At 48.1% G+C, this 72,089-nt stretch overlaps 3 protein-coding genes across 3 annotated transcripts; 1 reads left to right on the top strand and 2 right to left on the bottom strand.

Annotated features, from left to right (window-relative positions):
* Nucleotides 1-41,612: 41,612 nt before the first annotated feature.
* LOC122370533 (probable N-acetylgalactosaminyltransferase 9) lies at nucleotides 41,613-67,882 on the bottom strand. Its single transcript, XM_043346197.1, has 10 exons — nucleotides 67,623-67,882; nucleotides 64,113-64,419; nucleotides 62,388-62,554; nucleotides 61,790-61,964; nucleotides 61,134-61,334; nucleotides 53,760-53,877; nucleotides 52,114-52,299; nucleotides 51,542-51,781; nucleotides 50,044-50,196; nucleotides 41,613-43,620 (listed from the first exon to the last, which is right to left on the bottom strand). Exons 1-10 carry the CDS (start codon nucleotides 67,672-67,674, stop codon nucleotides 43,486-43,488), a joined length of 1,734 nt encoding a protein of 577 aa, XP_043202132.1. The 5' UTR covers nucleotides 67,675-67,882; the 3' UTR covers nucleotides 41,613-43,485.
* Nucleotides 46,241-48,409, top strand: LOC122370536 (zinc transporter ZIP1-like). The gene has a single exon (XM_043346199.1). It carries the CDS (start codon nucleotides 46,566-46,568, stop codon nucleotides 47,598-47,600), a length of 1,035 nt encoding a protein of 344 aa, XP_043202134.1. The 5' UTR covers nucleotides 46,241-46,565; the 3' UTR covers nucleotides 47,601-48,409.
* Nucleotides 57,086-59,092, bottom strand: LOC122370534 (zinc transporter ZIP1-like). Its single transcript, XM_043346198.1, has one exon. The coding sequence runs from the start codon at nucleotides 58,765-58,767 to the stop codon at nucleotides 57,628-57,630; it is 1,140 nt and encodes a 379-aa protein (XP_043202133.1). The 5' UTR covers nucleotides 58,768-59,092; the 3' UTR covers nucleotides 57,086-57,627.
* Nucleotides 67,883-72,089: the final 4,207 nt, after the last annotated feature.

Below are 72,089 nucleotides of genomic sequence, written 5' to 3'. Positions count from 1 at the left end.
GAAGGGTATCCCTGCTAGAGGCTATTTCACTGATTCAAGTTAGTTATAATAAATAAGACAATTTTGCCATCCGGAAGCTCTAAATGAAGGCTTAGAGGAAAATAGATGCCAGATTCGTGATCAGCGGGTACAAATCCATCATAAACGACCTTTCATGTGTCAAGGTCAACCAGAGGTCATTCGAGGTCACATGAGGTCAACATGAAACTTGACCTTTTCCGAACAAAATATATTTCATTCGACGCGGCTTGACAAGGCGAATGCGATGGTACCACTGCCGTAGCTCTAGGACCATTTTTGTCGAAGTTATTTGCGAAAAACTAAAACCACATTTCGGGGTCGTTGACCTGACCTCTGACCTCAGGTCACTAAAACTATTTTTCTATTTTTCTCTAGGTCAAACGCTACACAGCCGTGCTCGTAATTTGTCTGTATCTCTAAAACTCTATTTTTAGCAGCTATTTGAAGTTTGCGTCTGTGACGCCGAAGTTTGCCGTGCAGGGGTCTAGAAAAATGGACCTTGTGACGTCATCAAGGGGGCTAGTTCCAAATTTTTTACTGCAGAAGATGTCAAATTGATGGGAGAAAAGGTACTGAAAGTTTCGCCTTCCTATCCCTAAGAGTTCGGGAGTTATCGCAAATATTCGCCAGGGGGGGGGGCGAAAAACGCCCCCCCCCCCGGGCCCGCGAGGGTTAAGGCCTGGCTTCACTATGCGTTTTCTGCGTGCCTTTTTTGCGAGTTTGCATGTTTTGCGTAATATCGTTCTAGAAAAAAGTTATTACTATAGTAATTACTATAAGTTAAAAAGTTATTATTACTAAAAGTTATTACTATAGTATATATAACTTCTTTAATATTTATATACAAGTTAATAAAAAGTTTATATCAATTAAAAGTTTAAATGAAAGACATATATCAAAAGCGTAATCTCGTTTCTTTCTAGAACGATATTCCGCAAATCACGCAAACTCGCAAAAAACGCACGCAGAAAACGCATAGTGTAGCCAGGCCTTTGCGATGAAACGTGCATTTAGCATTTTTCATTCATTTTATAGCGATCTCACTGCATTGTCCAAGGTCGTCATACCCTAATAATAGATCACTAGAGCCAGTCAAGGCTCATGGGCAGCCCTCTTGAAATGGGCGACGACAGAGCCCATTTGGTCCAACCGGTCGTGCAGTTACAGAGGTATCTTCGGACCAGTGTCACCGTGTCGGTCACACGAGGCATTTCTGAGTTCCTGAGATCGGCGGGGTTTGAGATAGAAGAATGAAGAGAGAGAGGTGACGAAGGACCATGCGGGAGCGATCGAAAGAGGAGAGGAAGGGGTGATTGTTGGTGCGGTATTGCAGACGCGGCATTGTGGTTATATGTAATACCTTCGTCTGAAATCACCATCCATCTGGACAACTCCTGGAAGAAATGACTACATCGGAGCGGGTTGGTCGTACTGTCCGTCCATTAGCCTCGGATGGTAGCAAACTGTGTGATAATGCATCAGTCTAGTGGAGTGGAAATGAAACAATTTCCGCGCAGCCGTCACAGCAGAGCTCTTATCTAGGCAACTGCAGCCCGCTCTCTGCTAATGCCTTTCGGATTAGAATCGGAACCCCAGCCACAACCAATGCCGGCCGACAAACCCTATTCCTGGTGAGAATAGCAGCGATATTGCTACGGAATGCAAATGAAAGTTAACATCAACCCTGTGGAAGCCGTATTAATCAGTCTGAGGAAATAAGTTGCGACTGATGATAAATCATTATCCATTTTTATCAATTTAGAGTAAGTGACATTAGAACATTTAACCCTCGCCCATGTAGGGGGGGGGGGTTGGTGCAACCCCCCCCCCCCCTGAGGTTTTTCGGAAATAGTGCAAAAACGGCGGCGCGCAGCGCCGCCAAATTTTGGGTACCTTATGGGGCAAACCTTGCGCATCTTTTGATAAAAAAAATTTGACCGGGTCATGTCAGGTCACGGAGTTATGACGTCACAAAGGGAACAGCCTCCGGCCGGATTTTCACAAACTGAGTGCCAACGCCCGAGGTTTCCTGCCGGTGGTACGGAGCACGGTTGATGGATCGTGATGAAACTTCCCATGCATGTTGGGGCAAGTATTGGCTATCATATGGTATAAGAAACTTGACCGGGTCAGGTCAGGTCACGGAGCTATGACGTCACAAGAGGAACAGCGTCCGGTACTATTTTTGAAAAGCGCCCGAACCACTATTTTGCTAATTCTTGTCACCTCAATGGGAATATGCAGCAATATTAGCTTCTATAGGGAGCAAATGGACCTCCCAAATCCAAAAATACAATCAGATTTCAAAAATTTAAATTTTGATTTTTCGAATTTCTGCCGCCGACTGTGACCTTGCCGACTTCCGGCGCTCCCAACGCGCCATTTTTAGAGCTAGGGAAACGAAATACATACCAAACGATAGAGAATTGATCAAGGAACACGATAGTGAAGGTTTCAAGTCGATATCTCCCACCGTTTTGCCGCAATCGCCGCCGAAAGTTGAAAAAAGTCTATTTTTCCGAAAATTTGACCTTTGACCGGTCAAAAGTAGGTCAAATGTTGACCTAGGACCAAAAAATATACCACCAATCGCGAGATCTCGGCGAGAGCAATCCGTTGGTCTTTTCCGCTAAGCTCTACGACGCTCCGTTTTCAAACGCCAAGGGGGGGGTCGCACCAACCCCCCCCCCCCTGCATGGGCGAAGGTGGCAGATCGCCGTTTACGGGCGAGGGTTAACCCGCGCCCCGTAGGGCTACCGGCGGACCCTACCACCCGTAGGGGGGGGGGCCGTTTCGGCCCCCCCCTAAGATCTCGGAAAGTTACCGGCCGATTTTCAAAATTCAAACGGCGTTCGATAGCCCCACCTGGGAACTACCTTGTGACCAAATTTCATTGACCTAGGTCAAACCGATGACGTCACAGGTCAGGTCAAAGGTCAGATTTTCACCGTTCACAGGCAATTCAAGAAATGTGCTGTGAAAGCGAGTAAATTGGTAATTTATTGATAACCATCGATGGTACATTGTTCGTCAAACACATACTTTGCTATCTGAGGTCACTGATACCAGGTCAGGTCACAGCGAGGTCAGGTCACCGGGGGTCACAATATGAATGTGTCGTGTGATACATGTTTTATGGTCCATTTTACATGACCAATGCGATTATGTGGGTTAGGCAGCCTTTGGGGCCAGCCTAGGTCACGTTTTGGTGAAGGTCAGGTCAAGGTCAGGTCAAATTAGGTCAAATTTCAAAGTTGATATTTTTGCATAAAATGGGTATCGATTCGATGCAGCTCGTCACGGGGAGTCTAATGGTGGTCTTCGTTTTGCTCTACGAGTTCTAGAATTGCCAAAAATTGAGTTTGAAAATTTGACGTCATCATTTTTGAACAGTTTTTTCGCTATAACTTGGCCAAAAAACGAGGTATCGATCTGAAATTTGGTATGTAGATAGAAGACGGTAGGCACTATCACATATATTCCGTTTTTTTCGAAACTCAAAAAACTTTTTGGATTTTTTAGCGAATATATCCAAAAAAATGCTTTTTTGATTTTTGGGGGTCAAAACTCAAAAATTTCAAAAATTCGAGATAGCAGTTTTGTAGCCCTGTCATTTCTACACCTTTTATGTCTGGATCATTTTTCTGTATCTTCAAAGCTGTAGTCCTGACAGGTCTACTCGCGAAGGTCTTTTTTCGGTCGAAAATGACAGAACATGACGTCACTCTGACGTCATTTGTGGCCAACCTATCATAGCCTCTGGAAAAATTTTTGGTCACAATGTGTAAAATTGATGCCCGGAGGGGTCCTGAAAGTTTGGTGGCGATATCTCCAGCCGTTTAGGAGATATCGACCGAAAAGGACGGGGGGGCCGTTTCGCCCCCCCCCCCCCCTACGGGGCGCGGGTTAATGCGACGAGAAAAACTTTGTTGTTAATTTCTACCTGTGCTGGCGGCAGTAAAAGAGTTATCTCATTCAACATTGCTAGCTTTGTGTTATTTTTATTTCATTCCGGCATTAACTGCCGCTGGCGGGGTCGTCGGTAGCGGTGACTGCGCCGCCCCTGCGATGACGGTGGCCGCGCTGGTAATGGTATTGGCGGCTGCGGCTGCCGAGAGGATGCACCAACCGCACCCCTCTCCCTGATTTGCTCTCCGTATAGTGCAGCTCGCTCTGATGAGTAAACAAGACGAGGGTGACGGTGGTAGTGGCCCTCCGTCGCCACCGAGACATTAACCCGGTTTACATAGCATATTTGACGAGGCTCTAGCTCGTTAATTTGGCGATAATTTCGATGCAGTGGTCTTCAAATATTTAGAGGGGATCATTTTGTAAATTGCTCAGCACCATTGGCATCTTTTGCAACATCACGGACGGAGATATAAGCTTGCAACAAACCCTATGTAAACGCGTCTATTGACGACAGTGTATCACGAGACGTAGCTCTCGAGAGTCTGTCAGCCAGTTTCAGCTAAAGTAATGTTGGTTTCGGCTGCGACTGGGCACATGATTTGCACGATGCACGAAGAAAAGCATGCGGTTGAAAAGGACATTCACACTCAGTCTCGTTTTCGGGTGTGAAAATGACCTGTCCAGTCTAAGTAATAGCGCCTTCGGCGCTTACAAAGACCTTGCTAATATTTCCGGAGATTAGATCTTGCAGCCAGCCCGCTGTGTCGGGTTCGCCCCAGCGGCGTAGGCTGCGCCAGATTCGTCTCAGTGAATAATGATCGTCGCTGTTCGCCGCTGCTACGTCCTGTTGGCCGTCACTGAGTCATGTTCGCCGCTGGTGCGCCGTGTTCACTGCGCGGCAAATATTAATGGTCGCGTAGGGTTGGGCTCGGCACCATTTGTGTTCTGAGGAGTTTAGTTAGAGCCATTGGGTAGCGCGATTAGCCGCCCAGGCGGCCCTGTAAACGACGCACCACCGAACTCTGGTGGGTGGAGATAGCCATTGAAAAATAAACACTGTGCCGAAGTACCAATTGGGAGGCAATGCCCGTCAGTGACGGGCAATACCATAGTCTCCTCAGTCAGTCACCTGACCGGGTTCAGCACTTGAAATTTTAGACATACATTGACATGCACTGTCTCGACTTAACCCGCGACCTGGTGGGGGGGGGGGGCTATTTTTTGCCCCCCCCCCCCCTCCAGACTTTTCGATATATCTCCAGAACCACTGCGCCGATCGTCACCAAACTTTCAGTACCCTCCCGGACATCAATTTTACACATTGGGGCGTTCCACCACAAATCGACAAGTGCCCTGCACCCTCATATTTTATTTTTTGCTTAGAATTGGTCTAATGGGTTGTGATGGGCGGGGAAGCCAGCTGTGGCAAGGATTTTTTTCTTCGAACAACGGTTTCCGAGATATAGCCTCGGGCAATTCTTGGAGTTCGCGCTGCAGCCCTATGTTTGGCGGCCTATAACTCAGAAACTATTGGCTTTTTACGATAAAAACTTTATATGGTTCAACTCACAATCAACCAACAAACATTTTGGCTATCTCGGATTTTCAATTTTTGAAAATTTTGATCACGTGACCTTTTGTCCTATTTCTCGAAGAGTGACCTTGATATTTTCCCCACTGAAAGTTGCAATTTTGTCTGATGACGATTAAAGCCTTATCAATTGTCATTCATATGCGATAATAAAAAAAGTTAGGTCACGTGATCTAAGGTCAACTTTTGACCTTTCGACCTTTCGAGGTCAACATACATATGTTTCGATGCGGATCGACGAGAGGATCACGATGGTGCTATTAGTTTGTTCCTAGCTGGGATACCTTGAAAGTTATTTGAGAAAAACTTCATATATATGTATAGTGCCGCATTTTGACTTCCTTTTAGCTCCTGTGACGTCATCTTTGACCTGACCTGAAAATGACCTCAGTAAAAATTATAGACCTTATCCGTGTGTACCCTTTACCGTTTACCGCTTGTCGCTATCTTGCTTTATTCTCGAGATCTCACTGTCGCTCCCGCTCGTAATAATGGACAGGTCATAAAAATGACCTGACCTGAGGTCAACACAGGGCGATAACCACTTTTTTTATTATCGCATATGAATGACAATCGATAAGGCTTTAATCGTCATCAGACAAAATTGCAACTTTCAGTGGGGAAAATATCAAGGTCACTCTTCGAAAAATAGGACAAAAGGTCACGTGATCAAAATTTGCAAAAATTGAAAATCCGAGATAGCCAAAATGTTTGTTGGTTGATTGTGAGTTGAACCATATAAAGTTTTAATCATAAAAAGCCAATAGTTTCTCAGTTATAGGCCGCCAAACATAGGGCTGCAGCGCGAAATCCAGGAATTGCCCGAGGCTATATCTCGGAAACCGTTGTTTGAAGAAAAAAATCCTTGCCACAGCTGGCTTCCCCGCCCATCACAACCCCTTACACCAGTTTTCAACGAAGAATAAAATATGAGGGTGCAAATTTAATTTTTTATTTGTCGATTTGTCGTGGAACGCCCCCATTGTGACCAAAAATTTTTCCAAAGGCTATGATAGGTTGACCGGAAATGACGTCAGAGTGACGTCATGTTCTGCCGTTTTCGACCCAAAAAAGGGTTTCGCGGGAAGAGCTGTCAGGCCTATAGCTTTGCAAATACAGAAAAATGATACAGACATAAAAGCTGTAGAATGGACAGGGCTACAAAACTGCTATCTCGGATTTTTGAAAATTTTGGATTTTGACCCCCAAAAATCAAAAAATAATTTTTTTGAATATAATAGCCAAAAAATCCAAAAAGTTTTCTGAATTTCGAAAAAACGGAATATATGTGATAGTCCTTACCGCCTTTTATCTACATACCAAATTTGAGATCGATACCTCTTTTTTTGGCCAAGTTATAGCGAAAAAACTGTTCAAAATTGATGACGTCAAATTTTCAAACTCAATTTTCAGCAATTCTAGACCTCGTAGCGCAAAACAAAGACCACCATTAGACTCCCCGTGACGAGCTGCATCGAATCAATACCCATTTTATGCAAAAATATCAACTTTGAAATTTGACCTTTTTTGACCTGACCTTGACCTGACCTCCACCAGAAAGTGACCTAAACCGTACCTGATGGTCTTATAACCAACACCATTGAGTTGGAAATGAAAAACTGGCCATAAAACATGCATCGCATAACCTTAGTAAAGTTGGGTTCATGTGGTGACCCTTGGTGACCTTTGGTGACCTGACCTGTGACCTGACCTGGTATGACCAGTGACCTCTAACAGCAACATATCTACTAGGCAACTGACGCCCTATCGCTGATTCCCGACAAAATGCGTTTTCCTCGGTGTTATAGCGCATTCCCTAGAAGACCCGTGAACGGTGAAACATTTCATCTTTGACCTGACCTGTGACGTCATCGGTGACCCCAAGGTCAATAAAATTTGGTTTCCCTCGACAAATTTGACAGGCCTTTCGAACGCCGTTTGAATTTTTCGGATCCGTCCAGTAGTTTCGGAGATACGAGGGGGGGGGGGCAAAAAATAGCCCCCCCCCCACCAGGTCGCGTTATAAACAGACCCCACCAGGGCGCGGGTTAACTCTCGCCGGCGGAGAGGGGGGGGGCGGGTGCAGCCCCCCCCCCCCCCCGATATAGTTTTTTTTCGCGATAGCTCCAAACACGCTGGCGATAGAGAGCTGAAACTTGGCATACCTGACCTTTGATTCAAGCCGGATCTTTTGACACCAACCGCATTTTTGGGTCAGGTCAGGTCACTGACCTATGACGTCATAAGTGAACCTCTGCACGGTCTTCGGATGTCGCAACTTCGCAACGCCCTCACTGCCAGAGGAGATGTCACAGGGAAATGAAACTTGCAGGATCTAGTATCCATTATGAGTCTCACAACTTGTTTAACTCAGATTTTTCCTAAAGGTCATATCAGGTCAGGTCATTTTCGTGACCTCACCATTATAAGTCAATGGGGAAAAATGAAAACTGCTATTCTGGCGCCGGGAACGATCTCCAACTATCTCAAGCACACAGGATCGTGATTTGATGCACTCCTTGCAAGGTTAGATGCGTCACTTATGCAATGTTCAAGGTCATATTAGTTTTTCGTCAATAACTCCCGATAAAGTTGAGCAAGCGACTCGAGAAAGCCACCAATGGACTCTGGAAGACCTGCCAAATCGAATGATATGAGACATGACCTCTTTCGACCAACTTCGTGGCCTGGGGGTGCCGACCTGACCTTGACCTGAGGTCAACACCCCAAGTTGACCTGACCCGAACAAAAAGTATATCATTCGACGCGCCTGAGCGAGGTGAACACGATGCTGCTAAAATCGCGGCTCTGCGGCCGTTTTTTGCCAAGTTATTCACCAAAAACTTAACCGTACCTTGGGGCACTTGACCTGACCTCATAGGTCACCGGTTGACCTAGGACCTTAAAATCTGGTACCAATCTCTGCGTCTCGTAACGGCGCACACACTCGTTTTTCCGCGACGCGCTAGCTTCACCAGGGGCGAAACGGCGGGGGGGGTCGTAGCCCCCCTCGGCCGGCGCGTATGTAGAAAACCAATAGGTCCGGCGAGGGTTAATGCAACACGATAATCTCGGCCACACTAAACGCGACGGGGGACAAAATTCCGCGTATGTGACTGGGGGAATGCATCTCTTTAAAACTTATAGGTCGTAAGACATGTGATGGATCTCGTTTCTTTCAAACGCTCCAATATCTACAGGGCTATGTGGGGCTTCAATATCCGATGCCTCCTTCCCTCGGAGAGAAGACGTAGGGTAGGGTGGGGTAATTTGAACATGTGGGGCAATTTGAACATAGTGTGAATAACACAAAATTACGGAAAATCCATAAGTCGCATGACAATAAGACCAATGAGAGAAATTATCGTAACTAAAAGGGCTATCATATGAACGGGGTTTAAAGTTTCAGGGAATGAAGATGTTGACGCACAGTGTAAAAAATCAATTTCGCAAGGAAAAACGCCTAACAACACGTCATTGCAACTTCATTGCAGCGCAAAATCTTGCATTGCTAGCGCCTAATACGCAACGGCTTTTGTTGTATAATGACCTAATCAGTGCCTTCAATCCAAGAAATTTGCTTTTGAACCCTGTTTTTTAAAATGGCAAAATAACTTTTAGCGTGGGGTAATTTGAAGATAGTGTGAGAATTTGAATGATGACAGGGATAGCTCCGAAAAATACAAAGCTCCCAGTTTTTTTTTTTTGCCAATATTTTCGACCCAAGGCAGTAGCAGATAAGTGATGCCAGTTTTAGAAAATTTACGTCTAATATCCGTCTAATGTCCGGCATTTTTGTTGATTTTCCGTCCAAAAATGTTAAAGTCAACTATTTGTCCAAATATGTCCGAAAATTTATGCAGCTATCAACACTCAAAACCGTCATTTATATTGCTTATCATGTAATTTTACCAGCCGAAAAGTTTTCATTATATTGAGAGCTTAACAAGCTTTCCATTCGCCAATCAATGCTATGCACGACTACTTTATAAAAAGCGCTGAAGTGTAGCAAGCCATCGTCCAATGTTGTCCAGTCTGCTACCTTTGTCCAACCAATTCCGAATTGGACATTGGACAAAATCAGAACTCCAAATGTCCAGGTTTCGATTGGCACCACTTTAACAGATGTAGTACGGTTGGGAGAGTTTTTTATCGAACAAAAATGATAGACGTTCTGTTAATTGAAAAGGGGCGAATTCTGTCAACTGACCGGTGTGCAGCGTGCAGATATTGATACTCTGCAACTGTTATTTTTGCTGTTGTGTTGATTTTTCAAGTGAAGGTATGTTTAGAATTGTTCTGCCTATTTGTTTATGGGTCAAACAACATCGGTGCTGGCGAGACTATCGTTTTTATGACAGGTAAAGGCAGTATGTTCAAATTACCCCACGGTTGGGCAATTTGAACACACCGTGACTTGGTGGAGAAGTGAGGCTATGCTATTCAAGGTATGCTCGGCTCGTCCAAAAATGAGGCTTGCATGGTGAAAGCAAGTGACACTTGCGCTACTGAAGCAGTTTTTCTTCATCCAGGGTTGAACTGGAATTTGGTACAATGGAGAAGACGTAAAAATATGTTCAAATTACCCCACACTACCCTAGTGGAAGGAATGGGAGGGGTAGCTGGGAACAGAAAAGGGGAAATATGTAGAGGGTAGATGTATCCGCCCGAGGAAAAAGGAATAGCAGCCGCCTCCCCAGACCGGTTTACGAGACAGTGATATCCCGCATGAGTGCCGCAGACGCGTTGGAGTTGGCACGTATACAGATTACGGAGCCAGGCCGCTGTGATAGCCCGTAGAGACTGCAGGACGACCTTCGAAGGAGTGGGTCCACATCTGAAGAGCGTATCAGCAGAGAATGGGGACTACGGTTGGTCCACTGACAGCACAACGGTTATGGAACACATTGTAGAGCTATTACAGTGAGGCACCGTGACTCCGAAGAAAGCTTTTCATCTTTGCAGTCATTCCGATTGTTTTCATCATTGCAGTCATTCCTATTGCCCATGTCCGTCTGTATCTTCACCCTCATTATCCACCATTCCTCGGATTTTTTTCTCTCTCGCTCTCCCCCCCTCTCTCTCTCTCCTCTTGCTCTTACTGTCTGAGACTCAGATATTCCTCATCACAAATCTACCGCCCGAACCCAAGAGGGAGAGGTTCCCTAGTCACTGGGGACCATCACTCAACACATCAGTCATTAATGATGGAGCCCCGCCCGGTTTTCTAGATTATATGACGCTCACAACCGGGACAGGCGGAACGTGATCAGCCAGATAGTGCCAACTTTAACGAGCCAGCTCCGCCGGAATTCGAGGGAACCGGCGACGAGAACGAAAATATTAAGGTGATTAGGACACGCGTGATAGTGTACTAAATCGGGCGACAGCTGCTACACTCAATTTCTTTGGTATGATGACAGTTACGAAAATCGCAGAAAGTTACCAAGACAAGAAGAAGGCATTCTTAGCAACGGAAGAGCAGTGCCAAGAAAAGCTGAGAGAGCAATCATGATTTCCATTTTGAACAGTTTATGCCTGAAAATTGACAGCGACATTCAACTTCTCTACCGGCATGCCAGCCCTCCACGCTTATACATCGCGATACTTTAGGCACCACAGTATTTAAGTATCCGAACAAATGAACCTGCAGAAATCGGTGCTCCAATAATGTCACATCAAAAGCCAAGTGAGCCAGTGACGCCACTCAGTCCATGGGGCACCTGTCGTCCGATATAGAGCGAGAGAGACGTATAGAGCCGCAAATAGACGCAGGCTAACGTACGGGCCAAAGGCGAGCACATGCTGCAAAATATCAAAGGATAGAGTACATGGGTTCGATACAGAAGGTGAGACTAGCTTTCTTTCTTATGCAAGAGTAGGTATACATATGAAACAATACAAATGCACAAAGATATGGCGACATTTTTACCACCAACATAAACTCCCTTGCTGATAGATATTTGATGCGGATAGCCACACTAAGGTCAATATGTCAACTGTTTATTTTATCATTTCGTTCGCTAGAAGGCATAGTAATAAGACAAATAGGTATTCCTCGCCATCAAAAGCTGCTCATCGTAAACACAACCGAGTGGTGTCAGAGAAAAGAAGAAAATAAACGGTACATATTCCATTAGACCGATACTGATGGTTATTTCATTTGGCTGTGCCCTACATTGGCCAGTTGCAAACACATCTGGATTCCTGGCTAGGGTAGTATGGGAAAATCTCCGTCGTGCACTTAGGGAGAATACTGAGACGCTCAGGATATCCGACGACCTCTCCAATTTCGTGCATATTCAGAGCTTACAGGCATACTTCGTTCAATCGCCTGAATTCCTCATACATTAAACGAGTAGCGCATGAAACCACGGGCGAATAGTTCCATTACGGCAGCAAATTTTTATTCTTCCCTCTCGCTTCATGAATAACGCTATCTTCGAAACTCGGACATAAAATGCTGGACTGCTGTCAGCTCTGAGGAAGTCCTGTCCTCCAGATAAAAGCTTTGCCATGTCAGTATAGATGCAGCGTACTCGTGCGCCTATGCCGTCTGGGTAAATGATGGCAGCGGAGCATCCAATCGATGCTTTCTGTCTGAAGGGCACCATTTCACAGTTAGAATTTAGTGCGAATATCAAATGCATCGATTCCTAGATTCACTGCCTGTCAGTAAAACTAGAGACCCGAGAGGCTCGTACGCTCCGCTTGCCCAATTTCATAACTTTCTACGTAATGTATTGAATTGGAAAGAACATGTTAGGAACTCGAATCGTCTGACGCGTCTAAATCTGGACGCGACATCAACAAATGAAGCACCCTACTTTTTCACATTTTCCCATTTTAAAGGTAGTAGCACATTTGCACTTGGACATAGACATGAGAACATTTGCTTGGGCGAGATGTCTTAGTATGTCTTAGTCATGCCAACCTCTGCAAACTCTGGAATCGCTTTACCCTCTCAAAAATAAAACGACAAATCTTCTCACATACTTCATGCTTTGAGCTACTAGCTTTCGTGAGCGGCAGAATTCATTAGAACAGAGCAACTGACTGTAAGCAAACAATCTCCAACATTATCACAAAGCACGCTGACAGCGAAGTATTTACCTTTAGGCTAACAGCTCATATTAGCCAGTAGTAGTACATACTCTCCGAAAACAAGTCTTCGCGCTTACTAATGTCAAAGAGGTTTAATTATGGTAGGTACTGGTAACTTGGTAATGTTTCAAACAGTAACTAATATAAAGGCTACAGAGATAGTTGCTCCTGTTTGTCTTACTATACATCGAACACATCCGTTCAACATTACGGCTATTTTTTTCTCAACTTGCGGCGTAGTCAAACATTGATCTGCACAGGTTATGTAATCGTTTGTATGAGGTGGATAGATTATTGTTACTCTTCTTACAACATACTCGTTGTAACAAGTCGTTCTCTCAGCAGCCTCATGAGTACCAACTATAATCCGATTTAAGCATTCCCTATAGCAAATTGCAGTCCTGTCAGAGTACCTAGTTACCATTCGTCTGCATATCAGACCTTGTACCTAAGAGAATTGTCATTTCACAATCCGATCGTCCCGGGCTGATCGATTCCAAGCTGCTTTTATAGTATGGTCTTTTCCAATAGAACCTAACTTTGATCACCTGCCGTGCTCGCTTCTGTATCGAAACCACCTGCGTTATTTCAGTGATGGCGCCGCACAGTCTATCAGCGGGGTTATCAGGCCGCGTGGAACGACCCTCGTTCGGCCCCGTGGCATATCGATGGCACCCGGCCGGCCAGATTTCGCCGAGGCCAGCTAAAGAGAGTCGGGCCGAGTCCGCCCTTATAGACGAACCATCTGCCTCGGCTGGGGGGGGGCGTCTGTAGGGGGGGGGGAGACAGCTGCCTCTCCTGCAGCCTGACGGCAGCACTAGAAGACTGCGGGGTCACGGCTGCCGCCGCCGCCGCGAGCCCGCATAATGTCAGAATGGGGTCTAAAACCGGAGATACGACACGGCCGAGGTTTCATGAGGAGGCACGTTTACGGTGCACCCCGTTATCTTTATTACGGCCCGACGCGAAACGGTTAGTCGATTATAGTTTATGTCTTCGGGTTAATATGGGCAGCATATTAAAACACAAACTATCATAGCTTATATTATAGTTTTATTGCTATATCATAGTCATATTATAGTTTAACTGAAAGTTGAGTCGTAGACTATTGTGAAAAAAATAAGTTTGCCCTGAAAGTGTTCGCAACATATTTGGCATACTACGCGGGTGCGATCCCAATGCCATTGTTCATAAATACCTACACAAACTTTCTTCACAGGGGCAGACAAACATTTCTAAGCAAATAAATTAATCAAACCTTAACCCGCGACCTGGTGGGGGGGGGGGCCTATTTTTTGCCCCCCCTCCAGACTTTTCGATATATCTCCAGAACCGCTCCGCCGATCGTCACCAAACTTTCAGTACCCTCCCGGACATCAATTTTACACATGGTGACCAAAAATTTTTCCAAAGGCTATGATAGGTTGGCCGGAAAAGACGTCAGAGTGACGTCATGTTCTGCCGTTTTCGACCCAAAAAAGGGTTTCGCGGGAAGAGCTGTCAGGCCTATAGCTTTGCAAATACAGAAAAATGATAAAGACATAAAAGCTGTAGAATTGTCAGGGCTACAAAACTGCTATCTCGGATTTTTGAAATTTTTGGATTTTGACCCCCAAAAATCAAAAAATATTTTTTTTATATAATGATCGAAAAATCCAAAAAGTTTTTTGAACTTCGCAAAAACCGGAATATATGTGATAGTCCTTACCGCTTTCCATCCACATACCAAATTTGAGATTGATACCTCTTTTTTTGGCGAAGTTATAGCGAAAAAACTGTTCAAAATTGATGACGTCAAATTTTCAAACTCAATTTTTAGCAATTCTAGACCCCGTAGCGCAAAACAAAGACCACCATTAGACTCCCCGTGACGAGCTGCATCGAATCAATACCCATTTTATGCAAAACTATCAACTTTAAAATTTGACCTTTTTTGGCCTGACCTTGACCTGACCTTGACCTGAACTTCACCAGAAAGTGACCTAAGCCGTACCTGATAGTCTTATAACCAACACCATTGAGTTGGAAATGAAAAATTGGCCATAAAACATGCATAACACAACCTTAGTAAAGTTGGGCTCATGTGACCTGACCTGTGACCCTTGGTGACCTGACCTGTGACGTGACCTGGTATTGTCAGTGACCTCTAATAGCAACATATCTACTAGGCAACTGACGCCCTATCGCTGATTCTCGACAAAATGCGTTTTCCTCGGTGTTATAGCGCATTCCCTAGAAGACCCGTGAACGGTGAAACATTTCATCTTTGACCTGACCTGTGACGTCATCGGTGACCCCGAGGTCAATGAAATTTGGTTTCCCTCAACAAATTTGACAGGCCTTTCGAACGCCGTTTGAATTTTGCGGATCCGTCCAGTAGTTTCGGAGATACGAGGGGGGGGGGGCAAAAAATAGCCCCCCCCCCCACCAGGTCGCGTTATAAACAGACCCCACCAGGGCGCGGGTTAAAGGAAGGATTTATGATATAGCAGGAAAGCAGCTTTCCATGGACATTTACATGAATCCACATAGAAATAAGGTCCGAATAAGCACGAATCGGACGAACAGATAATACATATGGTGCAGGTCAATGCACCCACCAGTGTATGTCCAGTGTCGTCCACATGTAGATCCATTGTGTAAATTTGCAAAATGTGTTTGCTATTTCTTTTTTCGGGTCCACTTGCAAGCTAGTGGTGCAGTTTTGGAAAACGTTTGTCCAATGTCCGCCCAATGTCCGGCATTTTCGTCTACTGTCCGTCCACACTCAGCGCTGCTATCTGATTTGCTTTTACTGTACTATTGCCAGCCCACAAGTGCTTATCATATCGAAAGCTGAGCATTCTATTTGCCAGTCAATGCTACACAAGATTATTCTAAAAATGTTGAGGCGAAGCAAGGAGTTGTCCAATGTTGTCCAAAGCTTGCTGCCTTTGTTCAACCAAATTCTGAATTGGACATTGGTCAAAATCGGAATTCCAAAGGTCCAAGTTCCGATTAGGACGCATCACCACGCCAAGCCATGCAGATGCATGAAAATGAACCAAATGTCAAAGATACAAGGGATTCATTCTCAAACACTGGCCGCTGCAGCACTGCTAGACAATGCAGCTTCTTTAGCTAAGCTCAGCTATCCCCGCCCAGGGCTACGATAGCCTCCGATAGCCCCACTCCGTGGGTGTGATCTTACCAGTGAGACTCCGCGCTGGGCGCCGCTGAGTTCTCCGCTCTGTCCTCTCTCTCCACTCTCTCACTCGGTCCAGTCCTCCACCAGACTAATCGCTGACCCGCGCGTCTCCCCTGACCGGCAGTTTATCCCGCCCTCTGTCACCAACCTCTGTCGATCCTTGCAGGCGGTCACACACTGCCACACTACCTCTGCCCCCAGCGACCGGCGGCCGCGCCGCGCCGCCGCGTCGGCCTCGACGCTCGGTCCGCGCGCCGATCGTCGGCGCCGACACGGCCGGTCACGGCGGCCGACGGCCGGCCGGAAAGGAGAGCGGAGGCTGCGGCCGATGGAGAGAGGGAGGGAGTGGAGACCGGCGGGAGGAGAGGGAGGATAGCTGGAAAAGAAGGCAGACGATAGAAAAAGAGAGAGGGAGAAAGAGGGAGGGAGAAAGAGATAAGGTATGGAGGAAAAGATAAGGCAGGGAAAAGAGGAGAGAGAGAGAAGAGGGAAAAATGAGGGAGATGAGAGAGAGAGAGAGAGAGAGAGAGAGAGAGAGAGAGAGAGAGAGAGAGAGAGAGAGAGAGAGAGAGAGAGAGAGAGAGAGAGAGCAAGGAAGACATTAATGGTGGTCGCAGATGGTCTCTCTGAGACGATATGACACCATTGATCCAGCAGAAAAACGCAGGTGCGACGAACGCTTTTCGGAGAAATGGGCACATATGATTGAATTAAGTATCCTCCATTTCATGAAGTTGCGAATAATCGCTGAAAACGTCAGATGTTATGTTGCTTTAGTACAGAAACAGCAAGTAGTACGATATGCATATTGCGGTAGGCCTTAGATAGCATGAATCATGCAATATATGCCTAATCACTGAACGACAATTACACGACTTAACGGTTCTGCGACCCATACTGGACCGATCCTCCCCCTCCACCCTGCTGGACATCTCCTTGGTCTCATCGTTCACACTCTCACTCTATACCATCCACCCCTGCCCCCATTCCCCACCCCTCTCTCCTCTCCACCCCTCTATCGTGGCAGTGGCCGGCTACTCCTTCTATCGACCTCAATACCCCTGCGGCGGCGGCGGCGGCGGATTAAACTCCCATGAAGAGATGAATGCCCCCGGCGCCTCAGAGGTCATCTTGGCGTGTCCAGAGGATCCCCAGGCGGGTTAGCGCGTGTGAAGGATTAGCATACGGGCTGGCAGTCTCCGGTTAGAGGAGAAGATAGATCAAAGACGGATTTCGGTGAAACTGAAGGTCGTCGGTTGAAACGGAGAACGTATCTGATTGTCAACGATCTGCTGCAAGAGTGGGGTGATAAGAATTATTTTTGCTTCATCGACACGAAAAGTTTTATTTGAAAAGAAAAAATACATTGACAGGTGATTTGAATGCGAGAACTAGTGTGGACAAGTGATGTAAATGCCAATTGTGAATTAAGGAAATGGTGGATAAAAGGAAATAACTTCAGAAAACCCCCCATTAGAAAAAGCTGGCCATTTGGATTCCTCACGACGGTTGTCGTTTAGCTTCGCTGATTGTGATGGTGATTTCGGTAGTTGCTATGCAGAATAAAGTTCAAATGACTACGAGAGGATATACTTCCCTTCTAGTCATGCCAGTATTCGTCTCCTTGTTTATAATATTTGGCAATGTTGGACAAAGTTCGATTTTTGTGCACATTTGCTTGGTCAGAACCGATGCGGAGTATGAAGCCTGCGATGATAGACTACCCGCTCTACATATTAGCGCGGCGGGACAGTATACGCACGCAGGGGGCAGCCCGGCAGCTGCAGGTTGGAAACTAAAGTGACCGGATGGCTGGATGGACGGAGATATGACGGAGTCGAAAACCAGCCAAAGATGAAATTAAATAGAGCTAAGGGTCACTAAAACGTGGCTGCGCGCGGATAACTGTGTGGATAAAAACAGAATGGGCGTCACTTACAAAAAAAAAAAAAAAAAAATCAAATGTGAATAGGTGCTCAGCATCAGACAGTGTTCAATATACAACTAAATTGTAAACAGTTCTCTCACTGTTGACATGATCCAACAAACCATTTGAATTTAAATAGCAAACGTTTATGTTAAGAAGTTTCCTTTCATTTCCACAATTGTGCTGCATCCCGCTTCTCGTTCCGTCACTACCGGTCGTCATAAATCCGGAGTATTTCCAGCTCTGCGCCGTAATTGCACTGCCATCTGTTACTCCCACCAAGAAAGACGCAACAAAACACCTTTCAGCGGCCTTTCTCGCGCGTTTCCATCACGCCATGCAATGACAATGCGGCTTTGTCCCGCGGCAAAGGGCGGCTCGCAAGGTTGGCGCCAAATCACCGTTCTCCATCATCCGCGCGGCACGGCACGTGACAAATGGCGCCAATCGACAGTCTAAGAGCCACGCATGGGGCCGGCTGTGGCCCCACGCCGCGGCCCGGTACGGTGCGCGGAGGAGCAGCAGATTATGGGGACGGAGAGCTGCACCTGACACCCAGGGTGGACGTGTCGGCGGCGGTGCAGGCAGAGGGTGGGAGCTCCAGAGACGACAGAGTGGTAAGAAGCTCTTTGACTCGGGTTCGCGGCGACTTGACAGCCCATCGTATCGTTCAATCGCCATTCCACCATTCCAGCCGATGGCTTTAACATTTTACAGGTAGATATAAGCGGATGATGAGAGGACATCGCTGTATCCAGCTCAGCGGACCGCTGACAGCAGCGGGCGGCGGCAGCGGTGGGCGCGGGCAGCGGTGGCGGCGGCGGCATAGAGCGGACAGCGGGGAGTATCGACCGTCACCCTGACCGGCTGCCGTGGTCGCCGCCGCAGAGACCGGCACCAGTGGCCGCCGAGGTGGCCGCAGAGAACGGCCGGCATTGCAGCAGTGGTCGTCGCAGTTGACGCGTCAGATACGGCCGCATAACGGGATGGGCAGAATCGAAGGCACGAGTCGAAAGAAACCGGCTGACAGAGCGACGGAACAAACAGAACGATTGAACAAGCAAGTGAAGACGAACAAAATACTGGACAAAAACGTTGAAGAATAGCTGTTGCCTGCAAAGGCGACGACGATGGCTGGAGCAGTGGAAATCGGCGGGGCCGGAAGAAAGCGTTAACCGCCAATGATATTTTTGTACGAAAAAACGGGAAAACGTTCGGAAATAAGGATCGTCTGAACAGTAGCGGCGGAACACCCTCAAGCAAGGGGGGGGGGGGGCACTGCCGACTTTGGGTCCCATTGTTACCATGCAACGCCCATAGGGCTAATGTTAAAATGCCAAAATCAAAGGGGGGCACGGTGCCCCGGTGCCCTCCCCGTTCCGCCGCCTATGGTCTGAATGAGATTACCATGTATTGAGTATTCTAGGAAACCAGTAAAACGCCTTTTGGGCGAAGGACGAGCGAGCGAGGTAGTGAGCCCTGCACGTGCGGAAGGGCGAGAGGGTACTCCCAACGGGCTTGTGCAAAGCACCCTTCTAACCGGTCGCTAGCGGTGTGCCAAATTTGAACGCAATCGGCCCAGCCGTTCCTGAGATCTGGAAGCGGCATTCTGCACGTGCGCACGTGCAAACGGGGTCCAAAATGACTTTTGCACGGCACCTTACTAACTGGTCCCCAACTGTGTACCAAATTTGAGCGCAATCGGCCCAGCCGTTCTCGAGATCTGGAAGCGCCCCCTGCACGTGCGCACGTGCAGTAGCACCTTAACCGCAACACATGGGAATGCATTGCCTGGTGGGTGCCTACCTGTATGCCAAGTTTCAGCGGAATCGCTCCAGTAATTACCGAGTTATTAAAATGGGAACAAATTTGACACCTCTTATTGTTGTATTTTGCACGTGCACTGGGGGTGACCCACATGCATCGATAGTATCCTATTTTCGGTAGAAGGGATGCTGCTACCCTACAAAAATCACCGCAAGTCAATCGCCCAAGCGGCTGCTGAGATATGAGCCTCTCAAAATCACTACTTTTGCAAAACAGCTTGAACACCCTTGACTTTTCACGTGGCACGTGCCACGACGGTCACTGAGGTGTATCAAAAGTAGTCAATTACGGGGTAGAAGGGATGGGGCTACCCAGCAAAAAAGACCGCAGGCCAATCGGTCCAGCGGTTGCTGAGATATAAGCCTCTCAAAAGCGTTACAGGCCGGGCCGGGCCGCTCATACTGAGATTTTTCCGTTATATTGAAAAGACTCGCTTCGCTCGCTGCGCTCGCTCGCTCGTAATTATTTTCAGCCGCGCCATCTACTTTAACCGATGTGTTTCTTTCTCTCAGCTCTGTGTACGCTTCCAGTGACCTTGCTGATCTTTTTATGTATTCTCTCTTCTATGTCATTCCTCTGTTTCCCATTAACTGCTCTCAGTCCAGATAGAGAAACATAGGGAGGTTAAAGGCAGTGTGGGGTCAGTGTGACGCAAAACGGTACTTTTGGGACCGTGAACCGACTTTGCCAGTGCCATCACTGCCAGGCGTCGGATGTCTCTTCAACTCCACCCCACAAACGCGTGCATCGTCTGTAGCTTCCGCTGCCTAAGGCTTAGGCAACCCTGGCTTTGATAAAACTTCGGACAATGACCTTCATCACAAGGATTATAAGCATCCAGTCCGAATCCAAAAAAGTAAGCGTCAGGTGATTGTACTTCTTGCAAGCCCCATCATTGTTCACTGAAGTTATCTTTAGAGAAGCAAGTGGCATGGCGACGAAACGAGACCAGGGGATGTGCGTACCTATGGACCGTAACATCATGCTCTATGTGGTAAACCCTATGCACTATGACTCAGCGCCGTAAATGCGATGTGTGTAGAAATGATGAATGGCATTTGAACTTTGCAAGATTTTTTTTTTTTTGAAAATTCTGGCTTCGATAATACACCATTCAGTTTCTCGTTACCATAAATGAGTTTTAGTACGTGATCTGTAATATGAAATTGAATTTTAGCCAAACGGAAAGTTCGTTGAGCCGGTGAGCATACAAATGCAGTTCATTTCGGCACTGTAATAAAGGAGCGGGCTGCGCAGGCGGGCACAGTAGCTCATTAGCGCCTGGGCGGCTTCCCAGAACGCTGCGGCCTCAGCGCTCTTTGGGCCACATATGCGTTCCTGCTCCACTCTGCCGGCTCCGACTGCAACTCAGCTCAGCTCAGTCCAACGGCTAGGCTCAGCTTATTCCGACGGCTTGTCTCAGCTCCAACTGCGACTCAGCACAAACCAGCAGGCAGCAGGGCGGCTCATCCCAGAGCCTGCCAGCCTCCCCCCCCCCCGCCGGCGACTCCGCCCACCCCAATCGGCGTTTCAGCTGACCTTTCCCCTCCCCGGCTCTGTGGTTCGTTTTTGTTCTCTCGCTCTGAACACTGATTCTGTCGCCAATGCAAAGCTGGCGAGTCTGATTGATTTAAGGATCCCCGCAGTGGCGTAATCAGGATGAAGCTCCAATTCGACATTCTACGTACGTCCAAGTTCGTGATTCGCAATCGTTGAACGGATTCACAATTTCGCCAGCTTGACCTCAGATTATAATTAGGATTGATTTGGAGAGAGTGCCACCTAAAATGTTGTGCACTACAATCGTTATTTTATTGCATTTTATGAAATAGGCAATGTAAATTGTAATAATTGAACAACTTTACAATGCAGTGCGCATAATCACTCATGTTATTGCCAAAAACATAAAACTTAAATATCCCAGGATCTTGTTGCCATTTGCCAAGCACTATGTTCACGAACCGGCCACATCAATAACACTATGCAACAGTCATTTTGTTCCTGAGTAACGACCGATTTTTTTGAACTCATTGGGTGTCATTATAACCGAAATGGGCATTTGTCTTGATCTGAAAATGCTTTTCCGGTTTTCAGAGACGATTTTCGATTTTTGGCCCCGAAATTCGGTTTTTGGCCCACCGTGTCCGGTGTAATTGAGTAATCGACTCGTGGTAACTTTCATCGCCTTTCCTATGCCACAAGCTTTCGAATGATATCCGGTTTTGCATATTTGCGTATAAAAATAACCTCATAAATCTATGTTGAAGTAAGGAAATGTTGAAATTTTGTAAAAATTTGACATTTTTTCGATTTCATTTCAAAATAGAGAAAAAACTAAAGACGCTATCCAAATTCTGAGCCCAGTTCCTTGAAGAGCATTCAATTTCCGTTCGGAAGGTACTATTTTAGTGCATTTTATCGGTTTACTGTGGCGTCCAGATTGAGTCACTGGAAAAACGGGCCCCCAGCCATTTCCATGACAACCTATGTGTTCAGTGCATGAAGAACCATTCTAACAAATGGAGGTACAGATCAAGATTCTGAGCAACAGGACTGCTCAAAAGTAAGTTTCTGCGTGTGACCCGAGGTCACAAGGGGTCAACAACATGACCTCAGTTGACCCCTCGTTGACCCTATGGCGTTAACATACCTTATCAGGTTTTAATGCTATGGGATGTGACCTAGGACATGTGTTTAAGCTCAATCTGGACGCCACAGGAAACCGATAAAATGCACTAAAAAAAGTACATTCCGAACGGAAATTGAATGCTCGTTAAGGAACTGGGCTCAGAATTTGGATAGGGTCTTTAGTTTTTTCTCTATTTTGAAATGAAATCGAAAAAAATGTCAAATTTTTACAAAATTTCAGCATTAACTTACTTTAACATAGATTTATGACGCTATTTTTACACGCAAATATGCAAAACTGGGTATCATTCGAAAGCTTGTGGCATAGGAAAGGCGATGAAAGTTACCACGAATCGATTACTTAATTACACCGGACACGGTGGGCCAAAAACCGAATTTCGGGGCCAAAAATCGAAAATCGTCTCTGAAAACCGGAAAAGCATTTTCAGATCAAAACAAATGCCCATTTCGGTTATGATAGGACCCAATGAATAAGAAAAATTCGGTCGCTTTCCAGGAACAGAAAATCTTTCATTTTTTGTTGCATAGTGTAAGACAACGGGTGCTCGAGCACCCGTCGGTAGGCATATATTATGCTGATTGCATAATCTTAGGCCGAAAACGAAACAAGCACAAATGGTACCGAATGTAAAACGTAGCTAGTTCCGATGCCCACACCCCTATCCCACAGCGTCAGACGTAGGTAAGCCCTGTCACCAGCCCTCGCCACCTCATTTCGTGCGGCCCTGTGCCCCACATCCGACGAGGTCGTCCTGTCGCCGCCCGCCGTCTTGCTGATGGAACTCATCGCGGGAATTGTGGTCTTCTCAGATTATGCAAATGTTGGCCACTCGTCACATGGCCGCCCTAATATGCCGGCATCGGGCACACCGCACGACCGCGCCTGAGACCGCCAGTCGCGGCTGTGGACAGTCCCACCGCTGTGCGCAGTGGTAGGAGCGGGCTCGTTTTTATTCTATTCGTTTCGTGCATTTCAGTAATGCCTATCAAGATATAATACAATAATATGACGAATTATGTGTGCTTATTGATAAAATCGCGGCAAGTCAGTTGGCAGGGCATGTAAAAAAGAACGCAGCACAACAAACCGATTACGGTATGCATGTCTATTCATTCGTCCATAATAGCACCGACTGAGTCACAACACGTCACTCTTGACAGTATATTTGAGGGAGTGTCTAAAAAGCAGACGAGATTAGCAGACGAGCCCATGCTCAGTAACTACTGGACCGATTTTGATAATTCTTTCACCATTCAATAGCAGGTAACTTATATAGGTGCCGTTTTTCGTTTTTTGGCGATCGGTTCACTGACTGGACCAATCGGACCAAAATGGTCCAGAACCATACACCCCCTTAAAAGCAGACGAGCCCATGCTCCGAAACTACTGGACCGATTTCGATGAAACCTGCACCATTAGACGAGCCGTGGTCTGAAACGGTGCCGTTTTCGATAATTTTTTATTGGTCAACCCTAAGTGGTCCAAATCGGTCCAAAACCCCTAAAAACTGTTGCAGACGAGCCCATGCTCCGAAACTACTGGACCGATTTCGATGAAACCTTCACCATTCGACGCGCTGTGGTCTGTAACGGTGCCGCTTTTGGATATTTTTTTTTTTTTATTAGTCCACCCTAAGTGGTCCAAATCGGTTCAAGTACAGCCCAAAAATGCTAGTTTTCGGGACGGGCAGGCACCGTACCCGAACACTCATTTATCGGACGCTCTAGCTCCGAGGATTGACCTCGTGACGTCAGGCGCGCGACCGCGGCGGCCGGGACGAGGCCGGAGGCTCTTTCGCTCACTGGACGGCGCGCCGAGCGGTAGCGACCAGCATCCCACCCCCACCCCGACTGCCACCTGTGTATACTGTATATAATGTATAGCGCGATGCTGTAAATGTCCGTTATGCCATGTTTTATGAAGACTGTATCTGTATATGGTATGCAGTCCCATGCGGGTACGCTCGTCTGCATACGTTTCAGCGATTTCAGAGTTATCTGTCATTTGCTGAAAATGGATTCCTGTTTGGTCCGTCATTTTCGGAAGGTATTCGCCAAGGCATAGTGTTGCATCTTCTGGGCGGGTCACCTCACAAAGGCTGGCTTTGTGACTGACCATTGTGTTGCCTCATGCCTGACGAATACAATCCCTGAACACGCGCCAGCCTTTTCCTCGGGAGCGAGACGGCGGATAAATACGTTTTCACGTAGTCAACCGATGAGCTGGTTTCCGCAGCGCGGAGGTGCCCTTGGCCCAATTAGCATGCATTTTTGCTCTAGTTTGGAAAGCAAAATGCATGATAATAGATTTGGGGCACCTCCGTGCTGCAGAAATCTATCCGGACTCTGACAAAGTACAAACAGATTTTAGGGGTTTTGGACCGATTTGGACCACTTAGGGTGGACCAATCAAAAAATTATCAATAACGGCACCGTTTCAGACCACGGCGCGTCTAATGGTGAAGGTTTCATCGAAGTCGGTCCAGTAGTTTCGGAGCATGGGCTCGTCTGCAACAGATTTTAGGGGTTTTGGACCGATTTGGACCACTTCGGGTAGACCAATCAAAAAATTATCAAAAACGGCACCGTTTCAGACCACGGCGCGTCAAATGGTGCAGGTTTCATCGAAATCGGTCCAGTAGTTTCGGAGCATGGGCTCGTCTGCAACAGATTTTAACGGTTTTGGACCGATTTGGACCACTTAGGGTAGACCAATCAAAAAATTATCATAAACGGCACCGTTTCAGACTACGGCGCGTCTAATGGTGAAGGTTTCATCGAAATCGGTCCAGTAGTTTCGGAGCATGGGCTCGTCTGCAACAGATTTTAGGGATTTTGGACCGATTTGGACCACTTAGGGTGGACCAATCAAAAAATTATCAAAAACGGCACCGTTTCACACCACGGCGCGTCTAATGGTGAAGGTTTCATCGAAATCGGTCCAGTAGTTTCGGAGCATGGGCTCGTCTGCTTTTAACCCTCGCCCGCACATGCCATTTTCCCATCCTAGAACGCACATGGGGGGGGGGGGGGTGGTTGCCACCCCCCGCGCCATTTCGTTCCTGTTGGAGATAGAGCTTAGCGGTAAAGACTAAAAAGATTCTTTGGGAAGAGACGAATCCAATGATACCCAGTTTTACCTTCTCAGGTCAGTCATTGACCTTCCAGGTCAGGTCAAACTAAAAAATGTTGCTGTTTTGGGTCACCGTTGGATATCAAGTGCGCTGCTTATCATATACCAATGACGATGCTGTTTTCTGGTGCCAAGCCAGCTAGAACCTCTTTGTCACACTACCCGACCAGATTTTTGCTGCTGAGGTCATTTCAGGTCAAGTTAGGTCAAGGTCAATTATATGTGTTTGTATGTCTGTGTGTGTCTGTGTGTATACTGATGTGTGCACCGATTGTTTTTGTGTCCATATTACATGAAATCATGATCTGAGAAGCTTTTACCAAAAATGCAGTGAGAAAACTTCACAAAAAGTAAATTCAGCTTGCCTAAAACGCAATTATATCAGATGACCTAGGTTGACCTTGACCTTGACCTTGACACCTGTACATCGTCGAACAACATGTTCCATGATAGGTAGGAGGTAAGACTGGCAAAAAAGGCCGAAATCAAGGTGTCAAAAGCTCACAAGGCCCATGGCAAGCGCAAGATGTTGAGAATTGGCCATTTGGGTCATGACATGACCTGAAAAACAAGGTCATATCTCCCAAACCAAAAATCACAGAAACTTGAAATTTTCAGTGGACATTGAGAAAGGATAGAGGAGCAGCTATACGAAAAATCAGCCTTCTAGCTCTAAAAATTTTGAGTGCAGAGCAGAAAGTCTACCTGGGGGGGGGGGGGGTGTGGCAACCCCCCCCCCCCCATGTGCGGGCGAGGGTTAGGGGTGTATGGTTCTGGACCATTTTGGTCCGATTGGTCCAGTCAGAGTGAACCAATCGCCAAAAAAAAACGAAAAACGGCACCTATATAAGTTCCCTGCTATTGAATGGTAAAGAATTATCAAAATCGGTCCAGTAGTTACTGAGCATGGGCTCGTCTGCTAATCTCGTCTGCTTTTTAGACACTCCCATATTTCATCATTACTTGGCCTAAAGCCTAAAACAGACTTTTTCCGCAGTCAGGAAATCGCATGCGAGAGGAGAGCCTATTTAAATACATGGAAGCACGCTCGCATCAATCGCACGCACCTCCCGCAAGCGATTGATGCGAGAAGAATTATAATGCATTTGAATTGGCTCTCGCATGCGATTTCCCGAACGCGGAAAGAGTCTGTTTCAGCCTTAAGGCATATGGAAGACTCATTTACATACAGACTGCGAAATTGCTCTCTGCAGACGTCAGCTCTGTTGCTAAGAGTGCAATGTCGTTGCCGCAAAAACTTTCCATGACGTGAGTTCACTGAACGACAGCTGAAAATAGTTATTCAGATGTTTTCAGGAACCAGCTCACGCTCATATACTAGCATTCTGCAGTCTGCACTGATGCAATTAACAAAGAGGGAAAAGAGAGAGAGAGAGGAGAGAGAGAGGAGAGAGAGATATATATAGAGATAGAGATAGAGAGGAATGCTTTTTATGACAAGAAAGCCAAGTCATATTTATGAAGGTGCTCGAACAAAACGACTTATATCGAGGGACACATGTGGGAGAAGATCAAGTCAACAATAAAAATTGCAAGCATGGGCTAACTGGGTTTCCTTTGCAGCAAACTTCCGAGCATCGCCAATCTTTGGTCGCTGACACGTTTTCTTTTTCGCTCTGAAACAGCGAAACCATCATCCAGCATTGATCCCAATCCGAGCTCGGCCATAATTTTAAACTGACGCGCCGTCCAATAATTATGACGTCAGTCCACCAGATGATGACGTAAAATAGATCTAGAGAAACGAGCCGGGACGAGAAAATGGGAACAGATGGAAACGGGGAGGCATTGCAAATGCAGACTATAGAAAAGTCTATACGACAATGGAAAGATGGTGAAACAATAGAAGCCAAAAGAACGATTTAGAAGAGAGAGAGAGAGAGAGAGAGAGAGAGAGAGAGAGAGAGAGAGAGAGAGAGAGAGAGAGGGAGAGAGAGAGAAAAAAAGAGAGAGAAAGGAGAGAAAGAAAAAGAGATAAAGAGAGAAAGAGAGAATAGGAACAAGACTAAGAGATAATAGAAAATAGACAGCAATATGATAGAAAAGAGAAATAGAGTTAGTGTTTACATCACCTCACTTTCAAAATATAAAATAATTCAATTTCTTCCTCGTAAATGTAAATTTGACTCCAGCATTCATTTTTCGTGTTCATTTCCGTCAAGTCGAAACACGAGTGACCTTTCATGTGTGTGACACCGGAAACGCGTGGGTTTAATATCCATTGACCATGCCTTCACTATCACGTCATATCAGCCGAGTTCCCATGTCATGTCACGCTGTTCATTTTCTAATGACTTTTTTAGCAGCATTCGCCATGCTACTCGTGCTATGTTGCGCACCGGTTGGTGGCACAGCCCATCTCCCATCTAAATGCGTCACTCAAAAGTTGGCTACAGGAACTGGCGAGTGGTGTTCGGTACAACTAATTAGCTTACCGTCCATCGGAAACAGATGGAAACTTTGGCATATTTCAGAGAGTGAAAGTTTTCGGGAGAAATTCGGAGGCCAAAAAGTTATCATAACTTTGCATGAAGTGGTGCCAACGTCTCATCTGCAGGCTAAGCTTGGTTCGCAATCACCCTAGGCAGTCGATTTTTTGTAAGGCCTACCCTTGACCTGAAGTGAAGTCAGCAACTAAAGGTCTGCACCGGCCGGCTGCAGCCGCGGCTGGCTGCAGCCCCACGGCTGTGGGCCGGGGCGGCTGCAAATATCTCCAAGAACACGGCTACGGCTGTGGCCACGGCTGTGAGATTTCAAGCTCAATCTTAAGTACTCAAATATAAAATTTTAAATCCTTAATCTTACATTCGGATAAGCAGTCTAGCCTGTAAAAATCATGCAAAGGATGCCCAGCAACACTGAAAGTGGTGAAGCCTTTGAAAACCTGTAATGGTTTTACAATTTGCTGTAGGGGAGTTTGCTCTCTGGTACAGAATACTAATTATAGGTACCAATTGTTCCTTCATCATCAAGAGCTTGACAGTTTCAGAAAATGCAACATGTTGCATTGTCACATCCCTCTCAAACCAATCTCACCTGGTCATTAGGAGAGCACCTTACAGCTATTGAAGACGAGCGTTCAATAATTCTTTCAGGTAATAGAAAAAGAAATCACGCCTAGGTAAAGGCAGGTAAAGGCTTCATAAAATATTATCTAAGATGTATTTCTGGATTTTCGGCAAGTCCAATTACATAATATAAAACTGGCGCTTTATGTTCTAACTGGTGTGTGAGTGACCGCTAACAGAAAATGCTGATCAACGAAGCCAATGGAATTAGATTATAAGTGAGCATGAACCTTACTTACGGCTAATTCACATGATGGTGAAAACCCTGAACACGTGATTCACATGACGGTGTAAACCCTGAACACAATATTTCTTACGCGAGCTGTTGACTTTACTAATAAAATGACGTCTGCTTCTAAAAATGTAAAAATTTGATACCTATACTTTGTTTGAGAGCAAATTTTTAATTGTATAGCATTATCATTTATAGATTATAATTTTTATGGCTGTTAATGGTGACAAAAAAAAAACAAATTATTGCCACTTCTTTGCTATTGACGTCATTAAAAACTTAACCCTAGAACGCCTAGGGGGGGGGGGGGTTGTATCAACCCCCCCTGAGGTTTTTTCAAAGTGCACGCTAAAAGGCTTGTCGTAGCGGGCTGAAATTTTCAATACGCTCTGGGGCAACCTTTGCGCATCTTTTGCCGAAAAAAAAATTGATCGGGTCATGTCAGGTCACGGAGTTATGACGTCATAAGAGGTACAGCCTCCGGCCGGATTTTCACAAACTGAGTGCCAACGCCCGAGGTTTCCTGCCGGTGGTACGGACATCGGTTGATGGATCGTGATGAAACTTCCCATGCATGTTGGGGCAAGTATTGGCTATCATATGGTATAAGAAATTTGACCGGGTCAGGTCAGGTCACGGAGCTATGACGTCACAAGAGGAACAGCGTCCGGTACTATTTTTGAAAAGCGCCCGAACCACTATTTTGCTAATTCTTGTCACCTCAATGGGAATATGCAGCAATATTGGCTTCTATAGGGAGCAAATGGACCTCCCAAATCCAAAAATACAATCAGATTTCAAAAATTTAAATTTTGATTTTTCGAATTTCTGCCGCCGACTGTGACCTTGCCGACTTCCGGCGCTCCCAACGCGCCATTTTTAGAGCTAGGGAAACGAAATACATACCAAACGATAGAGAATTGATCAAGGAACACGATAGTGAAGGTTTCAAGTCGATATCTCCCACCGTTTTGCCGCAATCGCCGCCGAAAGTTGAAAAAAGTCTATTTGTCCGAAAATTTGACCTTTGACCGGTCAAAAGTAGGTCAAATGTTAACCTAGGACCAAAAAATATACCACCAATCGCGAGATCTCGTTGAGAGCAATCCGTTGGTTTTTTCCGCTAAGCTCTACGACCTTCCGTTTCGAAACGCCAGGGGGGGGGGTCGTAACAACCCCCCCCTGGTCGTTCGTGTTATGAGAAATGGCCTGGTCGTGCGAGGGTTAAGTAAAATTTTTGATTGAAAGAGGCAATTGTGGCTCGCACGTCCTTGGGGATTTGAGCGGAGATCATTATTTGGAAAAATCAAAATAGATGAATGTTTTTCTTTCTTGGATGCTCACTAGTGTTTTGATGCCTTGCATATCAAATTAGTTTGAGACTTGCTCAGAATGCTGCTTCAAGCCTGGCATATCACACCCCAGAAAATATGCAAGGTAAGAAAGAAGCAAGAGTTTTGACTAGACAATCACTGTTTGACAGTCCATCAACTTCAGTTTCATTTTCCATACCTAACATTGATAATGAAAAGCATCAGGGTCTGTTGTTCTGTCCCACAACCATGCTTCAGGATTTGGCATTAGATGTCTACACTGCTAGTGCTTCTATTCTGGTTCGTTGTTTATGTTTTCTGTTGATGTAGGTACCTACCTACCCATCTTAACCCCTTGCAAGGGCTTGTGTAGGCATGCGTTGCGCATCAGTCTTCAGGTCTTTGGCCTAAAGCCAGATACACAACCACTTAACCTATGATGCTTCATGAGCTTGAGAATCTATAGCCCATTGCAATGTGCTTTTGGCTATATGTTTCAACTAAAAACAACTTATTATATACTATTTGGTTGCATTTCATTGAAAGTATCCACGGCCGGCTGACGGCTGGCTGCCCACAGTTTGCCACGGCTGTGGGCGGCTGTGGCTGTGGAGCCACGGCTGCGGGGCGGCTAGGCTGTGGAAAATTGCAGCCGTGCAGAACTCTATCAGCAACTAACTAAAAAAATCAAATTTAACATAAATTTCTTACTTACGTGACAAACAGTATAATCGTTGCCCAATTTTCCATTCAGTTAAACCTGTTCATAGCAAAATCGCACTGTTTGTGTATGGGAAGAAGAGGGGTAGCATATCAAGACCCTGTTCGCAATCACGCTTACGAAACACGTTTTCGTAAGTTTTACGAAAACATACCCAAGTATACGGGACAGAAGATATCGCTTCTGGCTATTCCAAGTCACACTTTAGTTTCAGTCAAATATCATATCTATTTTCCACTTTTTGCAATACCTTCCGCGACTTCGAGACTTTATGTTGCGATTACAATGCATTTGCCCGTCAAGACTCTCTCCGTTTTCTCTGTCTGAACACGCACACGTCGCTGCAGTCTGTCGCCCGCGGTCTGGGCGGGGAGGGTTGGAGAGGGGAGGGGAGGAGAGCAGCGACGAACCCCCGGGGTCCAGGACACCGAAGCCACCGCCCAACCCCAGGGGGGCACAGTCGGCCGCCAAGAGCAACAAACTGCTGTCAAAAGTGCTCACAAATGGATGTCCGGCGGCAGTCGGCAGTCCTGGGAAAAGAATGAAGGGGGAGGAAAAGAGAAGGAAGAACATTATGGTCTATGGAGAAAGCGAAAGGGTGAGACATGCTAGAAAAGGCGTGAATTCATTATGGGATTGTTGGAGAAACCATTCAGTCTACGCGTCAGATGATGCAAGCGTGCTTTGATGTGATTCCAATCTCTTCCGTATTTCGTCGGCTGTCATAAAATAGAAAATTTGCTCTGGATATGCCGCCCGCTTTCGTTATTGATATTTACCCACCAAAAATACACGACAGTGGAGTGTGGACCGATTGTTATTTGTCTATCATCATCACTTGATTTTCTTTTTAATTTCAAATTTAAATTAAAATTCAATTTCAATTTCAAATTCAATTTAAATCTTCGTCGAACGTTGGTCGGTGGCTGAAATAAAAATGCTCGCATTTCTGCTCAAACACCCGTACTAAGAAAAGCTCATGTCCATGTTCAGTTTGACATTTAGTCACGACGGCACGCCCAACTGACCGGCTTCAACATTCCATTGAAATGGAGCCGCCGGAAGTTCCAAACGACGCTCCACGCCGCGCACCTGGCTGTGAACTATACCGGCGGCGACGGGCGACTTTTCGTCCGTCCTCCGCCCATAAATCGTCCACGAAAACAACGTTACGACCGGTAGGGTGGGGCGGAAATCACGTCAATGACCCAGAATGGACACTGGACGCGCGCAGAGATGACCGGGAGACCGGGGAGAGCAGGGTGGCCATTGCTAGCTGGGCGTGAACGACTAAGGATATTTTTTTATGAAAATCCAAAGTATTAGAAAGTTTGATGCGCAGTATGGCATCACGATCACATCCATGCATTTGAACCGGACTGGGTCCGAATTTCCACCAGTGCGAAGATAGTTTGAAGAAAAACAAAACCAAGCAAATGGGCAGCCTAGGAAAACACCAGAGCTCTGTGTTATCACATCGCTCTCTGACTCCGCCCCCACAAAACGCTCTGACGTGGAGGGGGGGGGGGGGGGCGGTCTGGTCCACTTCTGGTCGCTATGGCGGCGGCAGCAGCAGTGCTTCTCCTCAATGGGCCACTTTATCACCATCAGTCTCGTAACAAAAGTGTCGTCTCATTCATCATACCGACCCGGCGTTCCCTCTCAACATGGCACGAATGTAACGTCCGGTGGAACGGTGCCGGGAGTAGAGTGGCGCCCAAAGCTATTAACAGCTGCACAGCTGCATTAGTCGCAATTAGCATATAACCATTCCTTGAGTTCGAACACAGAGAACAGAGCATCAGTTCCTAGCAGGTATCATTTTAGTGTAACATAAACCACCTGTCCTGATGTTAGCGGGATCACTTCGAATGATCAATAATTGCTTTCTAATTTTTTTTTCTGTTTTCTTTCACATGCGATAGGTTTGAGCTTCAAAACAAGCGCCCTTCAACTGTTTTGAACGCTGTTTTGAACTTTGCCAATAATGACCTTTTATCGTCATTCGAATAGCATGAAAAGGCTTCGTTTACTTTTACTCAGCAGTTCGAGAATTCGAGAATCAGCCAGTCATTGCACAGCTGGCACGGTGTCAATAGTAGGCTTCAATTGAAAAAGTCGGTTCTAAACGACCTAAAATCGTCCCGAAAAATCGATGGGTTTTCGAAATATAAATGCAAAAATCATCCCAGCTTTTCGGCATTACCTACACATAACTTTGCCCTGCCCGGTCACAACAAAGTTTAAAATAGTGCTGCTGGTTGCCTCACATCATAAAGCATTCAACCGGACAATACTATTTTCTGCTTACATAACTATCTAGACAGCGTCCATAATGCACATTGCACAAGGCGGCTAAAGTCGTTCGATCTCTGGACTCTGACCAGCCCCGGGCAGCAGATATGAGTACCCAGGCTCAGCTATCGGATAATATATTGCCCCTAGAGACAATTCATGGCGAGAAATAACTTCTCTATGGTCGACCATGACTGGAACATTCATATGGAGTTACGTGCTATTTGCCCGAGCTTCTTGACAGTTTTATATATGTTGATGTTGGGGAAAATTGTTCAGGAGTCTCCAGGAAGTAATGCCACAGAATTTCCGGTTAGCCAGTTTCAGTGCAGCTCAGGCGGCGACAGTGGCCTGGATTTCGTCGTTTGAAGGTCGTAGCCTGGCAGATTCCGCAAAGTTACATAGTTCATATTGTTTTAATGGTCCCTGCTAGGAAATTACATGGGTCCACCATCTATGCCAGCCAACTGAATTTCTTGAGTGAATTTCTGCTAACTGAATTTCCTTTTAATAGTCTAAAACGGAGAAGGTTCAGAATAGCTGTAAGTAGCCACGACTTCAGAACATCGTACGCATGAAAATCCAGTCGAAACCAATCGCACCTTGAAGAAGCACAAATTACTGATCAAAAATATAAATGCAAGTAAAGCAAACCATCATTTGCATTTGTAAAGCAAATCAGCAAAGTAATCTTGGAAATAAGCAAAGTAATCTTGGATACCTTGCAGAAAGCTATGCAGTTTTCATGGTTCATATCTAGCTTTTACGTAAAATCAATTGGACCAAATTTCGCATGTTATTTATCGTGTTTTTTTTTTGTCCGGTCTAACGGCAGCAAGCAAAATAAAAATTGCTGTTTCAAATAAATATAAGAATAGCCCCCGCTGGCATTATATCACAGAGGGCTTACAGAATTCCTTTAACCCAACAGTTTTGGTACTAATATGAACAATGTCACAAATCGGACGTTGGTTCTTGCAGACGACCTTCCTTACTCGTTAACACCAGGAAATTAAACACCGCCAACTTAATTAGCAGGCGCTTCGCACACACGAAACGCAGTTGCATTTTGGTATAGTCCTGAAACGTGCTGCGTTTGCAAACATATGTATATAATGGTCAAAATGTTTATCTCGTATGGCTGATATTTCAGAATGAGATTACAAAATCGTACCTACAGTGAGATGCATTTTCAAATTCGGCAATGCAAGCCCAATATAGGACACGTTATGAAGTTAAAATAATCATAACCTGTACATAATAAATAGCAAAACGTTCAGGCGTAAAAATCGTTCTTAACCCGCGCTCTGGTGGGTTCTGTGTATAACGCGATCTGGTGGGGGTGGGGGGTGGGGGCTATTTTTTGCCCCCCCCCCTCATATCTCCGAAACTACTGGACGGATCCGCAAAATTCAAACGGCATTCGAAAGGCCTGTCAAATTTGTTGATGGAAACCAAATTTCATTGACCTCAGGGTCACCGATGACGTCACAGGTCAGGTCAAAGATGACATGTTTCACCGTTCACGGGTCTTATAGGGAATGCGCTACAACACCGAGGAAAACGAATTTTGTCGAAAATCAGCGACACGGCGTCAGTTGCCTAGTACATATGTTGCTATCAGAGGTCACTGACAGTACCAGGTCAGGTCACAGATCAGGTCACCAAGGGTCAGCACATGAACCCAACTTTACTAAGGTTGTGCGATGCATGTTTTATGGTCAATTTTTTATTTCAAACTCAATAGTGTTGGTTATAAGACCATCAGGTACGGCTTAGGTCAGTTTCTGGTGAAGGTTAGGTCAAGGTCAGGTCAAAAAAGGTCAAATTTCAAAGTTGATAGTTTTGCATAACATGAGTAATGATTCGATGCAGCTCGTCACGGGGAGTCTAATGGTGGTCTTTGTTTTGCGCTACGGGGCCGAGAATTGCTAAAAATTGATGCTGAAAATTTGACGTCATCAATTTTGAACAGTTTTTTTTCGCTATAACTTGGCCAAAAAAAGAGGTATCGATGTCACATTTGGTATGTGGATAGAAGGCGGTAAGGAATAGCACATATATTCCGGTTGTTTTCGAAATTCAAAAAACTTTTTGGATTTTTCGGCTATTATATTAAAAAAATCTATTTTTTTATTTTTTGGGGGTCAAAATCCAAAAAAATCAAAAATCCGAGATAGCAGTTTTGTAGCCTGTCAATTCTACAGCTTGTATGTCTTTATCATTTTTCTGTATTTGCAAAGCTATAGGCCTGACAGCTCTTCCCGCGAAACCCTTTTTTGGGGGTCGAAAACGGCAGAACATGACGCCACTCTGACGTCATTTCCGGCCAGCCTATCATAGCCTTTGGAATTTTTTTGGTCACAATGTGTAAAATTGATGTCCGGAAGGGTACTGAAAATTTGGTGACGATCGGCGCAGCGGCTCTGGAGATATATCGAAAAGTCTGGAGGGGGAGGGGACAAAAAATAGCCCCCCCCCCCACCAGGGCACGGGTTAACATAAATTTTTTTTAACAAGGGAATTTATAAATGCCTATTGCTAATTGCCTACATAGAGCAGCATTCAACAGAAGCATTTCGACACATATTTCACCATGATGACCATTACAGCTAGCTGACCCGCGGGGACTCCCCGAGTCGTCGTGCAGTGCAGTGGGCGTCGTCAGTGCACCAATGACCACCGCCGAACCCCGCCCACCGCCGACTCCTGACCCCGATCTCAGTCACCGGCGCCGGGCCCGCCTAACTCGGGTCACGTCTGAAATCACTTCACGTGGAGAGCTCGCTGTGTCTACGACATCTCACGGAGGGCGAGAACAGACCACCGCTGAAGGTCAAGAAGCAGACCGCGACGAAAACCAGCGCTTTGAGAAAACTGGTGCACCAGACGCGGCGTGCTCAGCCAGGATTACTTGTCCCAGCCGCCGACTTTGCCGAAGACAACTCAGACTCTGACATAATTAACTGTACTTTGAGACTGGTCAAACTTGCTCGACGTCCCACAGGAAGCAGCTCTGAACGTTCGAGGAAATGGCTCGGCCGACCTGTTAAGGCGTAAATGACATCCCCGACACATACAGGCCCATATCATGGCACGGTGGGTGGGTGGAAAACAGAGTCAAACACCCGTAACCTTATGCCGCGTCACTACCTGACTGCTATGCCAAAAGCATCAGACGAACACCTTTTAACAGGATATATAATGTGGTATGCATGCATATGACACTGTCAGGCCCTGTACGACACAGCACAGTGGCGTGCAGTTTCAGGGGCGTTCCTATCCTACCACTCCATCACTGGCAGTCGGCCGTGTAGGAGCCGTCAGAGAAGTGCTCGCTCACCGCCCCGCCCCTCCCACCCTGCTCTCGGTGTACAGGTGTGCGCGCGGCGCCAACTGGCCATCCCAGTCCCCTGACAGCCTTCCCAGTTCCCACCGTGGCCGCGTCGGCGGCGCTAACCGGCGGCGGACGGCCGATGATTTGTCGGTCGGCTCCCCGGCGGCCGCCATTGATCGCCGAATCAATGGCACGCCGCTGCCGGCGCCGGAAACGGGCGCCTTTCAACGCGTCTTGACGCCGCCCATCGACCCCTCATCTGGACCGCTCTCCGGGGAGAGAAAAGGGAGGGAGCTCTGTACCAGGTAGTGGCGTACTGGCACTGAAAGGGTTGCTGAGCATAGAGATTGGTAGGTAATGGCTGCTGGCACTGGGGAGAGCGGTAATGATAGCCAGTCGGTGCTGGTCAGTGAGACTGGTTACCATTGGCAAACGTGACCGCTACCTCCGGTTTCTGAGACTGGTTGACTGCTGGTTATCAGGACTGATTGCCTCCTGGTTAGTGGTTACAGAGCCTGGTTTCTACCGGCTACTTATTTGCTGGCACGACACAGCACACACATATGACCGATTCTCGGGATAAAAAATAAGTACCTACCAACCACTTGGAATAACCTTAAAGAGAATAGGACTGAAAAGGCGAGTGCTCGTTATATCCTCTCGCTAGACTGCCCCCTTTTACCGTAACCAAGCATACAAACATCAAGTTTATGATGCAAGAAGTCAGGTGATTAGGGAGCTTGAAAAGTCTTTAAGTAGGGTAGTGTGGGGTAATTTGAACATATTTTTACGTCTTCTCCGTTGTACCAAATTCCAGTTCAACCCTGGATGAAGAAAAACTGTTTCAGTAGCGCAAGTGTCACTTGCTTTCACCATGCAAGCCTCATTTTTGGACGAGCCGAGCATACCTTGAATAGCATAGCCTCACTTCTCCACCAAGTCACGGTGTGTTCAAATTGCCCCACCGTGGGGTAATTTGAACATACTGCCTTTACCTGTCATAAAAACGATAGTCTCGCCAGCACCGATGTTGTTTGACCCATAAACAAATAGGCAGAACAATTCTAAACATACCTTCACTTGAAAAATCAACACAACAGCAAAAATAACAGTTGCAGAGTATCAATATCTGCACGCTGCACACCGGTCAGTTGACAGAATTCGCCCCTCTTCAATTAACAGAACGTCTATCATTTTTGTTCGATAAAAACTCTCCCAACCTTACTACATCTGTTAAAGTGGTGCCAATCGAAACCTGGACATTTGGAGTTCTGATTTTGTCCAATGTCCAATTCGGAATTGGTTGGACAAAGGTAGCAGACTGGACAACATTGGACGATGGCTTGCTACACTTCAGCGCTTTTTATAAAGTAATCGTGCATAGCATTGATTGGCGAATGGAAAGCTTGTTAAGCTTTCAATATAATGAACACTTTTCGGCTGGTAAAATTACATGATAAGCAATATAAATGACGGTTTTGAGTGTTGATAGCTGCATAATATTCGGGCGTATTTGGACAAATAGTTGACTTTAACATTTTTGGACGGAAAATCAACGAAAATGCCGGACATTAGACGGATATTAGACGTAAATTTTCTAAAACTGGCATCACTTATCTGCTACTGCTTTGGTTCGAAAATATTGGCAAAAAAAAAAATTGGGAGCGTTGTTTTTTTCGGAGGTATCCCTGTCTTCATTGAAATTCTCACACTATGTTCAAATTACCCCACGCTAAAAGTTATTTTGCCATTTTAAAAACAGGGTTCAAAAGCAAATTTCTTGGATTGAAGGCACTGATTAGGTTATTATACAACAAAAGCCGTTGCGTATTAGGCGCTAGCAATGCAAGATTTTGCGCTGCAATGAAGTTGCAATGACGTGTTGTTAGGCGTTTTTCCTTGCGAAATTGATTTTTTACACTGTGCGTCAACATCTTCATTCCCTGAAACTTTAAACCCCATTCATATGATAGCCCTTTTAGTTACGATAATTTCTCTCATTGGTCTTATTGTCATGCCACTTATGGATTTTCCGTAATTTTGTGTTATTCACACTATGTTCAAATTGCCCCACATGTTCAAATTACCCCACCCTACCCTATCCAGCCACTTCTCGTTTTGAGCTTCCTTTGAAGTTTCTTCAAAATTCGCAAACTCAGCTTTGATAAAAATAGCATTGCACCAAATCGCTCAACGGCATTCCTAAATGAAACTGCCAGTTACGCATCTGAAATAGTGCCTATGGAAGCTGGTGGGCACTGGGCACAGCAATGCTATAAGTTCCGAGGGCGGCGTAACGCCTTTAGACAACATAATCGCCTAGTGCGTTCAAAGTTGGTCGTGAAAACGAGGCAGCCTGGACAGTGGACATTACCTTCACATCGCTTCTTTTGAATACTGATCTTGACCCCACAGTCCTCAGACATGGAATCGAGACTGGTTCCGCTCAGACATATTCCCAAAACTCGACAGAGCAGTGGCATGTTGTGACGGCCCCCCTCCCCCGTCCCCCTAGATCCGGTCTGAGTTCGACAGTCGGTAACAGACTTCCAACAGCCGGCCAGTAATCTTGAGCTGACCCACTGACAGACGGAACTCTCCCGTTTATTAGTCCGACCCCAAGCAATGCGGCTGTCCAACTGGCTTTCTCAATTGACCTAACACGATGGAATTTCGGTTAACGCAAACAGGGTGACTTGCGGATCTAAGCATCAAACCTAACCTATCTCCTGAGGACCCTTCCGGTTCAACACACCCACAGCACCGGCTGAAGCCTGGGCCAGCCCACCCCACCGTCTAAGTTCACCAATTCAGCCGTGCTCCGACCTTTCCCAGGAAGTTCAGTCTCCACAGGAGGTACACATTCCAGCGTGACCGTCTCCCATTCCTCTCTGTCCCCGAGCTGATCAATAGGCCGCCCGGTTACGAGCGAACCGAGAGGGTCATGACCTCTTGACCCCGGTCGCGCTGACTCGAGCGAAATGGTCCGACCAGAGAGCCTCATGACAAGGATATTGGGACACTCGGAAGGGGTTTCCAGTCTGTAGGAGAAAAGAGCGCGACTGTAAAATGGAGAAGCAGAGCAAGAATGCAAACTTCAGAGCATGAAAACATGTCATTTCGAGAAAGTTTCTGGCCGAATGATTCGCACTCCTGTACAAAAGGACATCCTTTCGACGAAATCAAAACCATGGCAAAATGCATTAAACCGAACTCATCAACTCCGATTGGTGATTGGCGATTGGCGAAAATGCAAAAACACCGGGATTCTAGCCAGATGCAGATGCCAAATGTAACAAGGACAGGTGAATCGCCATCAGATTTGCGGTAGAAATACCAAATTAATTTAATTCAAAGGTCAAGTCACTTTACTGAATCGCGGTGGGTATATGGCTAGAAGATTCAAGCTTCAATAGCAAGGAACCGACTACCGGAGGACGCTCACTGAATATGACCAAACGCATTTTTGCATCTGGCGTTTTTTTTTTCTAACGAATATTGCAGGGTTTGACTGCTTCAATCGAGCGATGAACTTATCATCCTCAATCAGGTACTCGCATCATCACGGCGTCGCTTAACCCTCGCCCGTATTGGTGTTTTTCCAGCCGCGAACGTATAAGGGGGGGGGGTCCGTTGGACCCCCCCCTGCCGTTTCGCCCCTGATCGAGCTAGAGCTTCGCGGAAGAAACGAGCGTGTTGCCCGTGACGAGAGGAAGCCGATGATACCCAATTTTAAGGTCCTAGGTCATCGGTTGACCTTCCAGGTCAGGTCAATGACCCAAAAGTCGGGAAAATCGGGACCTGTTAGAAAGTCGTAAAGCGTGGCTGCTACGGGGTTTTTCGGGGTGCTGATCACGAATATCATGTTAGTTTTGATCACAGATGATGTCTTCATGCATTTAGGCCGGGTCGGGTCAGGTCAGGTCAGGTCAACCAGTAAGGGTATTCGTAGGAGGTGGCAACCGCCTCTGACAGCTTCGTAACATGTTACGAAGGTGCCAAAACTTCTTCGTTAATGTTCATATGGTTGCTAAATTCGAATTCAGCTCCAAAAACTAGCCTAGAAACATGTAAAACACGAAAAAGTGAACCGAGGTCATCAAAGACCTGACTTTCCGGTGACCTTGACACCCACCCTAATGCATGGGAGCAGCATCATATCCCATGTTTGAACGCTTAAAACCACGAAAAGACTGCAAACGCGCGGCTAATGCGAGCCGACATACGCCGAATCGCGATTCCGGCCAAACATGGTCTCGAAAAGTAGATCACAGGTCAAAGGTCATTAAGGCCAGGGTCATGAAAATTTCAGGGTAGGTGTAAAATTGATTAACGCGAGGGTACTGAAAGTTTCGTCGCGATCGGCCGCTTTTTACGCGAGTTATTCGCGAAAAACCGAGGGGGGGGGGTCCGTTCGACCCCCCCCCCCCCCTCTACGGGCGAGGGTTAATCGGCTTTCCGAGTGATTATGTGCCAGGATATCGAGTCCCCATATACAACGGCACTCCCACATCGTGCTCCTGGTCCCCGTTCGATGAGACAAGGCCCTAGTAACATCGATCACTGCTAGTCATTCTGATGAGCACGATAGCTGAATGACATATGGTGTTCTATCCCACGCCCAAGCTCGTCTTCGACAGCCCTGAGACGAATCTCAACTGTCACACAGAAGCGCCATCTACTCCCTGAGCCTGCAAGCTCTAGTTCTCCAAGGCCCACCCAGCATAGGTTGGGGATCATCAAGACACTTCACCATCCCACTAAAAGCCCCAGCCTCAGCGACGGCCATCTCAGAATGTGTGTTAAATCACACCTCAAATGGTCAAGGACCAATTCCAAGTGACAAATGCTTCAAAAAAAAACCTTGAGCCCTGAAATTGGTCGGTTGATTACCGCGACTCGCGGGTCAGTTGGCACATACGTGTCATACAGTCACTGCGGGACGGTCATACACGGATCTGGAGTGACAGTCGCTGTGGTAGTTGCTCGGTGGTAAATGAATATCACCACACCCAGTATCGAAACTGTCAGAAAAGACGGTTGAGTAAGGATTTATCTGTACTAACCGAGACCAAGTGTGGGCGAGCTGGGAATTACTCATAACCGTGAGTTGCCCGTCTCAGGTCATCATATCTAGCTACTGGTCGCACAATCAGTCGGCGGAAGGCAGATGTGTAAACTGTCGGTCGTCCAACACCATCGTAAGCGCGACATGCACACCTTCCATGCGTGTACTCACATCAAGGTTAGAGGTAGCAAATTAAAACGAAGAAGTACGCCTGATACGCGTTTATTGACATGATAGTTACAAAACAAATCCAAATGCAATCACAGTAGACCACAAAGTAACAAAAAAGGTACCATCTACCACATTGAGCCTCAGCAAAATTATTTTTGCCCTGGTCATCACCAAAACGACCCACACTCTCCCGAAGTATGATCACGGCTGGCTAGCCGCCCGGCGAATCCGCCGAAAACCCTGTTTGGGCACGCATAGTCTCACACAAATGCGTCTAGCAATAAATAATAATTTACTAACACAGATATATCGCGGCAGGGGATAACGCCAAGGCACCACGGCCCGCAGTAGAGGCAGTGGAGGTCGCAGCTTGAATCACATCCAAACTCGGCACTACGCCAGGAAAATACAAACGCACACACATGAAGATAATCGCAAACCACAACAACGACGCCAGTAGAAGCTATCCGTATGAATATTGATTTACTGTGGCTTCTGTCCGTTCAAACGCAAATTATTTGCTTGGAGAGTAAAAAGTGAGTTATTAATTCAGCACCCACACCACAAACAGACAGCACAGCACCCATTGAGGAAAGCAAACACCACAACACAGTCTAGTGTGCGCGCTGATCTTACATCTGATCGTTTGACGGTGGATAGATGCGGCGCACAGCGTGTTTTGTATCATGGAAATGCGATATCAATTCCCAGGATATCTGCTCCAACACAGCCATTGGAAACGGCAGCAGCCATTGAACCGGCAGCTCTTGGTCCTACATAGACAGTGAGCTAGACGGCAAGGACACAACAAGGACACTTCACACTTGTTTAGAACTAGCCATAGTGTTTCTAAATGCAAACTGCGGGCCTGTTAAACACTCAAAGCAAGGCTTGCTGATCTGTGATATGACTCACATATTGCGTCCCTTTCAGGAATAATTCGGTAACACGCCAAGGTAAGGCACTTGCGTTTGGTAAGAAAACATGGAGCATGTTTTCTGATTGAGCGGCGACTCATAGTACCTACCAATCTCAAACAAAGCCTTGACATACCACTGCTGATAAATAAAGCTTGTAACAAAAGGGAATCTCGTATGAACAAAGTACAAGCCCACATTTTTGTGACTTATTTGCAGTGTGCGAAAAAAGAAAGCTTCAGATCTTTACCAATGAGATTAAAGGTCACATCGCTTACCAGTAGTTGTTTCGCAAGCGTAAGGAACAAAGTCGTCAACAGCTTGACGAAAGCAAATATTCTACTTCCTAGTGCGCACAGAAACAAAAGACGGCCTTCTGTACCGTATTTGACTGGCAACTGAGTAAAACGAAGCAATAACTCTTCTCAAGGCGTAGCAGTCTGAGGTATTGCCATTTGGAACCGATATAAATAAATAAATGCGCTGGAATGAGCGTTATCAAGCTCGTAAAATCCGCATCTTCTCATCGGCACAGCCCCCTAATGATATGCCACCATGGGACTGGTTGCGTTTTGATTTAGAGTGCATCCCATGGGAGCTGAATACTCCGTAGGAGCGGGGAAGGCACTGCGGTCCACATTCATCAACGGGTGGGACCGCAGGACTCACGAGAACCACGAGAACCACGGGCCAGGTTAGCCGCTGGTCGCATGGATCTATCTAGACCACACGGATCAACGATCGCATGAGCCATGGACAACATGAACCTGGATCAAACCGACCTGGGACTACCCTGGTAATTAACCGCTTGGTCCAAGGACCATGGAGAAAGGGACCACATGGATCTGAAACTCATGCGGACCTCTGGCCACAAGGACAATGACCCACAAGGACCAAAGACCACACGTCTCACGGACAGACCACGGACTACCTCCATCCGCGTCGTTCCCACCTCTATCGTTACTGGTCCGTCCGTCCGCACACCGCTCGTCTACAGCTGTCCGTTCTCAAAGGTGAACCTCTGTCCGACGTCCGACGTGCAGGTGGCCAGGTAGAGAAGGTGCATGGCATCCACCCCGGAGCTGTTCAGACACAGGCCGGTGGCCTTGTGGCGCAGCTGAGCAGTCTGCCGGCAGAGACAAGGCGAGGGAGACGGTCAGAGGCACGGGGCCGACATTGATGACACGCCATCGGAGTTGGGGAGAGATACATGCATACTCGAAGACTGACAATGCACGACATTCAACAGATGCACATAGATACAGACGCAGTGCATAGGTTTTTACACACCTTCACAACAATGAAATGAGAAGCGAGAACAGAAAAACCTGCCAGACATTCCAAGTCGTAGCACGCATGGAAGTGTTTCAAATATCGACAGCGTGTGGAGGGCTAGCAAGCAGACCCGCCTTTGCTCGTCAATAGTTTATTTATTTTATGGTGATCTTCCTAACTGCCCATTGAGACACATCGAAGCAGCGGCTCGAATAAAACCCAAAGAAAGCGCTCGGACAGTCAATAGAACAGTGCAGCCGAGTGGAAATAAAACAAAACGAAAATGCGCCAAACAGTCTCGCTAATATGTTTAAAACACAAACTCCACCCACAGAGACAACACGACATCAACCCCAAAAAAGCCTATCATGGGAACGCGAGCACTAAACAGAACCAAGAACAGTTTCAGCGGCAGCTAGAAAGAGTGCAGGGTGCGAGTAATGGTTGCAGAGCTGCGAGTTACCCGCCGTAGGCACCGGAATGCCGAGCATGAGCATCAGACTGCTGTCGGTGGCACCATCAGCCATCACATTACGTAAGAAGCTTGCTGGCCACCGGACCGGTTCATTACGTAAAGCCACGGAGACGGGGACAGGACCCCAGCAGCACGGGGAGGGTACGAAGGGTTAGTGACGGTACACATGGCGGGGGTCGGAGTGGAGAAGCGAATGATGACTGGGAAGGCATTGGAGCGGGGGTCCTGAGACGGGAGTCGACGTAGCATGGCGGACAGGATGGTAGACTAGTAACGGGCTATCCTAACGGGTTTCGGTAAAGGCGTTGCGGTCAATGCAAAAATAAACGAAGTGAGTGAGGCCACAGAACTTAGATACTATAGGTATGTGAGGGTGAGAGGCGAGTTATCGACGAAAAATTCCTTGCGCTTAACGCAAAAATAAACAAGGTGCGTGAGCCGTGAAGTGACACCACATAACATAGGTATGTGAGGATGAGAGGCGAGTTATCGACAACGAATACAAAACTTATACTGCAAACAGGTAAGTGTTACATCAAAATGAAAGCTATTCATTAGCTTGAAGCGTATTGGCTGAGTTAAATTTAGCCCCCCTCACTTTCCCCCTCACATTCAAGTCATCAGTTGTTACAGCGAGTCACGCCATACACGCCCGTAGTTCGAGGTCCTTTGGCATACTGACAATCTCTTTACGTAAGACCATATTATGCAGCTTGGTACCGGCTGCAAAACGACCTGTTTGCACCGGACACAAAGTCATGCGATAGAACCTGACGATGCTCCTTTCCAGTAGCATTGCAGTCTTCCATTTGGGCATAACAAGGGCCTTCTTTTTAGGACCTTGAACCAAACTAAAGAAGAGTATAAAAAGTAACTATGTAGTACAATGCTCAGATCTCGTCTCTCTGAGGTTCGCGAACCAAATTATTCTGAGACCCTCTCTGCTTACGCGACTTAACCCTTCAATAAGCGGTCAAGGAAGCGGTTAACCACCCCCTAGTTATCACAGACGTCACTGAGGACCCTGGCAGTCCTCAACGCCCCCTTCCCCGACCCGTCTCCATGTCCCGGCCGTCGGTCGCTGTCCGCTCAAGGTCAACCGGCACAACCCGACTCCACCAAACATTGGCAGTGCGCTGCCTCAGAAGACGGCGGTGCGGCGGCACTCTGTCTTATCGCCGCCGGAACGGCTCCGAATTATGGAAATACTGTTAGATGAAAATGGTGTGGAAATTCGGTGTACCTAAATGATTGAGCTCTCGTCACATGACACGATAGGTTCAGGCAACAACACGCGTCATGGACAGTCTTATTTGTGTCGATAACGGAATTGACACTGTGCACAACGCAGCTCAGGTCACAGCATACGGCAGTGGTCTCAGAGTCCAGTGACGTCACCTGTTGTTCTCAAACGCAAACATTGGGCACGGCTGGCCGCTCCCCCGTCTGGCGGACTTTAGAACGGGCGGTGTGCCGACCGGGCGACCCGTCATCAGATGAGTAACGGACAGTAACCTCTCTGGTTACCCTCTGACAAACCGCAGCAGACCGGAGACCCACACAGTCCCAACGCGTACCGAGTGCCACGCGCCGGGTGGAACGCACTCTGAGCTCAGCAGGCCGACAAAAACCGCCAATGACCGCCCCGAACCTCGACCGGCCGGCTGACGGATCGGTGCCGCGTCTCGCCGCCGCGCCGCTGCCTATCTCTCTTGCCTACCCGGCGACTTCCCGGCCCGATGTTATCGCGATCACGAGGACTACGAGTGACTAAGGCGGATACAGGGAAGATTTTGTAGGAGGTTGATCCGGCTGACAGAAATAACAAGCCAAAAATAAATCGGCAGACAAAATAAATCGGCGAAACTGAAACGCCCGATTTCAGTTGCTTGTTATTGTCGACTCCTCCTCGCAGGATGGCGCTGACTGCGCCGCTGCGCGCGCGCCCGCCGGCCAGCGGAACCTGGACGCGCCTCTGGCCGGGCGGGCGCGGACGCGGACAGCGGCTCCAGCGGGTGCACACGGCACAGTCGAGCGCAGTGCGAGCGAGTGCACACGGCACAGCGGAGTGTCACCCGTGGTTCCAGACTCAGTGTTTACGAGGTTCCAGACTCGTATTCAACGCGGCCGGCGGTTATCAAGAAACCACGAACCATATCGACTTATCAAAACTCATCTCAGCTCTTCATAGATCGTCTCCGCTCAGCACAGCTCGTCTCAGCCGCCCAGACTCAGCCCATCCGGCTCCCAGCACCATCGGCCAGTGACCCACAAAGGTGACCTGAACAGCCGACCGTTCCGGCGGCAGCCGACAGCCGACCATGACTGTCCTAGCAGCCAAGCTGGGCGCGCTGGCCATACTGTTCTCCACCTCGCTTCTGCTGGGTCTGCTGCCGTTCCCACTGCGGCCGTGGCTGAGACAGGGTACCGGGCGCAGCCGCGCCGCCCGGCTGGCCATCTCCTGCCTACAGTGTCTGGGCGGCGGCGTCCTGTTGGCCACGGTACTAACGCACATGCTGCCTGAGATTCGCGAGAGTCTGGAGGCTGGAGGGAGGGGAGGCGACTTCCCGCTAGCCGAGGTGCTTCTCTGCGCTGGCATGTTCTCCATCTACGCCGTGGAGGAGGTGGCGATGTTGTTGTCACCTCAGAGAGATGAGGGCGAGGATGGAGACAGGTCACCGATACTACAGCCGCGGCGGGGTACCGACAAGGCGGCTGAGGCGGCCGGCGCGGCGGCCAGGGCGGGTTACGGTACCGTGCCGTCCTCTAGCAGCGCAGAGGCGAACGGAGGGCACGGTCACAGCCACAGCTTGGTAACGGCGGCGGGCGGCGGTCCGACCGGCCTGGCCTCGTTCCGCGTGCTGATCGTGACGGCCGCGCTGTCCGTGCACTCTGTGTTTGAGGGCGTGGCCATCGGCCTGGAGCCCTCCGAGCCCAGCGTGTGGCTGCTGACGGCCGCCATCGCCACCCACAAGGCCATCATCGCCTTCTGCTTGGGCGAGCAGCTGGCGGCCACCCAGCGTCGTCTCCGCTCCGCTATCGTCTCTCTCACGATATTCGTGGCGGCGGCACCTATCGGTATTCTGATCGGCATTCTCGTCATCTCGAGCGAAGGCGATGACGTGGACACACAGGCTTTTGCCACAGACATACTTCAATCGCTGGCCGCCGGAACCATCCTCTACGTGGTGTTCTTCGAGATCATCCAGGGAGAGCGAGCCAAGCCGGGCGGCGGACTGCTGAAGCTGCTGGCTATCCTGGCCGGGTTCGGCATCATGTTACTGGTGACTTCGTTCCTTCAGGAGCCTGACGACGACCAGCCGACGCCACTCACGCCAGTCACCGACGCAACGTGAGGAAGAAACGGAACGATAACGGCAGGTCACAGCAGAATGAGGCTCTCTATAGCTGTTCAGCGTCGCCACCGGCGTCGCTACGTGTAAAGTTCGGTGGTGAGCGGAAGGTTTGGTGGTCGGAAGGGACGACGCAAGCGACAGCCGGCGGTTGGCGGCGGCAAGAGACGCTACGGGAGGAAATAGCCATGAGGGAAGCGGGGGCATTGGGGGCCAGAGGGGGGGGGGGGGCGGACTCGCGCGCTTCTGTTATCGGCCCCAATGGCGCCGGTGGAACAGAAGGCGCCTTCGAGTCGTCTCTAAAGTGTTTTAGCCAGTACGGACGTAACCGAAGGCCGTGAGCCGCCTAACATATCTGTCGGTGTGGGTGACCAGTAGGGGCTCAGTATTAACCAAAACCAGTTTTACTCTGCCATGAACAAATGGGATGGGTCTTCTGTTGAGCGTCGTGAGTGTGTTTTTACTTAAGTGTGATGGCGTGTGACGTAGTGTTCTGGCAGAACATGTGTCTGCCATTATGTCTTACAGTTTACGACAGAAGGATGCTTCGTTATTTCCCTTACATTGCAAGCGCCGCTATAGAAAACAACAGGGCGAAAATGCTAGAGTGCAAGCTGTCTTATCCATGTCAAAATGTACGAACTTGCTCAGTGAGCGATTGTCTATTATCGGCGATCTGTTGCGATCGTAGATCTATGAGCCTTGTCACTTAACATCAGCGAGCAATAATTTGTCTGTGAGCTAGGTGAGCAGTTTGGAGAGTTGGGTGTTGTGTTGCTTCATGATATAAAATGCATAAACATTACATTTTGTTACGGTCTTTGACTACGGAACATGTATAGGAGAAACGGCTTTAGTTACCTACCCATTTCTCCCTTGTGCTTCTCTACTAGCTGATAATATCGAACGAAAAAGCTAATATAAGCCAGCTGGGGGCAACGACCAAAAACACTTATTTTCAACGAGTGTTTCAACCACCTAAGCAATAAGCAATGCATAAACGCACAAAAAAAAACATCACGCCTCGAGTAGTTAGCTCGCCAAATTTATAGAAACGCTTCAAACCATCCATCATAGATTCTCGATTTTGTCAAATGCGCGAGAAAAAAAAAGACAGCGACCACCGCGTCACGGTCGCCAGCCACGGATTTGGCAGGTCGCCCGTTACCGCCCGGTTGCCGTGGCAGCTAGGGTGACTGAGATCGAGAGTTGGGTCCGTCCCACCACCACCGTCAGAGGAACCACGCCGGACCGCGGCCGCGCGTCCATCGGAAGGTGGCCTGTTTGTGTGTCAGGCTGTCAAAGCTGTCTGTGTGAGAGAGTGTGTTCTGAGGACCCGGTGAGCACGATCGATCGAGTGGGAGCAAAGGCCACAAGGCAGCGGGCACAAGACGGCTGGGAACAGAGGCCGTTTGAGAACACACGGAGCGGAGTCAATAGTAAGAATGACAAAATACGAGAGTGTCGCGCTATCATGAGTGCGGACGTCCCTCGTGCTATCGCATCACTTCACTTGTAGGGTATCATGCGATATGGTATCAGTTACTATTTACCAGCACTATCAGTATCCTAACAAACAACTTAGGGGGCCGAATTATAGCTTGAAAAGACGCCAATCTACATTCTTTTGGAGAGTATTTAGTAAACACATGAGATACATGAAAGCAACGATCGAAATGTCTTTTACATCACATGGTTTTTGGATGATCATAGTATTGAGAAAAAAATATCTTAGGGTTTCGCAAAATGTTTTTTTTCTCTCTCTCTCAAAACCTTGGAATTACGTTCCAGATGAACTTTTAACATAGGTACGAGCTGGCGTAGCATACAAACCATACAGCACAATGTACCGTCAATCACACATGTCTCCCCATAGCCAGCTGTTAGAATGGGGACCAAATGAGCAGCGGCCTGTGACTCAACACATCTGGACTGACTGCAGCCACACACCACATAGCATCTGTGTAGCTCATACGTCAGCGCATCAGCTGCTTCTAAAAGGCCAAAAAGACAATGTTCATTGTTCAATAGCCAGGCTGCTGTGATGAACAGCGGAAGTGGGATACATTGTGAGGTCAATATCTTACATTCGACAGCCAACGACCGGTCAAGATAAAATCAGATGATCGTCGGGCTATTCAGCTGTTAAATTGAGCCAGCTTGCAGCACCGGCTGTTCTGTTGGGTGGGGTTAGGCTGCGGCTGTTACACTGAGCAATGACACGGCTGGTACAGCTGAGTACAGCGAAAGTCGGGCTTAAGCCGTTATGTAGAGTAAGAGTCGGGATCGGAATGTAACTGGCGAGCTATAACGTAAGAGCCAGACTGCTGATGGTGAGCTAGACCAAGAGTCGCGATTCGGCTGATGCAATATAACGTCAGGACCGCGATGCGGCTGATACGATGCCGCCTCCGCAGCCACCCAAGCAGACCGACCCAGCACTGACCTGACCGTCGTAGATCCACTGTTGCTGCTCGGACCCTTTGATCGTACACGGGGCCATTGGAGCCGTCACGGTGCCGGCGTGGGGCCCGGCGCCGCCGGCATAGGCGCAGTTGTCCTCGCGACGCAGCTCGCCCCGCTTACTGAGCGTCAGGTACTGGGGAAACGACAGAGCTAGTGTCAGTCATTGGGGAAACAACAAAACTATGTGTCAGGTACTGAGGAAACGACACAGTTGGTGTCAGACACTGGGGAAACGACACAGTTGGTGTCAGACACTGGGGAAACGACACAGTTGGTGTCAGGTGTTGAAGAAAAATTAAGTAAGCGTCAGAAACTGGGGAAAAAGACGAGCGAACGTCAGCTGGTACTAGGGAGATAACAGAGCTATATAGTGTCGGGTATTGGGGTGAAGATGGGAGTTTTCACCGTTCCGTGATTCTATCCTCAGGATACAGAAATCCTTCTCCTCCACGCCGCAACCCCCTTCGGGCTGGACAGGTATATACCTTTATCTCATGCGGGCTGCTCCCGAGGGAGCGCACCCCGTGGCCGGGTGCAGTGAGTAGTGAGTACCTTGGGGCTGGGTGGCCTGTCCTCTGGACGGGCTCAGCCCCGGTGACTCACTAGGGTACCTGCCCAGACCAATGTCTCCCCCTAATTCCTATCATCCTTCCGGCTCTGAAATGGTCTCATTGGACCAAAGGGCCTAACCCAAGAAAACAAAAATCAACAAAAACAGATGGGAGTTTTTTTAATGTGCTAATTGCCAGGACACTGGGAAGGGTCAAACAACTGACATTAGCATGACATTAGCAAAGCATCCTGCACTTGTGGAGGATACAGAAGAGGTTGCAATAAAGGTCTGTCAATTCCCAGCAGCTATAGAAAAGGTCGTAAATCTCCATAAGGTTTAGAAGCAAACGTATTGGAAATTTGTTCTACAAAAGCATCCAATCAGTTACTCTACTTCATTGTGATGCCGTCTCCACACTTCTCTACGGAATAAAATATGATTTGCCGTTCTGACTGGCGACAACCTACCGGTGCCACCTACCCGCGCCGACATCATACCTGTCCCGAGACGACTATATTAGACGACTATACTATACGACTATATTCAGTATCATACCTGTCCCGAGACGACTAAGATGCCTGTTTGTTTGTTTTGTTTGTTTTGTTGGGTTAGGCCCTTTCGGTCCAATGAGACCATTTCAGAGCCGGGAGGATGATAAGATATAGGGGGAGACATTGGTCTGGGCAGGCACCCTAGTGGGTCGCCGGGGCTGAGCCCGTCCAGAGGACAGGCCACCCAGCCCCGAGGCACTCACTGCACCCGGCTACGGGGTGCGCTCCCTCGAGAGCAGCGGAGCCGCTCCAAGGGAGCAGCCCGCATGAGATAACGTTGCCTGTCCAGCCCGGAGGGGGGTTGCGGCGTGGAGGAGGAGGATTTCAGTATCCTGAGGATAGAAGCACGGAACGGTGACTTAGATGCCTCTCACCTGTCCCGAGACGACCGGCTGGGTGCACGAGTTCAGCCCGAGGAAGATCTGTCGGTCGATCACCAGCGTGTCGATACAGAGGTCCGGCCGCAGGGCAGAGCGCACCTGGCCGCTCGCCAGCACGTCCTCATCCAGACGCATCTTGTTGGGGTAGACGTTATCCAGGTACCAGCGGAAGGAGTGACACTGCAGCCGCTCCCGGAGCTCCCGACGGGCCGTGACGTCACCGGCCTCGGGCATCTGACGGCACAGGGCGGCAGCGTTAGCATAATTACAATAAGTCGCACGGTTCCGCATAGAATGGCGGTGAAAGATATCAACGTGAAAAAAAAAACGTTCATAGTGATCATGATGGTCCCAACAGATACCTATATTTCAAACAGTTTGTCCCCAGCTGCAACAGCAGGCTGGCCATTTCGTTGCTGCAGCAACTGGAAAGTTACAACATTGTGCTTCCACTGTAGCTACCTCTCCTACAGCTACTAGAGCTACTGTAGCTTCCGCTTGCTGACCATAATTGCGCTAGTTCACCTACCCTCTCCTCCCACACACAACCCGCCGCCATTACCAACCTCAGTATGTCGGTAGTGCAGGTAGAAGTAGCGGCTATACTCGTCCATCCAAACCGCGGCGATACGGGCCATGTTGGCCGCCAGAGGGTTACCGCTGAACGGAAACGAGTACGGATGAAAGTCGCGGAATATGTGGCCGACCCGGGAGCAGGGCAGAGTCTCCACCACGCCGCCGCACTGCCACGTCTGGGGGCAAGCGGTAATGTCATTAGATACTTCACACGTGCTAGAAAGCACGTCGCACAGGCACAGCCCGTTATCCATGCACACTGCACAGCCCATAATAACTCACGGCTCGCATGTGCAGGAGAGAAGATCCGGGAGAAGCAATTAGCGATACACATATTGTTTGTTTTGTTGGGTTAGGCCCTTTCGGTCGACAAGACCATTGCAGAGCCGGAAGGATGATAGGAATTAGGGGGAGACATTGGTCTGGGCAGGCACCCTAGTGAGTCGCCGGGGCTGAGCCCGTCCAGAGGACGGGCCACCCAGCCCCAAGGCACTCACTGCACCCGGCTACGGGGTGCGCTCCCTCGGGAGCAGCGGTGCCGCTCCAAGGGAACAGCCCGCATGAGATAAAGTTGCCTGTCCAGCCCGGAGGGGGGTTGCGGCGTGGAGGAGAAGGATTTCAGTATCCTGAGGATAGAAGCACGGATAGGTGATACACATAAATGAGTCACGATACTGAGCTCAGAGCTGGTTGTTTGGTGCTGCAGGAGGCAAAACCACTGAAGGCATGGACTTCACTTCACTAGCATGTGGCCGTGTGGCCCGAAAGTGGATGGTAGCGCCACCTGCATACGTTCCTACCGGCAGGTGGCAGCACAATCCGTAGCAAACCCTGACGGCAGGTTACACAGCATCGGTACTAGGACTACCGGTAGATGGCGGTACATACTACGGCAGATTATTTTCCAGAAAAATCGCCTGCGGCACACAGCGGCGCCATCTTTCCGGAACAACATTGCAAGACCCGGGTGGGAGATGGCGTCACGGGTCAGTTGAGAGGAAGCGGGCAAAGGAATGACGGTAATTATTGATATCAGACAGGATCACAGCCTGAAACTAACATGATAAGTTTATCAGAAAAATGATATAGCTGAAATCAGCCCTTCCAGAACTTTATCATCTAGTAGAGGTTACTTTTGACCTTCGACAGGGCGATGAGGAAATCAGGAGATGATCAGCTGATTAATCTCACGGTGGTCTACCTCTGATGAGGTGACTCAACCAAATCTGAGCCCCTAGATGATCAAGCGCAGTACTGCGATAATTCAAATACATGATGGGGGACTGGACAGTGGACGTGAGAGTAGGAAAGCAGACAAAAAAAAATTGTTACATTACCGTAGATCAATTAAGAAAAGTACCTAGTTCAATTCCAGAACACAAGCGCATTCTATACCTTATTCTCCCTAGCCTGGCTACAGCTGGGCTGCCATTACATTTGTGCATACAGACCGCCTGTGACAGCAGTGAATACAAGACGTGCACGGTGCACACTAAAATCCATCAACGGGGTAGCCTGTCAAATGCATGCTTATTGCTTATTCCCGTCATATAAGCGCCCATTGCATTGGTAGACGGTGAAACAGCATAATCTCCTGTTAACGGAAGCACCCTGCCCAGCCGCGGAGTTAACTCACCCTGAACGAGAGTTCGAGGTTTTCTCCGCCGTAGACGTCCATTCCAGTGTCGTAGCCTCCCAGGTGCCAGAAATAGTCCCTGCTCATGGCGTAGAGACCTCCAGACATCACGGGAGACCTGAAAGTGGTGAGAAGACACGTTATGGTGGAATAGTCGCTGCTCATCGCGTATAGGTAGACCTTCAGACATCATGCGAGATCTGAGGGCATCAGAAGGGAAAGTCAGGGTGAAATGAAAATAGATGGCATTAACCCGCGCATGACTGGGGTATTTTCCATGACGCGAGTCACTGGGGGGGGGGGCTCCAGAGCCCCCCCCCCCCTCCTATCTCCGAAACTACTGGGCCGATCGTCAAAATTCATACGGCGTCTGATAGCCCTGGAAAAACGGCCGTAGGAAACCTATTTTCATTGACCTCGAGGTCACCGATGACGTCACAGGTCAGGTCAAAGCGAATATTATCGGCATTTTTGCTTGTTCACAATTTAGGCTCTGGCCGCCGGCTCACAAGTCCGATCAGGCTCATTTTTGATTTACGCACTCCTTGATATATGCCTTAGATAACCTGAGGGTACCAAACTTAAACTTCGAATTTTTTAGGTCAAGGCCAGGTCATCCTAGGTCACGAAGATTGTATAAGATACAATCTAATAATATACAATGGACCATAAACCATGCGTCACGTGACCGATACATGATATACAATGTATATCATGTATCGGTCACGTGACGCATGGTTTATGGTCCATTTTACTCGTAGATTTCGAAAATAATGTCGTCTGTGTCATTTGAGGTCATTTTTTCAGCTGAATTCCAGAGGTCAGGTCACTTTCAGGTCAAAAAAGGTCAAATTTTGAAAATGATTTTTTCAACAAAAAAGGTGCCTATCAGATGCAGTTTGAGCTCAGGAACACAATGGTACCATTTATATTGTTGTAGATGTCAAAAACGTACTGAAAAATGGTTTTATAAATATAACATTGTAAAATTTTGACAAATATGCTAATAACTTGGCTATTTTTGAAGATATTAGGCTAAAACTTGCTAAAATTGTTCATCGGTATGTGTTTTATCACATTTAAACCCGTTTTTGCGAAAAATTAAACATTTTTTGAAAAAATCAAAAAATATACCTATTTTTGTAATTAAAAACATATTTTTCAAAATTTTCAAAATTTCGAAAATTCGAGATAGCAGTTTGATAGCCACGTGTATTTGTAGTCCACAGATGCAAAGAAATTGGATCTAGCTTTAAAACTAAGCTCTTGAGAGCGTTTGCCGTAATTCAATATTTTGCATCAAAATCGGCCGACATGACGTCACTCTGACGTCATTTCCGGCCAAACTATGGTAGCTAGAAAGTTGAAATTTGAACACAATGCGTCAAATGAATGCCGCTGAGGGTACCGCAAGTTTCGTGTCGATTCAGCAAACGGTTTAGAAGGGCTCTGTAGAGCCCCCCCCCCCCCCGTCATGCGCGGGTTAATTAATCGTACATTAGCCCAGAGACGGCCAAAGGCTCAAGATCTAAGTGTGGCAAAAACGGGGTGTCCCTTTATCGTGATTAATTATTATAACATGGACAAAGTTAACACAAATGAATGAAAATTGTGCATTACAGCATGACGATAACCTATATGACATTCCTACCCCATATTAAAACTATATTATTAAAGTCACCATCCCACCTTAACATTAGTTTTGAGTTGAGATAGCCAAATTGGTGGCCATGGCCTGAAAATACCGGTTTGGGCACTCACAACATCGAAAAATGTTTTAATTCGGAGATATGGAATTTCAAACATGCAGTTTTCGGATTCTAAGGGGCTAATGCATTGGAATGCCCCCTTAGAATTTGTGACGTCAGCGGAGATCTAACGATTTCTAAATCTTTTACTAAAACGTTTGGTAGCACGCGGTGGTATATGCTGCTTTGCGCGCAACAAATGCCGCACTTTCAAATAAAGTCGCTAGGAACAGCGGGGATCCCAAAAAGTAAACAAAGGTAAAAGTCTAATATCTTGAAAACCGGTGAATATTTTTCGATGAAATTTGGTAGATCTTCGTTTTCGCTCTTTCTGAACCGAGCGACATCGCTTTAATCCCAATTCATTAACTTTTTTGAAGGTGGGCACTGGGAGGGTCCCTTTAATGTAAAGATAAAATATTTCCAGTTCAGTCAGTCAGTTCAAAGGTTTATGTAATCCATAACTCAGTTCGTGAAAAGGAGACATACATTATGTATATACAGGTCGTCAAATCACCATTGCCTGCGCCCGAGCATGGCGACATGTCGTGGCATTGCAATAAAGCCCCACTGAAGGTTTGCTTCTACGGTTCAGAATTGTAAAACCCAGGGCAAGCAGAGGGTCAATAAGACTGAAATGATTTTGATTACATTGTTTTCTTATAAAAAGTCCAAACCATATAAAACAAAAGTTTCTTTGTGTAGTGCTCGCCAATAGCAAACTGCATTCTGAATGCGACAAAACTTATCTCGTAAGGTAAATGGGTTCCTGGCATCAATACTAGAGTTTGCTTCAGCTACTAGCAGTACAGAAGTCTGATTGGACAACAACTGCCATTAGTCGGTACAAGCATTACTTGGCCTTGCAACAGGAAAGCAAGTTGAACAAAACCTCTAACAAATGCATTTCATAAAGTACGGGTGCTTAAACTTGTGCACTACATAGTTCTCCGACATTCGAGAACGAGCTTGCGCCCCTCCCCTCCCCTTATTCCCCTACCCTGCCACCCCGCCCCAGCCACTGACATTTAACCCCGGACGGGGGCTGCTGTCGCACCGTGTCGCCAGGGTTGACCGATGACCGCGTTATACGCCTGCCTCCCGCTCCATAGACTTGGCGGTGTCATTTGCGTTAAAACGCCATACCCTGAGTCATGTGTCATTTCTGACACGCTGTGTGTCAGACTCCGCCGAGTCACCAGGGTGTCCCCCGCCTGTACTACCCCTCCCCCCGCCGTGTGGTTTAATTGGCCTCAGTCACGTAACACAGTACCGCCCATTCCACTGGGGCACTAGAACGCAGCTACGCAACGCCAGCGGCCGGCTGTAAACACTGCCACGATTACAGAAATCAGAGGTAGAAATGTGAATAGGAATAAGGCAGCACACGTCAGAGCTTGGCAGTGGTGACTGATGGACTCAAACTAGGCCACCCTGGGGGGAGGGGGGCACGACCCCTGACCGAGCTGCCGCCGGACAAAAGTTCAGGGGCGACTTTTGCACGGCAGGATGAGTGACGGACAGCCCCCTCCCCGCCCTCTCCTTAAAAGCTTGCAGGGGTGCAGCGTTAGAAAGGTTTCTTTCATATTTCAATAATGTATTTGACCTGTATATTAGCACGCATTATATACAGCTGCTAAGTAAATATGGATGTCACACGACAGAAAAGTCAAAATGACAGCTTGACTCGTTACAAACATAACCAATTAGCCACGAATGTGCACTACGCATGACCTGATCTGAAGCTCCGTGCAGTGAGCGGTCAAAAGCTCAGCTCACACCACTTCGTGACCCACATAGTACAGACTCAACCAGTCTTGCTAGTCACTTCCTCCACTGCACTATAGTAGTTTGGCCCAGCTGTCTCAGAGTGGCGAATGAGCGAGCTCTGAACCGCGTGTAAATTGTTGGTCGTTGTAAGAAACACCATGCCAGGCGACCCTGAGCGGTTCACTCAATTACGTTATGATAACACCTGCTCATTATTAATTAATAATGCCATGGATTTGTGGTTTTCATTCACGAGCATCAGCATAACTCCACAACCGATCGCTAGTTGCGCAACTCCAGCTTGTCAATATCGTATGAAAACCGCATCATATCAAACTCCGAGACACCATTTAGTGTCGCATCGCCGACGGCAGGATGACCCTCCTCCTCACCCCCGGCGCCACGCTGGCGACCGGCGACTTCAGCTGGCTGCTCCCCTGCTCTTCCTCCTCCGGCTCTCTCACCAGGCACACCACCAGCAGCATGAAGCCAAACCCGAACAGAATGGCTGCTAGCCGGGCCAGGCCGGGACCCGGCTTAGCTCGCTCTCCCTGGATTATCTCAAAGAGGACGACATACAGGATTGTGCCGGCGGCTAGAGCCTGCAGTACAGCTGAGGGTAGCTCGTGGCCAGCGCCGCCGCCCGCAGTCAGCACAGCGCCCAGTATCACACCCAGCGGAGAAGCCACCACGAACCCGGCCAGCGAGGCCAGCGCGCGGCGCCGATTGGTCAGCGATGAGGCCAGCTGCTCGCCCAAGCAGAAGGCGATGATGGCCTTGTGGGTGGCGATGGCGGCCGTCAGCAGCCACACGCTGGGCTCGGAGGGCTCCAGGCCGATGGCCACGCCCTCGAACACAGAGTGCACCGACAGCGCGGCCGTCACGATCAGCACGCGGAACGAGGCCAGGCCGGTCTGACCGCCGGCGGAGGCTGTCGCTGTGGTCGCCGCTGCGCTGTGACAGTGGGTGTGGCCGTGGACGGGGGTGGCCACTGGCCACACCGTGTCCCCAGCAGCGGTCGGTCGGCCGGAGACAGCCCCGTACTGCCGCTCCGCCGGCGGCAGCAGGGCGCTCTCCATCCGTGCGTCATACAGCACCCTCTCCTCGTCCTCCTCCTCTTCTTCCTTATCCTCCTTCTCCCTCCTCTCCGTCCCTCCGCGGGCACAGAGCAGCGCCAGCTCCTCCAGTAGGTAGATACCGAACATACCCACACAGAGCAGCAGCTCAGCCAACGGCAGAGTCGGCTCTCCACCCAGCGCTGTCGTCAGGCCCTCCCGCACCTCGGGCAGCATGTGGGTGAACACGGTAGCGAGAAGAACTCCCCCACCCAGACACTGTAGGCAGGAGATGGCCAGCCGGGCAGCACCGCCACCCCCAGCAGTCTGACGTCGCTTCAGACAGGCTGTGAGCCAGAACGGTAGCAGGCCCAGCGTTAGAGAGCTGATCAGCAGCAGGCAGAAGGCGCCCAGCTTCGCCGACTGCACAGACATCGCAGCTGGTAGGACGAGACGATGGAGACGACAGAGACGATGGAGACGGTCGATGTGATAGAAGTAGTTGTCGAGTGGCGACTACCAGTGGGCTTCGTATCACCGAAGTACGACGCAGGATGTCGCGTAAGAAGCACACTCCACGACGTAGAGATTGTTTCACGTAACCGACACCAAATGCTCGTCACGGTCGGAGCCAGAGCCCAAGGCAGACACACGATCTGAATTATCCAACTAAACCACTCAATCAAAGCAGAGTATGCGAGTGTCTGCTCCACGTCGCACGAGCCAGGCGACTCCGTCTCGACCTGGCGGCCCCCTGCTGTGGTGTACAGTGACAGTGACAGGAGCACTGAACACTGACAGGGACGGCCTACAGACCCCGTCCGTCACCACTGACAAATGGCAGGTGCAGAGCCGCGTACGTGTCTGTCCGACAGAGGCCTGTGGAGCGCTGTCTACCCCAGCCACCTTTCCCACACACGGACGTGCCAAACTATCACTCAACAGGCAGGACAAGCAGACACAGTCGAACAAAGACACCCGTCACCACTGGTTCCGGAGTCACACTCGAGCCGGGAGAGGCCAGATTTGACTGACAGCGGTGTCTCAGGCACTGTAGCTTCGTAAAATAGCTGGCATCTGAGGTTATTCCCAGACGGTAGTTATGGCTGGGTGTCTTGAAGCCGGTCACAAAAGACGGAGATTTCTGCACGACGTCTGTTTCCCGACTCGGTCTTTCAGCCGGTCACAAACAACTGATTGGTCGTGCCTAACACACGGTATGTAACACCACACTACCTACCGACCGCCAACGGCAGCTAGATGTTACTATGGCAACGGCAACGGCGACAGAGACAAGGGCTGTTCACATCTCTCCAGGTGCTGCCAGCCGATATTCGCACCCAGACTAGCATCGGCCTCAAGTATCATCCACAGCCTATATATACACAAGTGAGCAGAAGACACTCTCGAGCAGACTTGGGAAGAAATAGGAAACGACTCGGACCTGACTGGCACTGGATGGCGTGCTTCGCCGAGTAACGAGCTGCAGTTATTGTTCTGGCGCACAAATAAAGCAGCACCCGTTACCGGTTGTTCAAATGTGCCATATCGCCAGGAAGTCAACGAAATATTTCAGCAAAAATGCATGATGTTCATATTCTCGGGAGCAGAGCAAGTAGTAGTTGTTTGTTCTGACTGGTTTAACTCAGTTCGCTTTTCGATGAAAATTGGTGAAAAATCAGAGCATGAAGGCAAGCTTCTCTGCTATCATCGTACTACTTTAGTATAGACTGCAGCTATCCGCAATTTCGACTGTGCCGTGACTCACCTACGCCATGTCACAATGTTTGCCCTTGGGTCAGTAGCCGGAAAAAAAATTAGAGAAGACACCCAAAACAACAGAGCACAAGCACTAAGCAGTTTCCTGGCGCTTGGTGAATTATATCAGTGGCTTGCTATTTGGGTCATTTGAATCATCCTTTAGCTACGGATAATGAAATCACAAACTTGCGATGACCATTCCTACAGCCCTTGGTTAGGTATTCCCATTCCAGCCCGCGGACAGAATAAGTATTCTAGCCACAGTTCGATAAACCATACGTATAATAGGGTTCCGGCATAGCAACGTGAAATGCCTATTGATGTTGCGATCAAATCAAACATGACTATAAATAAGGCATTGCGGGTCGTCATGTCACAGAACAAGTTGCAGTGGATGGCCCCGGGTACTTCCGTACCGACCCACCCGTCACACCGACCGGTCCCCACCCGTCGGTGCAGTGACCAGTACCATTACAGTGACCTTCAGTGACCGGAACTAGTGCTACCGAGCGACCCCCGTCCAGTATGGCGGCCCCATGTTACTCCGGCCTCGAGCCAGTGGTACCGGTCCCACCGGTCTCGATGCTAAACTAACAAACTGTCCGGCCAACGACACGGTGCCACCAGGGACAGGACGGGTCAACGAGTGATACTGGGCGTATTGGGGTATTTGGATATCGAGCCATCGGAATACTCCGGGAGTCGGGTAGGTCGACTACCGATTCTAGACGCATTGTGTATGGATATCGAGTCACCACAACAAGGAGGAGGGCGCACAGGCAACTGAAAACACCACCATGTCAACATAATTAACGGTAATATAGTTCGACCTCAGCTAGATACATCAGCAGATATTGTCTTGTAACATCATGCAGTCTTTAATCCCTCATTTTTCTCCATTCCATCCGCATTCCGCAGCCTATTGCAACCCTAAAACTTCACCCTCCTAACTTAACTGACCCTGTAATTTCGTACAATCACACACTATCCCAGCCTCCTACCTCAATCTGACCCTTCCGGCACACAATTCCCCCTCTGACCTGACGGGAGCCGCCTCGTCGCTGGGAAGTTTTCCGTCGGCTCCGCCGGCCTCGATCCAGGCGAAGTGTCCGGACCAGGCGAACCCGCCGGACACTCGCTCGGCCGGCTGGTAGGCTAGGTCCGTGTCCCTGATGTTGTCGATCACGGGACAGACCAGGGCGTGAGGCTCGTCTTTGATCCGCTGCAGCAGAGGCTCGATCCTGGGAGGGGGAGGGGGTCAGGTTAGAGGAGTTCGATAGCGCAAGACACTGAGACGTCAGACTGGCAGCGTCTGGTCCCATACGATAGAGGTTTTTAGTAAGTCCAAATGAACTCGGTCTCGGACATTTATTTTACTACAACACTTGTCTTTGTGACAAACTATTAAGCTTGAACAAGACAGTATTTGATCTGGGAGAATTCGCTCACACGATGACAGGCCCAACTTACATTTATATGACTAGCTTTGATTCCCTTCTGACCAGTCATCACTCAATGCTGAGAGATGGTCAGCATTGATCAGCTAACTCTACCGCAACAATTATCAGGATTGCTGCGCGAGAGTTGAGCAGTCCTGCACTGATCAGACACCGTGGGACTCACAATGACCAGGTATCACGCAGGTATCACAGCGGACCAAGTATCAAAGTCAAACGGGTATCACACATTGACTGACCAGGTATCACAGGGCTCCACGTGCGAGTCCAGGAAGATGAGCACGGGTCCGGACGCCTGCTGGGCGCCCCAGTGTCGGCCTCTGATCAGGCCGTGTCGCTCCTTCAGACGGTGTAGCGTCACCTTGGACGGCAGGTGATCGGAGACGTACCGCTCCAGCGGCTCACCCAGCTCCGCTGTGAAAAGGTCATGGCACAAATGGGGTATCAGAGTGATGTGAAATTAGAGCTGCAATAGTGACAACATATAAGGGCAAATAGAAAGAACGACACACATGAAACCATGCAGATATCACACATGACCATTATTGACCTATAACATACAAAAGAGCACCAAAACTCTACATAAAGCCATGCAAAAGAAAATGTAAGTAAATATCCATGTAATATATCAACCTTCAATAAAACGCATCATGCGCTGAATTCACATTACCAGCAAAGCAAACAGCAGCAGCCCCAACTTCGAGATCGTCCAGTCCCACCTCCCTGGCCCTCAGTCCCTCACAATTCCTCCTCCCTGACCCTCAGCAGCTCACCCTGTAGACCCTGACCCTCATCCCCTTTTCATCCCTTCGTCTCCCCCACCCCCTCCCAGCTCACGCTTGGTGCTCGCGTCATCGATGAGCAGTATCTCGTACAGCAGGTGGGCCGGAGTGCGGGCCAGCACCGAGTGGACCGATCGCAGCAGTGCCGACCACACCTCGTTGTGGAAGTTGATGATGATACTGGCAGCAGGCAGGTCGGCGTCGTACGTCCGACCGCGGCACCTGAGGACGAACGGAGAGGGTGAAATTATACCGGCTGACGGCTGTCAATACGGGCAACTGGTCAACATGTCTTACATAACACAGTGCGTTGGCATATTACCTCAGATTAACCCGCGCCCGGCTGGGGGTCCTGGATTTCCACGCCCTGCTGGGGGGGGGGGGGTGTTTGAACACCCCCCCTTCTAACTCGGCTCCTGGGCCACGTAGCGATACGCGGAAGGCGGCGTTCGAAAGAGCGTCAAAAATAATGACGAAATCACTTCGGTCAATTTTTTGGTCAGGTCAAAGGTCAGGTCACCAGAGGTCATTGAAGGCAAAATTTCGCCGATTTCCAGGTCGAATGTCGACAATTTCCAAGAAGCCAACGCATAACTCGGGAACCAATAGAGCTACAGCGCCGGGGAAAAGCGCATTCCATAGCCCTATTAACGCCCTTTCTGAGTAATTCTCTCAGATTTGACCTAACGTCAACGGTTTTGCCTGCAGGGGGCAAAAACTGCAAAAATAGCCGATTTTTTTGGAAACAGTTTTTCTGCAATAACTTTTGACCCAAGCCTTGTACGAGCTTACTTTTACCGGCATCGTGTTCCTCTCGTCAAGACGCATCGAATGAACTATAACTTGACCTTGAAAGGTCAACTTGAAAATTTGACCTCAGGTCAAGGTCATGACCTGACCGGAAAGGGTCATGTTGCATATCAGTCGATCCGCATCGTCGAGCTGAACACATCTAAGGCGTTTTCATCGCTCTAGCATGCCTCTATCAAAAGTTATTTGCGAAAAACTGTTAGACACCATTCGTGACCTAAGATGACCTCAGGGCATAAACAGGGGTCACGGACACCATTTTTATGTTCAGTGTGTCTAAACCACTTGTAATTCAGTGTTTGGAAGTGTTTATAATGTCTTTCGTCCAAAGGAGGCGCATTTCAATTTTATCCCATTGACTTATAATGGGGAGGTCGCAAAATTGACCTGACCTTAGGTCATCGATATTAAAATTCTGAGATATACATTTTGTACATGCTATAGCTCTTAGCAATCGCTGAAAGTTTCAAAGCGATCGGTCACTCAGTGTAGCTATGACAGACATTGAAACTTTTTATGAGGTGAGGTCACTTCAAGTGACCTAGTGACCTGACCTTGAATGACCTTGGTCTGAAATTTTTACAACATGTGTAGAATTGATGTATGATAAGGTGTACCAAAAACGGCGGCGCTCCGCGCCGCCGTTTTTGAGATATTCGCGAAAAACCACAAGGGGGGGTGTTCAAACACCCCCCCCCCCAGCAGGGCGCGGGTTAAGACAGGGGATATAATATTTCAACGAGAAAATGAAACAACGAAATATTGATTGAACCTCGCTAGAAAATGAACTTACTGGTTTTATGGACAATCACAAAGACACAAAAAAACGTCTTGTTTGCTACTACACAACATTCCAGTCTATTGGCGGCTGGCACATTGGATTCATTGCATGAGTCTGTCGCTGCAATCCGATTTCGACCACAACCCGTCTGCTGCCAGCACCCCTCTGAGGCGGTGTCACTCCACTCACAGCTGCGGCCGCACATCGGGCAGTCGGCGCACGAACGGCACCTTGTCACTGGCCACCACGTTGAAGCCTTCCTGCTTGTACAGCTGGTCAGCTAGCCGTCGCTCCTCAGCAGTCAGCGCCACGGGCCGGCCGAGGTCACCGGCAGCCGGGTCCTGTTGGGTGACGGCCGCCGGGCCGGCCCGGTCACCGGCCGGCTCCCAGAGAGAGGGGTAGAGGAGAGCCACGGCCACCGCTACGGCCACCGCTCCGACGGCAGGCACGGCCAGGGCACGGCAGGAGAGCCGGGAGGTCCCCGCAGACTGGGAATCTGGTGGGCCGGAGTGATAGTCAGAGGGCTGGCAGTGTGCAAATGCATAGGTACTCCACAGCTGGGACGAACAACTGCGTAATGCAGAATGATGTCATAGTCAAACATACTGGGTTGAGGGTAAAAAATAGCCCGCGCCGGGCCGGGGAGTTACCCCCACCACCATCCCCCACCCCCACCTCACCCATCTAACTTGGCTCCTGGGCCCCATAGCGGCACGTGGTAAGCGGCATTCGAAAAAGCGTAGAATATCATGACGAAAATATTTCAGTCATTTATAGGTCGGGTAGGTCAGGTCAGGTCAGGTCACCAGAGGCAGCAACGATAACATTTTATATTTCAACGTTTTTCGACAAACAGCTGCATAACTCGGGAGCCAATAAAGTTACAATGCCGCGAAAAAGCGCACTCGGTAGCTCTTTTAACCCTCTTTCTGGTACAGCTCTCAAATTTGACCTAAGATCAATGGTGTAGCCTCGGGAGGGCAAACACTAGAAAAATAGTCGTTTTTACGATTTTTCGGCAATAGCTTTTGACTCAAGAAAGGTACATTTATTTTGCCAGCATCGTGTTCCTTTCGTCGAGGCGTCGAATGCACTATAATTTGTCCATAAAAAGTCATTTTGAAAAGTTGACCTAAGGTCAAGGTCATGACCTCACCAGAAAGGGTCATGTTGCATATCAGTCGATCCGTATTGTCGAGCTGAGCGAGCACATCTGAGGTGTTTTCATTGCTCAAACATGCCTCTATCAAAAGTTATAGCCAAAAAACTGCTGTGAACCTTTCATGACCTCAGATGACCTCAGGGACAAAATGAGGGCCAAAAAATGCAACTTTCTGATTCAGTGTGTCTTAACCCTCGCCGGACCTATTGGTTTTCTACATACGCGCCGGCCGAGGGGGGGGGGGCGGGTACGACCCCCCCTCGCCGTTTCGCCCCTGGTGGAGCTAGCGCGTCGTGGAAAAAAACGAGCGTGTGCGCCGTTACGAGACGCAGAGATTGGTACCCGATTTTGCAGAGCGCTGATTTTGGCAGCATCGTGTTCGCCTCGCTCAGGCGCGTCGAATGATATACTTTTTGTCCGGGTCAGGTCAACTTGGGGTGTTGACCTCAGGTCAAGGTCAGGTCAGCACCCCAGGTCACGAAGTTGGTCGAAAGAGGTCATGTCGCATATCATTCGATTCGGCAGGCCTTCCTGAGTCCATTAATGGCTTTCCCGACTCGCTAGCTCAATTTGATCAAGAGTTATTGACGAAAAACTAATATGACCTTGATGACGTCATAAATGACGTCACGCAAGGTCAACATTGCAAAAGTGACGCATCTAACCTTGCAAGGAGTGCACCAAATCACGATTCTGTGTGCTTGAGATAGTGAGAGATCGTTGCCGGCGCCAGAATAGCAGTTTTCATTTTTCCCCATTGACTTATAATGGTGAGGTCACGAAAATGACCTGACCTCATATGACCTTTAGGAAAAATCCGAGATATACAAGTTGTGGGACTCATAATGGATACTAGATCCTGCAAGTTTCATTTCCCTGTGACATCTCCTCTGGCAGTGAGGGCGTTGGGAAGTTGCGACATCTGAAGACCGTGCAGAGGTTCACTTATGACGTCATAGGTCAGTGACCTGACTTGACCCAAAAATGCGGTTGGTGTCAAAAGATCGGGCTTGGATCAAAGGTCAGGTATGCCAAGTTTCAGCTCTCTATCGCCAGCGTGTTCGGAGCTATCGCGAAAAAACCCTATGGGGGGGCGGCACCCGCCCCCCCCCCCCCCCCCTCGGCCGGCGAGGGTTAAGTTTGCCTGTATCTCAAATCTCAATGTCTCAGTGTTTAGAATGATGTTCATCCAAAAGAGGTTTCTTTCATTTTTCCCAGTTGCCTTAGGTACAATGGAGAGGGTACAAAATTGAACTAATCTTAGGACATTGATATCCAAATTCTAAGATATAAGTTTTACATATACTGTTACTCCGATCCATCCCTGAAAATTTCAAGGTGATCATTCAGACAGTGCAGCTAATTTATTTTTTCTAAGATGAGGTCACTTGGCGTGACCTTGACCTGGTGACCTGATCTTAAGCAGCCAGGGCCTAAGATTTTTATGACATGTGCAGAAGAGATGCAGGAGCAGGTGTGCCCAACCACTGACTTTCAAGATAAAAAAAAAAAATCTTCAGACAGTCAGTGATGAAGCTGAATAAGAACTTTGAAGTTTGACATTGGATGGCCGTTCACGGGCACCGCACACTGCTGCGTGCGGTGTGTGCGGTGAGTCCAGCAGGCGTGGGGGTAGGGGATGGGTAGGCGGTTCTGACGTCACGGCTGCGTGCGGTGGACGGCTTCCTGTGGCCGGTCTTGACCGGCCACAGCGGTCGCTGTGTGCAGTGACGGAAGGCTGACATAGGGACGCAGTGGGCGGAGCTTGGAGGGTGTGTGCGGTCCGACCGCACACAGGGCCCGTGAACAGCCCTCAGAGTAAAAGTGCAAGCTTATGGACAAAGCTCTACTGTAAAGACTGAAAAACAATAAGATGCTTGATCCATCAGACTCTGAAGAAGTTCCAGCAACCAAAAGTTTGCAAGCTGTGAATAAGCTTCCCCTCCGCCCCATTCAGGTGGAATGGAGTGTGCAAGACCCTACTCGACCAGTGGGATGCCAGGAATGCTTGACCAACCTTCCCGATAATGACAAAAGCTGTAACAACTGCATAACAACCGTCCTGAGGTTGTCCCACTAACAGGATCCATTTCTCAGGCTGCATCAAAAGAATTTCTCACTGGAACACTTCTTATGCAACCAATAGTATTACCCAACCACTGGAGCATGGCCCCCTGGATCCGCCAGTGGAAGCATGGTGTAGGCGGGCTATAAGCATGCCGCTCAGGAGATTTGAGTCTTGAGTTACCAATACATTGACATGGAAATGACACCAACGATGTGATCAAAAATTGAAATGCCAATGATGAAAATAGCACACATATTCTATCTATTTATATTCCAGATTGGGGCTTTGTTTTGAAGCAGAGGTGGATTTTGAGTGAATCAGAATGGTTTATTGCTGCTGCAAGAACAATATTGAAAATATGCTAGGTAGGGCAAATACAAGGCAGATGTGATCAAGAAAACAACTATCATTCTGCTTCAGTTAACAGTCATCGTATAAACCTCGAATATATAAATAAATAATAGCTTACTATTGATGTTGCTCCTCGATCTCCGTGCAGTTTGTTTTTGTTTCCCTGCCATGGCGAACCTATACTCTGAAATATTGTCAGTGATGTTACGTTTCAATTACTACTTTCACTTCTCACAAATGAATAAATCCCTTGAACATCAAATAATCACGACAGGAACCGGCGAAACGCCACAGAAGAGCCTCGTAGCGAAGGCGATGCGCGAACGGCGGGCGAGTCGGGGGAGCCGGCGCGGTTTCTTTTGGCGGCCGGCGCACACATTTGTTTACAACTTTCAGGGCTGCCAAATCGAGAGAATCTGGTAGCTCTTTGCCGACCAGGCAATGAAGTATTTTTTTCGGGTAAAGGCATTTCTGGTATAAATGTAAATAGGTAGGTATGTGTGTTTGGGTATGCCGTATGTATATACCTATAGTAGTAGCTGATGTTTTCATTAGTTATTGTGGTAGACTCTAGACTCATCCATATCAGTAGTCTTAACCCTCGCACGACCAGGCCATTTCTCATAACACGAACGACCAGGGGGGGGGGGGTTGTTACGACCCCCCCTGGCGTTTCGAAACGGAAGGTCGTAGATCTTAGCGGAAAAAACCAACGGATTGCTCTCAACGAGATCTCGCGATTGGTGGTATATTTTTTGGTCCTAGGTCAACATTTGACCTACTTATGACCGGTCAAAGGTCAAATTTTCCGAAAAAATCAAACTTTTTCAACTTTCCGCGGCGATTGTGGCACAACGGTGGGAGATATCGACTTGAAACCTTCACTATCGTGTTTCTTGATCAATTCTCTATTGTTTGGTATGTATTTCGTTTCCCTAGCTCTAAAAATGGCGCGTTGGGAGCGCCGGAAGTCGGCAAGGTCACAGTCGGCGGCAGAAATTCGAAAAATCAAAATTTAAATTTTTGAAATCTGATTGTATTTTTGGATTTGGGAGGTCCATTTGCTCCCTATAGAAGCTAATATTGCTGCATATTCCCATTGAGGTGACAAGAATTAGCAAAATAGTGGTTCGGGCGCTTTTCAAAAATAGTACCGGACGCTGTTCCTCTTGTGACGTCATAGCTCCGTGACCTGACCTGACCCGGTCAATTTTCTTGCACCACACGATAGCCAATGCTTGCCCCAACATGCATGGGAAGTTTCATCATGATCCATCAAACAATGTGGGTATCACCGGCAGAAAACCTAGGGATTCGGCGCACACGTTTGGTAACTGTCGGCCGGAGGCTGTACCTCTTATGACGTCATAACTCCGTGACCTGACATGACCCGATCAATTTTTTTCGGCAAAAGATGCGCAAAGGTTGCCCCAGAGGGTATTGAAAATTTCAGCCCGCTACGACAAGCCGTTTAGCGTGCACTTCGAAAAAACCTCAGGGGGGGGGGGTTGATACAACCCCCCCCCCCAGGCGTTCTAGGGTTAACCCTCGCATGTGTAGGGGGTCCGATGGCCCCCCGGCCCCCCCCTTAGTTTTTCGCGAATAACTCGCGTAAAAAGCGGCCGATCGCGACGAAACTTTCAGTAGGGTAGACCGGGGCAAGTCGCCCCGCCGAGGTAAAACGCCTCACCGATGTTTCTCGGAACTGGCAAGGTTCTGGGGAAAAATTCTCTCTTCAATAAAACGTGCACTATATGATCATTATCTGAGCAGACTGGAAAGAAATTGTGATAACTCTTTAGGAACATATAGCCAAAAATGTGTTTTTAGAGTGATTTTTATGTTTTGTTGTCTGATTATGCATCATGGCGTTCTTTTGTGGTCCACATCAGGTTAACAACTTTTATGTATTTTGAACAACTATTGTCTAACGCTTATAATGCCGGGTTGGTTCGTGTTAAATTATGTCTTGCTGGAGCGCAAGGCGTTGTTCTCTGACCGAACTACGTAATGGGGTAAAACGCCCCAGAAGGTCGCGGGGCAAAAAGCCCCATGGGGCGTTTTACCTCACGTGTTGTTCGGACTACCCACTTCCTAATGTTCGGTAGCTGGCGAACGGTAAGTTCTTATGCATTTATATGCAATTTTCTCAGCAACTGGATGGCAAAGAAAGTATTTTGTTAACCCGGCAGTTGCTGGGGTATTTCGCCACCCACCGTTTGCTGGGGGGGGGGGGGGCGTTAAACGCCCCCAGCCGATAACTCGAGAACCAATAGGCGCAGCGAAACGCACGAGGCGGCAAACGAAAGAGCGCGACGAGACGCTTCAGCTGAGCACTTCAAAGTTGAATTTTGAGGTCACAGGTCGGGTCAAGGTCAGGTCAAACACCTGAAATCGGGCTTTCAGTAGCATCGACTTCAGGACTTCGCAATGGGCGCCTCTCGTCAGTAACTCTGTCAAAACGGTGCACAATCCATCATATAAGGCCTACAAGAGTGTCAGCTCCATGTAGGGGTCAGTCAAGCATAGGTCAGGGTCAAGGTCAGGTCAACCGGATAGGCACATATCCCCGAAAATCAAAACTGATATTCGCAGCCTGTGACACATGTTTTATGGGTAATTTGGGGCGTAGAACACGATGGTGACATTCATTTTATCATATGTGTACGTGTTTGGCTCAAAAAGTTCAATTTAAGAAAATCATGTATCATGGTCGTGAAGTAGTCACGAAAAATTGCCAAGATTCAGTTCAAGATTTTGGAAAATACGGAACGATAATCAATAATCAAAGATAGCCATTTGATTGTTCATGGTATTGGCAGTCTAATAGCGCTTACGGCATGTCTGTATGTCTGTTCTGTGATTTTATATGATTTTTTGAACATATGCCGTTTTTGGTCGAAAACTCAGAAATCATGACGTCACTAAAACCTCGATATCTCAAAAAATTTCCGACCGATTTTTTTTAAACTTTGTCACAATAAACTTCAATCAATTCCCTACAGGTAGCCAAAATTTGGCGCGCCTGCGGCGCGCCGTTTTTATGCTATGGCCCGGCGAAAAAAGTGGGGGCGTTTAACGCCCCCCCCCCCCCAGCAACTCGCGGGTTAACATTTGCATTGCAATAATTTATTATTTGGCCTTATGAGGCAGGTGAAAAACCTGCTCATACAATAGCGTCATAACTGAACACCTGATAGGATAGAAGGTGCTAACTTCAGTGCCGTGCCTCCAGAGCTCTAACAAACCTCTCATATAAGATTTATTCAACTATCTTGTTTAATCTTTAATTTATAGTATGGGGCTTCTTGCCCCAGGCCGTGGGGCGTTTTGCCCTGGGGTTGGGGCAAAATGCCCCATTTGCAGTTGTTTCAGAAATCACTTCTTAGCTGGGAGTCCGATCATAAGTTAATGAATTTGAGGGGTGCAATTTAAAGTAAAATGTCCAGAAAAAGCATTGAGCACAAATTTGACCTTCCAGATGATGTGGGACAAGAGATACGTAGCAAAATAAATTATCTGGGGCGTCTTGCCCCAGGCTACCCTACCCTCGTATTGATCAATTTTACACCTACCCTGAAAATTTCATGACCCTGACCTAAATGAACTTTGACCTGTGACCTCTTTTCCGAGACCATGTTTGGCCGGAATCGCGATTCCGCGTATGTCGGCTCGCATTAGCCGCGCGTTTGCAAGCTTTTGGTGGTTTCAAACTTTCAAACATGTGATTTGATGTTGCTCCCATGCATAAGGGTGGATATCAAGGTCACCTGAAGGTCAGGTCAGGTCATTGACCTTTGGTGACCTCGGGTGACCTCGGTTCACTTTTTCGAGTTTTACATGTTTCTAGGCTAATTTTTGGAACTGAATTCGAATTTAGCAACCATTTGAACATTTACGAAGTAGTTTTGGTGAATTCGTAACATGTTACAAAGCTGTCAGAGGCGGCTGACACCTACTTATACGAATACCCGGCAGGACCCCTACCGGTTGACCTGACCTGACCTGACCCGACCTGGTCTAAATGCTTAAAGACATCATCTGTGGTCAAAACTAACACGAGATTCGTGATCAGCACCCCGAAAAAAAAAAAAACGAAAACAGCCACACTTAACCCTCGCCCGCACATGCCATTTTCCCATCCTAGAACGCACATGGGAGGGGGGGGTGGTTGCCACCCCCCCCCCCCCCGCGCCATTTCGTTCCTGTTGGAGATAGAGCTTAGCAGTAAAGACCAAAAAGATTCTTTGGGAAGAGTCGAATCCAATGATACCCAGTTTTACCTTCTCAGGTCAGTCATTGACCTTCCAGGTCAGGTCAAACTAAAAAATGTTGCTGTTTTGGGTCACCGTTGGATATCAAGTGCGCTGCTTATCAAATACCGATGACGATGCTGTTTTCTGGTGCCAAGCCAGCTAGAACCTCTTTGTCACACTATCCGACCAGAATTTTGCTGCTGAGGTCATTTCAGGTCAAGTTAGGTCAAGGTCAGTTATATTTGTTTGTATGTCTGTGTGTGTCTGTGTGTATACTGATGTGTGCACCGATTGTTTTTGGGTCCATATCACATGAAATCATGATCTGA

Source organism: Amphibalanus amphitrite, unplaced genomic scaffold (genome assembly GCF_019059575.1).
Source record: "Amphibalanus amphitrite isolate SeventyFive unplaced genomic scaffold, NRLGWU_Aamphi_draft 001142F_arrow, whole genome shotgun sequence".
NCBI classification, from domain to species: Eukaryota; Metazoa; Arthropoda; class Thecostraca; order Balanomorpha; family Balanidae; genus Amphibalanus; species Amphibalanus amphitrite.
Note: the sequence above shows the minus strand (reverse complement) of the source record. Positions and strands in the feature narration are given on the sequence as shown.

What these genes read in the sequence shown, in the direction of transcription:
- LOC122370536 (XM_043346199.1), top strand. Translation starts at nt 46,566, where the DNA reads ATGACTGTCCTAGCAGCCAAGCTGGGCGCGCTGGCCATACTGTTCTCC.
- LOC122370534 (XM_043346198.1), bottom strand. Translation starts at nt 58,767, where the DNA reads ATGTCTGTGCAGTCGGCGAAGCTGGGCGCCTTCTGCCTGCTGCTGATC.
- LOC122370533 (XM_043346197.1), bottom strand. Translation starts at nt 67,674, where the DNA reads ATGGCAGGGAAACAAAAACAAACTGCACGGAGATCGAGGAGCAACATC. An exon ending in ACCTCGAACTCTCGTTCAGG is followed by an intron (nt 52,300 to 53,759) that starts GTGAGTTAACTC and finishes GCTTGCCCCCAG; the next exon opens with ACGTGGCAGTGCGGCGGCGT. An exon ending in AGCCGGTCGTCTCGGGACAG is followed by an intron (nt 50,197 to 51,541) that starts GTGAGAGGCATC and finishes TCGTTTCCCCAG; the next exon opens with TACCTGACGCTCAGTAAGCG.